The sequence below is a fragment of the Schistocerca americana genome, chromosome X (assembly GCF_021461395.2).
Source record: "Schistocerca americana isolate TAMUIC-IGC-003095 chromosome X, iqSchAmer2.1, whole genome shotgun sequence".
NCBI classification, from domain to species: Eukaryota; Metazoa; Arthropoda; class Insecta; order Orthoptera; family Acrididae; genus Schistocerca; species Schistocerca americana.
In genome coordinates this window covers 851,312,109-851,384,197 of record NC_060130.1, presented here as the reverse complement: position 1 = coordinate 851,384,197, position 72,089 = coordinate 851,312,109, and the positions used below count along the sequence as shown (strand labels likewise).

At 41.2% G+C, this 72,089-nt stretch overlaps 2 long non-coding RNA genes across 4 annotated transcripts in view; one reads left to right on the top strand and one right to left on the bottom strand.

The window, feature by feature from the left end:
- Positions 1–15,210: 15,210 nt before the first annotated feature.
- On the bottom strand, positions 15,211–38,924 carry LOC124555312. 3 transcript variants are annotated; one of them, XR_006968539.1, is made up of 5 exons: positions 38,562–38,924; positions 38,369–38,491; positions 23,821–23,980; positions 16,457–16,512; positions 15,211–15,549 (listed from the first exon to the last, which is right to left on the bottom strand). It is a non-coding gene; the product is annotated as an uncharacterized LOC124555312 (long non-coding RNA). The 3 variants fall into 3 exon arrangements; XR_006968537.1 differs by lacking the exon at positions 16,457–16,512; XR_006968538.1 differs by lacking the exons at positions 16,457–16,512; positions 23,821–23,980.
- Positions 38,925–62,033: 23,109 nt separating this feature from the next.
- The window catches only part of LOC124556591, a 10,247-nt gene continuing 191 nt past the window's right edge, over positions 62,034–72,089 (top strand). The window contains exons 1-2 of the long non-coding RNA XR_006968625.1: positions 62,034–62,095; positions 72,084–72,089. The exon at positions 72,084–72,089 is cut by the window's right edge and continues 191 nt beyond it. This is a non-coding gene — a long non-coding RNA (uncharacterized LOC124556591). The remainder of the gene's footprint in view (positions 62,096–72,083) is intronic.

Here is a 72,089-nt window from a genome sequence, read left to right as displayed (position 1 = left end):
AAAGTGCAAATTTTTATTCTGTTGGTTCTCCTCTTCTCCATCACATGACGGCCATTATGAAGAGTGTATATACCATGCAGAATGTAGCTAATACCAGCACAATCAACAGTGTGGGTCTTTGTTCGGCCATGCCCTAAGCTCACACATGTGCTGCTATGAGTAAAACAAACTGTGCTGGAGCCTTCAACTCAACTTGTCACCCATTTTCAATACTACCATCCACTAGGTACAACATGATTTTGATCTCATTACTGTTACTTCATAATGTCCTTCTTCAAAAATAATGGAAAGGGAACAGTAAAATGTGAAGATTTAATGAGGAACTGATCACACATTTAGATTAATTTTTGACACATAGGCACAAAATTAATACCTCTGTAGCAGTGTCATATACCAAACAAATTAGTCATGGCTTGTTTCCTAGAATATTCAGTGTCCTTTCAAGACTTTCTTGTAAGCCTTTTGCATAATAATGTCCACTAATTGTGGCTCTTTGAAAAAATTTTGTTCGGTTCCACAAGCAATTTCATTTCACTGTTTAATTCACAGGAGCTAACAGTGTGGTCAATTTACTTGACTAAACATAATTTTGTGCACCCTGCTATGACACCTGATTGCCACCCCTTCAGCTGGCTTGGATTGGCTCATCTATCATCATGGCATAGGTGATTAGTGGAGGTCCATATATGAGCAAGAGCCCTGCTACTATGTGCATCATCGTGATTCACCCACTAATAGAAAGATAAACAAATCTCTAAAGCATGCTTGAAATAGTTGACCCTTAGCAGCATTGCAAATAAAATTATGATTATGATGAAATCTTATTCAAGCTACAATGAAGACAATACTTATTCCCAGCTACCATAATTTCACAATCAGACAAAGATGAAATTAGTTCCATACTAAAACTCTGAACTTCCAGAAGTGATTTCGTGTGTTTGACCTACAAAGCCATTGATGATATTGATTTTCAACTTCAAAATCACTAAATATTGATTGAATATCTTTCTGACAGGAGTTCCATGTACGCCTCCTGCATGTACTGCAAATCAATATAGGTGGTGATGCCACCTACTAAAATGGAATATTGATACTTACTACCCATGAATATTTTATGTAACAACTGCCTGTGAAACTGAAGTGACACACCACCACAAGCTGCCGGGGTGGGCGTACAACTCTGCCCTGCTGAGATGGCACATACCAACCTTCAATAAACAACATACTGGAGCATAAGCAAGGTGCTACAGAGTGCACTGGTGCCCCGGTATCACTGACTTTAAGAACTTTGCTAATGTAAGCCATTGTACACTATTTAACACACAAGTGATGCAACCTTGGAGAACCTACACCAGATTTACTATCAGAAACCATGACAAAAGAGGTTTAACAAACTTGAGCCCATAGCCAGCCTTCCCCCTACATGCCAGAGTCCAGATTGGACAAGTTTTGTGTACTGTGTGGTCCCTTGCTTCCCTTTCAAGTCCTGCAACTCTTATAACAGCAACCTAATTTCTGTACAAGTTATACATAATCTTTGGCTCCTTATGTTTTATCCCTCCTACCTTCAGAATTTCAATGAGAATATTCCAGTGAACACTGTAAAAAGATCATCTGAATCTACAAATGTTTTAGATGTGACTGTCATGTGGAAGAATTTACTTTATTCATTATTTGATACCAGATTCATATATGAGTAGGAAATGCAGTTTTCAGTTGAACAATATGCTGACCTACATTTGTGATTATGTTTCTTAAGATCACTTAAAATAATTTAACATCATCTCATTTCATACACAAGTTACAAACTCATACAGATAAAAACTTCAGTTCATATTTTTCAGTCCAGTCAATTTATATTTTCAAATCCAGGATAATAGAAGTTTGTTTATGTAATACCAGTTTTAAATAAAATATGCAAATTTATATTGCAGAAATTTCCACAAAACAACGTAAAATATAATGGCTGATAATTCAAAATGTGAACATTTCAAACATTTGCCACCTTTAATGTGAATTTAAAAAATCTCTATCTTTAAATTAATAGTACTTTAGTATTGGAATTTTTGTAAATGAAGGTAACTGGAATATTTGTTTGCAATTTGGAGATTTCAAAAGTCATTGTTTACACAAAAAATATCACAATTTTTTGTGTGAAAAAGTTAATGTACAACAAAAAGTATTACCTCAGATTCCTTCTTCATTTAAATGGCGTGTGCTGCCACACTTAAAAATTCATAGACATTTAATTCTCCACTGCAAATCTGTAAACATACAAAAACTTCCAAACGGCTGTAGAAATAACACCACTGGTCAGAACGATGTCAAATTGCAATGGAATATTATTGGAGAAGGGGGGGAAACGTATGGCAGAAGAAAAATAAATAGTTACAAAATGTAGCAACAGATGGTGCTGTAAGAATCGTTATTTAATAGTGGTTGTCTACAAATGAAAAATCAATCATACAACAATGCCTAAGGAGTACGTTTGATGTTAAACTAACTGTACTACTCTGTGTGCATGGATGTACAGGTGTCATACTGTTAGTTACGTAAGCCATCCACCACAGCAAGATCATATCATATCGGGTGGGAAAAATTGGTTTTTAATTGTCCTGAGACCAAAAACCACATAAAAAGAATTACTCACATCAGTTTTTAATTGTCCTGAGGGCAAAAACCACATAAAAAGCATCAATCACATCGGTTTTTAATTGTCCTGAGGCCAAAAACCGCATAAAAAGTATCAATCAAGATCAAATCAGATTATTAATTTCCAAGTGATGATGCAAAACATGTTCACTATGCTGTCTACCATTTTCTGCAACAAGTTGAAATTGAGAAACAGCATGTTCCACAACTGATCAAAGTGTTTCCGGGGTCACGTTCAGAATGTGTTGCTCAATGCGTGCCTTCAATGCAGCTAGGTTTGCACTGAACGCTGAACACAAAATATTTCAGATAGTCCCACGGCCAGAAGTCACACGGATTAAGATCAGGTGATCAGTATGGCCAGGCTGTAGGGAAATGGCGGCTGATAATTCTAGCATTTCCGAAATGGCGCTTCAGCAGCTGCTTAACTGGATTTGCAATGTGCAGAGGTCCACCATCTTGCATAAAAATGATCCCATCCACATGGGTGGAGAGCTGGAATGATGCGATTGACAAAAGACACTCATAGCAATTATCAGTGATGGTACAGGTAACAGGACCGGAAGCACCTGTCCCTTCAATAAAATATGGCCCTATGATACATTAAGCCATAAACTCACACCACAAAGTGACCTTCTCAGAATGAAGTGGTACTGGTTGATTTGCATGTCAATTTTCTGTTGCCCATATCCAACAATTCTGTGTATTGTCAGATGGAAGTGGGCTTTGTCTGTCCACAAAATCTTCCATGGCCTATCATTGTCCACTTCCATGAGAGCAAGAAATTCTAAAGCAAAGGTCTCTCTTGCTGGCAAGTCAAACAGGAAGCAACTTGTGCACCAGGGTAATTTTGAATGGATAGAAAGAAGGATCATAGAATTTTACACACTGTGCTCAAGGGTATGTCCAATGTTCAGGCAATTCTCTGTGCACTACACATTTGCACACAACCACTTGTTTCCTCCTGCATTGCTGTGGCCACTGCTTCCACTGATGTTGGATCAATTTGTTTCCTCCCTCTACCAGGATGCACACCAAAAGAACCCATCTTTTTGAATTTCCAAATCATTTTCTCCAGACCCACGGCAGCCATCAGACCAATGCCTTTTTTTCAAACCCTTCAGTGTCTGGAAGTTCTGCAAAGCGAGTGCGGACAGTCATCATTCTTGTAATACAGCTTTACATACAGAACACAATCCTGCATTGAGACAGTCATGGCAAACGTCGCAGATGCAAAAGGAGGAAAAGCCGTGTAACCAGTGTGTTTATACCACCTTCAATGGGTCGTGAGTGTAGGTGTTTTCATTTATGTAATCTGACACATCTACTGATCAATTTTCATACTACTTTTTTTCTTCTGCTGTTTGTTTCCCTCTTCTCTGACAATATTCCGTTGCAATTTGACATTATTCTGACCAGTGGTGTTATTTCTACAGCATTTTGAAAGTTTAACTTTAATTGTAATCACCCTGTATTTAAGAATAATGCAATGTACACAATACTTCTAGTGCCAGCAAGACAGAGATGATTTGTGCAGTTTTAATACTCAGTTTACATCAACCTACACTATATTTGATACTATGACAGTACTAGTTATACATTACAAAAAGGATGGTATTTCATTGCTAAGATGGTAAATGTACCTAGACTTCAACCCAACAAAAACTAAATGACTAATTAAGTATTTTGAAAGTGTACACACTTGTCCCATCATAAAATTATGCACTACCATAATTGTATATAGTTAATGGCACTTTACAGTATTATATTTAGCCATCGATGGGAAGATTTGTCAGAATGTGTGTGCTTGGTCTGCAATTTTGTTAAACTGGGATTTAAATACTAATCATATGTCATGTTCTTGAGAAAATTCGAAACAGAGAAAAGAAACAAAAACTAATTTTTGACAAAAGCAAAATTCATTAACTGGGAAATGTGAAAAAATAAAGGAACACAAAGAACAATTTACAAATCGCACTGCATGTAAATCTTCTATAAAAAATTAAAAAAGTATTTATCATTTCACCTGGCACATAACAGTCACAATTTTTGTCTAGATATTAGTGTGTCATAAAAGTAATTGAAACTGGTGTTCAGAGGCAAAAAGTCATGTCACTAAGCAGTGTATATTGAGAGAGAAACATTTGATTTAGATCAACCCTACACGAGGAGGGGAGGAGGTTCAGGGTCACAAACTTCAGTCAGTCAAGCAGCAGTACAAAGGAAAAAACAGAAAGGCAGATATTATGAGCAATGCAGTTTTCAGAACATAGTTCAATTAAAAAATGTCAGCAATCAACAATAGCACTGGTCATCTCAAGTCAGAAATAATTCCACTGACATCAGGACCGATGGCTCTAGCAGTCTGGTCCCTTCAATCCCACAAACCAACCAACTGACATCAAGTTATACATGTAAGCCATTAAGTCAGAGATACAGGTAAAGACTGAAGAGAATAAATGTAAACTGTTTGCAATATAGTGCAAAAATCAGGAAAACCATGAGTAGATAGAAGAGCTTAGAAATAGCTTTGAGACAGGGCTAAAGGACCTGAGGTTGAGCATTGATAGTGGTGATGATATTGTTGCATCACAAAATGATATACTCGGCACATCTGTGAAAATTAAAGTGTCACCCTTGGCTGACACAACAGGTCAGAGAAGCAGGTCAAGCAAACAGCAGGTTACATGGTACTGCATGCTAATGTGACAAGTACTGTGTACTGACACTGAGGCAGTTACATCACATTGTCCCCAAGCGGAACGAACTGAAACATATAAGTACCGATGTAGCAGACAGACAGAGTGAGTGTGGCATATGTCACCTGATTACCCTGTGTCCAGGCTGAGGTTCTGTTATGAATAGAATATGCCATAAAATGACATTTTGGAGAACTATCATATTATGTACATATATAAAAACAAAGATGAGGTGACTTACCGAACAAAAGCGCTGGCAGGTCGATAGACACACAAACAAACACAAACATACACACAAAATTCAAGCTTTCGCAACAAACTGTTGCCTCATCAGGAAAGAGGGAAGGAGAGGGGAAGACGAAAGGAAGTGGGCTTTAAGGGAGAGGGTAAGGAGTCATTCCAATCCCGGGAGCGGAAAGACTTACCTTAGGGGGAAAAATAGGACAGGTATACACTCGCACACACGCACATATCCAACCACACATACAGACACAAGCAGACATATTTAAAGACCAAAATATGTCTGCTTGTGTCTGTATGTGTGGTTGGATATGTGCGTGTGTGCGAGTGTATACCTGTCCAATTTTTCCCCCTAAGGTAAGTCTTTCCGCTCCCGGAATTGGAATGACTCCTTACCCTCTCCCTTAAAACCCACTTCCTTTCGTCTTCCCCTCTCCTTCCCTCTTTCCTGATGAGGCAACAGTTTGTTGCGAAAGCTTGAATTTTGTGTGTATGTTTGTGTTTGTTTGTGTGTCTATCGACCTGCCAGCGCTTTTGTTCGGTAAGTCACCTCATCTTTGTTTTTATATATAATTTTTCCCACGTGGAATGTTTCCTTCCATTATATTATGTACATAACATTTTGTTTAAAAATTTTGTGATCAAGACAGTTAAATAAGAAGTTACATTTTATTATGACTTGAATGGAAGAAACCAGTGCCGTAGCAAAACAAGCTTTGGCCAGGATTGTATAAATAGTCCTCATTTTCAGCTAAAGGAATCTCAGTCTGCTGGCATCCAGCTACGAGGAGGGACCTGTGACAGCCTGTGGTCTTCATATCCACTAAGAGTTCCGGGGTTCGTGCATCTTCTCCTGTGAACTTACACCACAGCACTGTATTTGTGCAGAATACAGTGCTGTGCACCTGGTGCTCTTCAACTGGGGGCCTATTCGTGACTTCTCATTCATGATTGGAGACTTGCAGCTTGTCAATGGCTCCCACTTATGCAGGCAAACTACCTGCTGCATGCAGTGTTTATTTATTTATTTAATTATTGCAATACATATTCCATAGATCCATTTGTGCATGGTAATGCATGGATGTGGAATGAGCCAAAACATTTAATTCATTATTGCATTTGTTTCCATCAAGACAATAAGCAAAGATCAAGAATACAAATTAAAAATAATAATAAAAAAACATAATCAGTAAGTTTTAATTAACTCACAAACAGGGGTTAAGATGAAATTTTCAGATATTGTCCAAACAATTTTTTACAGAGTAAAAGTGACCATCTTCTTGACTTATAGATCACCAATTAATTCGTGTGGGAGATTCTGCTGCCAATGGCTGCTCCTTCTACAGACAGTTGACATAACAATCATGCTCACCCTGGCCGCCTATTTCTGAAGCTGCTAGTGGCCACTGAACAGTGTATGTGACACAGTGAGTCAGCTAATTACCAATCATGTTGCCCTGTTGTGGCTTTTAAATTTAAAAGATGCAAGTAGTTGACTGACATAATGGGCTTCTAAAGCTGAGTGAATATGATTACAAGGTAGGTCACAAGCCAAGAAAAATGCATCAGAGTGCTGACACACTGAATGGAAAAGTTTGTGTATTTTAAGGAGATGAGGTACTTATTGCAGAGTTGCAGGAATACGACAGAGTGTGAGCAATTTGCTATTCTCCTGCACTTCATGTCCAAAGATTGCATCTTATACTGTAAAACTCTACAAGGAAATTAGTGGTACTGAAAGTGCTCCAGCGTCATATTATCACACAGTGTCACGACAGCTTTAAAGTCTGTGTGGGAAGAGATCTGCTGATACGCAAGTAGTGAAATGATAATGGCGGAAAGGCCACCAAGATGACACTGAGAACTAATTCATGCTTGCATTCCATGCACACAAAGTGCAACAGACTACACCTTGAATTCAGCTGAAAACTTTGCTTGAGACTTTGTGACCTTCTGAGAAAGCAACTTTAGACATTTTAGGGCCCTTTCCATAAGCATACCAACAGAACAAGTATATATTACCAATATTGATCACTTGCCACATCATCTAATCTTATTGGTGCCGATTGCTGATATAACAACTGAAATGGTAGCTGAAGCATTTGTCATTAATTTAGTTTTGTCTTTCAGAAGTCATGAAGCAATTCTTACCGAACAAAGGATAAAGTTTATGTTCACTTTAGTTATGCAAGTTTGCAAATTTTTAAGAATTACGAAGTGGAGAACCACCCCATTTCACCCTAAAGCAAATGGCAAATTTGAATGTCTTTATATGACAATGATGTTATTACGTTCACATAATGCATGATTGGTGCAGATATTTACCATACATTTTATCCGGTTGTAACAGTAAGACCCACAAGCAAACTGTGCACACGCCTTAGGAAGTCGTATATGGCTAAATAAGGAGTTCTTTTGAACTAGATGAGTTGCCAGTGGGTATTGGTTCAGGCGAAGTCACAAGTCTAGCCCAGAGAGTTAAAACTGTCTGGAGAGAGGTGCAGCAGAATAATGTTTAGCCAACAGTTAATCAGATAGAGAGAGGCAATAAAAGTGCCAACTTACCGACAGGGTGACAGTCTTACCAAGAAATCCAGCTGTCCTGTACTGCAGCTATGCACTTTGATAGGCTGAAGCCATACTGCAGTCATTTGACACTACCAGTCGTTATCTCCTGTTGATCCACAAGCCCAAACCATTAAAAAACTTAAGCAGCTCATGCTTCCAGCACCACATCGACACGCATTACCCTCCATAACGGCCTTATTCACTGTGGTCAAGAGACTGAATTCCATTCTGCGAATTCAAGTACCCTCTCTGGGCTCCTGATCTTCACTCTCAGTGAGGCATGGAAACTTGGAAGACGCGTGAAGTGCTTCTCGATACCCAAAAAATTGCTGTGATCTGAACAGGTGGTCACTCTTCCCCAACTCTGTCCTAAAAACTCTTTCCCTTGATGTACCTCTATCTCCTATATTCACAAACCCATGTATATTGTATCTTCAGTTCTATCACTGTTCAAGTGAATTAGTTTTTATTCACTGAGGCAGGATAAGTTAGGAAAATTTCCTATTGTGTTAAGATGATGTTTGAACAGCATGTTAGAGTATAGAGCTTGTATGAGCGCACCTTGAACCCTGTACTGGAGGGGGGGGGGGGGGGGGGGGGGGGGGGGGAACACACACACACAACAGATGCAGTATCTTGCATAGCAGAGCCTGGCCTCACTGAAATCTCTTCCTTGCCCCCTCCCCATCTCATCCAAACATATGCACCCAGTGCAATGATCATGCCATACTGCAGAGTCCCTGCAAGCTAGCCGTCTCTCCTTACCTTTCTTTCCCACCCACTTGTTCCAGCTATGTCACTAGCAGCCATCACTGTTAGCAGGTGTGATGTCATAAGCTACACCTTCCCAACATCACTATCATATGCGGCCGAGGGGACCTGTTGTCACAACAATTAAACGTACTTCTGGTAAAGTCAATAGTGGGCTTCGCATACAAGCAAGGATATTAAACATGCTCTCAAGTCGGCACTGTATTTTGGTTTTCACGTTATACAGATCTACAGGTACTATACCCCATCTTATAAGGCATCAAGTTTAATTTTGTTCTTGCTCCTGGTTCATATGGCACACTGCTTATAAATGTATTTGTATTTAAAAGTTTTCTTGCTGAAGAAGTAAAGACTGTATTTTGTAAATTTTTTTGTAAAAACTGTTAACACTACCTACCCACCTTCAGTTAGTATGGAACATGATTGTTCTTTGAGAATGTCCTAGTCAGAGTATTTCAGTATTATTCCCCATCTTGATTGCAAATACTGGGATGCAGATTATGGTCAGACTTAAAAGTGTTGTGTAACAACTTCTTATACAATGTAAGTCTGCCTTGCAATTGCTGATTTATCCAAAACAATACAGTTTTGTAACCGTTAAGGTGTATTCAACTCAAACTTTGAAAGAAAAAAGGAGAGCAAGTTTGTATTTGCATTAACTAACAGATATAGCATTTTATGAAAAAGAAAGTTGCTACTCACTATATAGCGGAGATGCTGAGTCGCAGATAAGCACAACAAATTATTTTTGTTGTGCCTATCTGCGACTCAGCGTCTCCACTACATGGTGAGTAGCAACTTCTCTTTTCATAATATTGTTACATTCCATCCTGGATTTTCGATTGTTTGAGATATAGGATTTTGTGTGTTATGATTTACTTACTGACATAGGGCAATCTTCATTACATTTATTCTGTGTTATTTGTGTATCATCTATTGTGTTGCTCTCTAAATTTTGTATTTTAAATTATCAGCTACAGTCTATGTGAGACCAGTGAATAAGTTCACACACTTATGTTACTGACGTAAGGCTTTTCATATTGAATAAGTACACTCTTAACAACTTCTGGCTACGCAAAATAAATAACTGTGTTAATATTGATTCATTTTGCTGTGTAGTTCCCTACTACTGTCACTAGACTACACAGTTTCATTAACTCACTGAAATGCAGCCAATACAACTAACTTCATTTATTCCATAAATTAAGTTAGGACTTCATAATAAAGGGCATTACTATAGTCATTGATATACCTACCCCCCCTACTGTTGAACTTTAACTAACCCATAGGTGTATTCTGTTTTTATCATTTTACTTTCTGCACTATTGCAATGCCAAATTAAATGTCTCTGTAGTGAAAGTTAAGGTGTCAAGGTTCTTCTAATGTTCTCAGGAATGTTACAAAGTGGCACATGACTATAAGTTTTGGTGTATGTGCACCAGGTATATGCACTGGTGTGCAAAAGGACAAAAGTAGCTTTCACATGATGTGTCAGTGCCAAGTAACATAGTTCAATGAAACTTGGACCATACACAGTACTGTTTCAGTAAAGCATAGAAGTTAACTGAAAGAAATGATACTTTTATTCAAAGAGAATAAGTACACTGAAGTCACTGGGACTTATGATGGTACCCTGAACATTACAAATGGTGGGACATGGTTCTTGATAGGGTGTGCGATCACTATGGATGACAATGCATGCTCTACTGCATGCTGGCCACTAGGTTAATAAAGACTTCTTGTGGTAGCACGTTCCTTTCCTCCCCCAGCACACGTGACAACTGCTGAATGGTCATTGACGCATGTGGATGTGCTGCAGTACATCTCCCAGCATTTCCCACATGTGCTTGATGTGATTTAAGTTGGAGGGGCTGGGCAGGCCAGTACTTTTGCCAAATGTCCTCTCATTTCAAGATCCCCTCCAACAGCACAATTCACTGTGATAGTGCAGTTCTACCCATAAAAATGTATTCAGGGCCAAATGCACCCCTGAAAAGATGCCCATAGAGAAAGACTACAGTGTCACCATAACCAGTCAGTGTACCATGATTGTTTTGGTGGTTCAGGGATTATGTTGTGGAGGGATGTAATGTTGCCGTGGTGATCACTTATCTTATTGAGAGTCATGTCCCATCATTTGTATTGAGCAGGGGACCATCATAAATCACAGTGACTTTACTGTAATTATTTTCTTTGAATGAAAGTGTCATTTCTATTCATCTCATGTTTTTCTTCTAGTTGCCTTCAGCACTGCCATCGAACAGCTCTACACAGGGTCCAAGTTAGGTAGAACTATATTACTTGGAAGTGACACATCATGTGATAGTTACTTTCAATCTTAAATTTTGCACACCAATGTATTAGTTGTAATGCCTATAATTGAAGTTTAAATAATTGACAGCAAAGGGTGAAACATATGCACCCAGTGCAATGATCATACTGCAGAGTCCCTGCAAGCTAGCTGTCTCTCCTTACCTTTCTTTCCCACCCACTTGTTCCAAGTATGTCACTAGTGGCCCCAATCTGCAGGTGTCCATGGACAAACACAAGTGCTGTAGGACTTACCCCTGCCTCATGTAGAAAAGGCAGGTCTTTGACTTCTAAAAAGTTGTAAGTATACTGAAGCACATTTTATCCTCCTCTAATTTCATGTATGGTTGGCTCAGACTGGCATTGACTAGAGTCACACAGACCATAGTTTAAGTTTCATCTGACTCATTAGCTTCTGATTAGAGGATTTTACAAACCTTCCCCTAGCCTTTAAGGTGCTCCTATTGTGTAGGACACCCCCCCCCCTCCCCCAAGACTCTAGGCTTATATTAGTGATGCAAGTGCTGTAGTCTAGTGCTTGTACCTGCCTTTTCAGCTACAGAGACACTGAGGGGAGTGCCACCTTACCATATGGCCATGCCATTCCCCAGAGATCCACCCCCTAGGATCTCAGCAACAACAATTCAGGCTAATCACGTCAATCTTACAAGGGGACCACATGGCAATTGGATTTTTGCAATTTTTTATACTTATGGTACATTAAGTTCAGAACTCAAATATACCCTCCCCAAATCAGTTCGATGCAGCGCTCAAAAACTCCTGAGAAAAACAACGTTTAAGTTTTCCAACTACTATTATATGCTAAAACAAAGTAGAAATTTGTCAAGATGCAGTGTGGTTCTGTGGCAGAGTGCTTGCTTGCTGCGTGGGGCACCTGGGTTCAATTCTAGGTGGAATCAATTAAAAAAAAAAAAAGAGAATGCATGTTCTATGAGCATTTCCATGAAGTCTAAAATATATAAGGTTTACAAGACTGCTAGATCAAGTCTCAATCCGGTTTTTACTTTTTTCCATTCATTTAGAATACTTACATCAATTAAATATAAAATTCGTCAAATATGTGCTGCTTAACACACCTATTAGTCATGTTCATTAAAATGGAGGCTGTCTTATTTCTAACTATGTATTGCACACAAAAGTCCGGTTTTCATTACAAACAAAAATCCTTAATTACTGATCCTGTATAAAAGACTTGATATTGTATCATTAAAAAAACATCACATATTAATCTTTCCAATGTCTTTTTGTATTTTGCTCTTCATTTAAATGCCCATAGAACATGCACCTTTGTTAGAAAATTTGATTCCGCCAGGACTCGAACTGAGGCCACCACACAGCAAGCTAGCACTACCACCAAGCCACACTGCTTGTCAAAAGATTGCCACCTTATTTTAGGGTATTAAATAGTCTACTCCCTTTAGAATTTTTGACAATAGCGTCAAACTGTTTGGGAGAGGTATATTTGTGTTCTGAGCTTCAAATACCATAAATATAAAAAAAATTATAAAAATCTGATTGCCATGTGGTCCCCTTTGTTAGATAAAATTTTTGTATTAACTATTATAAATCCAGTTGTCCAACCTGGAAGATTTGAGCATTTGCAGCCTGTAGTTTTGTAAGTCCCCTGATTCAGCAACCCATCTCTCCATGGAAGCTGCTTTCTTAAAATCTTAGTCATCTCTTCAAAGGAAGTGGGAGGATTTAGCAAGCCACCATCAGTAGAGGTGGTACTGGGGTTAATTTATTGATAATTGAAAAATTTATCACACACAAATTTCTGCAGCTAGTAGTTCAGTACTTCCTCTTGCAGCCTAAGTGCCAGCTCAAAGCATTCCCTCAGTAGAAAAGGCAGTTTGCTCCAGAAAGTATCCTGACATACCAAGTGCCTCATCAAAGTTGCTCCCTCTCCTGATTTCTCTGACTCCGTTGCGAAACTGGTGGCCACTATGGTGCCTCAGATTGACTGCCGGCTCATATGCTGACCATAGGGCATGCTCACTGTACCCCACGATTCCAGAATATACAGTGCTTCAACTTCTTAAATCCACTGCTTTTCTTATGAAGATCTCCGGAAAGCCACATATCCTGACCCAGCCACCAAGCATCACTTTTGACAAATTGCTATTTCAGTTTCTTGAGTTTTAACTGAAGCTCAGTGATAGGTTCATCAGCAGTTTCATTAGCAATAATCTGTTTAGAGTGAGACTCTTGCCCAATTCACTGTTTCCAAGAAACTATTTCATAGACATCAAGCTCTCCATTAATTAATGTGTGCAAATTCATGATGCACTTCTTACATACACTTCTCTTTCTAGATCACAGCAAACAAGACTCACAAGGTCAAAGTGACTAGCACAGAAAATACTTATTTTTTGATAAATGGCCTCAAAGAGGTAGTTGAAGTTAGAGTGGTATACACTGTGAGGCATTTACGAGGTTAAAACAATATTTTTAGATCGCAATTCATAAAATTTAGAAATCTTGATTTCAATATCTGGATTTTTTTTGCATAAAACAGAGCTTCCTTTACTGTCATGTTCTCCCAGTTGCTTGGGATACAATAAACTTGACATTCTGTACACCAGGCATTCGACTGCTTATTTCATCACTTGTGAAAAAGTTTTGTATTTTAAGCAGATTATCATCTGTAGGTTTACGTAATGACCTCCTCTTGTCAACAGAAAAAACTACTTTGCTACCTATGCAGACAGGCTTTTCTATACAAGCTTTTTCCATAATTGCTGATTTTTTTCAGGGGCTGGAAAGAAGCACCTTTTCTTACTTAAGAAACAGCTTTGCCAAGGTGCTGTAGACAGTTATGTAATGCTGTCTGGGAAGCACAGTTCTCAAGCTCATCTTCCATCGGTACAAATTTTACATGATGCCTGAACTTTTCCTTTCAGCTTCCTTCTTGCTATGTTCAATTAAAGCTCTTTTTGTTCATAAGACGATGCCTTTACGTTCACTTCCATGTCCTCTATCCCATTCTCTTTCTGTTTCCTTATGGGTGTTGTACTTCTTGGCATGTTCCTGCTATTTTTCTTGAAGTTTTCTCATACACTCTGCTGATGATGTTTTGCCAATTTTATTAATAGATAATAAGACAATATTCATGAAAAACATTGAGGCACTGGTTATACAAACCAACATGACTTAGAAATGGTGATAATAGTTTAGATTTTAGTGATAATCCAAAAAAGTGTAATGGAAGAACACAATTATTTTTAATATTTCTATGTGGTAATTAACGAATTAAACACTCCTTCATGGGCCACTAGATGTTTTTATTGGTTTTTCCTCCATCTTAACCTAAAATAAACACGTTGCTATAATTGCTCAGTTAGAGTGTAAACTTTTTCATGTTTCTTGTCATGGGTGGAAACTATATTCATACCTGTAGTTATTTTTGTATATCAGCTACATACTTACCTTTCTTTAAACACTGGAGCTTAGGCAAGAGATAAGGTCCTGTTCTTGAAGCTTAATAATGAAAACAACGATGGCTGCAACTTAAACTGAAACTGCTGCCAATATAAAATGCAAACTTATTGTCCTCCATCCTCATCCAAAGAAGTGGCAACTTTGTTTATCTACATACTTAAGCAATTTTGCAACTGATAATCTTTCCAGGAAAGTAAAATTTAATTTTTGAAGATTCAGAAAACTGATATACACTAAATTAAAATAATCAATGCATAGCTACTTGTGATGGCTCGTTATTCTTCATCCAAATCTTTTTTTATATATTCCACTGCTTCTCTTCACGTTTTATCTCCTAGTTAATTTTAATGCTTCCTGCAGTACCACTACCACCTCTTAATCTCACTGATTAGACTCCATCTGTTTTCTTCTATCGCTTGTGCCTTACTCACTTAAAAAGAAATTACAGTATACTAAGAAAGGAACAGAAGGATCTGTAACAATTATGGAAGTAAATACCAACACAAAGTATTTTTGTTCTTCATTATATTGCAACACACAATTATCATCACAAAAATTTCCACTACATTTAATCAAACATTGCTTATTAGGCACTATGACTTTTGTTTTCTGTAAAATAAATGTGGCTCAGCTGAATCTTGCCACTACTGTAGCCTTTTAGGAACACGCTTACTCCATTTCAGCAGATTCAGTCAAACATTTCAGCCTTTTATTTCCAGTTTTAAAAAACCAGCAACAAATGTCCTGTGAAAACTGGTCACAAACACATTTTCAAAAGCTTTAACACATTTCTCTTGCCCCATTAGTTCACATTTTTGATCAGATGGTTCAGCAGCTGCATTGTGGGCTGGGGGGGAAAAAAAAAAAAACAACTATTAAAGTGGAAAACCACAAAAAAAAGTCTGCTGGTACATGAAATTATAATTACATTTAGTAACAGAAGTATTTTTAGTAGTCAATTTTTGATGATGTGAGAGTGTGAAGGATAAATGAAAGACAAAATAATTTGAAACAGCTCCTCACAGAAAATTACTGGAAGGAATCAAGGCAAAAATCATGACTAAAGAAAGTGCAAAGTTTGGAAATATCATTGCACTTACAATGAAACACTTACAAACTATATCAAGAAGTAAACATAGCAAGAAATTTAAACTAGATGACTGAACAAAAAAAGGTTTGACATTTTCTTTTACAGATACATACCTACATCAAACTAATCAGCACTCTGTTATGATAACCAATTACACTACAATATCATATGGCCTAAGATACGGAAGCTGTATAATTATATAATGGACAGTTAAGCCCAGTTGCAGAATATTACTACCTACACATCATTCAGACTAACATTCTGGTGGGAAGGGTTGAAAGGGATGAGTGGTGTGGGGGGAGGGGGGGGGGGGAAGGGAGACAGGCAGAGAGAAGCAGAGAGGGGAATGGGGAGGGGGGGGGGGTGAGAGAGAGAGAGAGAGAGAGAGAGAGAGAGAGAGAGAGAGAGAGAGAGAGAGAGAGACATTCATGTACAGATGGGAAAGAATCAGAACAAAATAAGGAAGCCACAATGGCAAAATTACAGAAACACCATTACGTCAATAGGCATGGTATGGAAATAACTGCCACTTTTCACCATTCATCCCCAAATAATAAAAATTAGAGGGCTTATTTTCTTTACAGTCACTATTTCCTATTTGATTAGTAGCACTAGTATGTTCATTGTCACTAGAAGCAAAAGAATTTTCATTTTCATCATGTACCTGTCCATCATCATCGCCTTCTGTTACTTCTAAATCACCTTCACTCTCTGATTGCTCTGAAACAAGGTCACAATCCAGAATTTTATTTAATCCTTCAATTTTGTTTAGTCAATTTCTTTAATGAATCCAGTTCTTTGACATTTGCATTGCCCCTTTCCCTTTTTTCCAAACTAACAGCAAAAGAGGGACATCACAAGCTACTACTTAGAAATCTACTTACAATATGCTGAAATAACACTTTGCCACAACAATGGACAATTTCATTTGAAGCCAACATTGCAGAAGAAGAAAATAGTTCAGAAGTAAATAAAACATACAAAAACAAGGAATACAAGTGTTGCATAGATAATCAACAGCAGTAAGCACACCCTACGGCCATATTTCTGATATATATTTGTTTTGGCAACCTACATTCATTTTAACAATGGCATTAAGATGGAAGTGATGTGGGAAGGTGTTTGCACCCCACTCAGTTATCAAAGTACTGAAACCAGTTTTGACTGACAATGAAAATACAATATTACAATGCCTGTGTTGTTCAGAGGTATGATGCAATGTTCCTTTGACAACCACAGCCATTATAAAATAAATGAATGGAATGATGAAAATGAAAATTTATGCCAGACTAGGATGCTAATCAGGATTTTCCACTTATCATGTGTGGTCACATTAGCATTAGGCTATCTGAGCCCATTTCATGGACAGACCCGAACTTCCACATGTTGTCAACCAAGTGTCTACGACTTGTACTTACACACAACTGGCCATTAAAATTGCTACACCAAGAAGAAATGCAGATGATAAACGGATATTCATTGGACAAATATATTATACTAGAACTGACATGTGATTACATTTTCACGCAATTTGGGTGCATAGATCCTGAGAAATCAGTACCCAGAACAACCACCTCTGGCCGTAATAACGGCCTTGATACGCCTGGGCATTGAGTCAAACAGAGCCCGGATGGCACGTACAGGTACAGCTGCCCATGCAGCTTCAACACGATACCACAGTTCATCAAGAGTAGTGACTGGCGTATTGTGACGAGCCAGTTGCTCGGCGACCATTGACCAGACGTTTTCAGTTGGTGAGAGATCTGGAGAATGTGCTGGCCAGGCCAGCAGTCTAACATTTTCTGTATCCAGAAAGGCCCGTACAGGACCTGCAACATGCGGTCGTGCATTATCCTCCTGAAATGTAGGGTTTCGCAGGGATCGAATGAAGGGTAGAGCCACGGGTCGTAACACATCTGAAATGTAACGTCCACTGTTCAAAGTGCCGTCAATGCGAACAAGAGGTGACCGAGACATGTAACCAATGGCACCCCATACCATCATGCCGGGTGATACACCAGTATGGAGATGACGAATACACGCTTCCAATGTGTGTTCACCGCTATGTCGCCAAACACAGATGTGACCATCATGATGCTGTAAACAGAACCTGGATTCGTCTGAAAAAATTACGTTTTGCCATTCTTGCACCTCGGTTTGTTGTTGAGTACACCATCACAGGCGATCCTGTCTGTGATGCAGCGTCCAGGGTAACCGCAGCCATGGTCTCCGAGCTGATAGTCCATGCTGCTGCAAACGTCATCGAACTGTTAGTGCATATGGTTGTTGTCTTGCAAACGTCCCCATCTGTTGACTCAGGGATCGAGACATGGCTGCACGATCCGTTACAGCCATGCGGATAAGATGCCTGTCATCTCGAATGCTAGTGATACGAGGCCGTTGGCATCCAGCACGGCGATCCGTATTACCCTCCTGAACCCACCGATTCCATATTCTGCTAACAGTCATTGGATCTTGACCAACGCGAGCAGCAATGTCGCGATACGATAAACCGCAATTGCGATAGGCTACGATCCGACCTTTATCAAAGTCGGAAACGTGATGGTACGCATTTCTCCTCCTTATACGAGGCATCACAACAACGTTTCACCAGGCAACGCTGGTCAACTGCTGTTTATGTATGGGAAATCGGTTGAAAACTTTCCTCATGTCAGCACCAATCTTGTGTGAATGCTCTGAAAAGCTAATCATTTGCATATCACAGCATCTTCTTCCTGTTGGTTAAATTTCGCGTCTGTAGTACTTCATCTTCGTGGTGTAGCAATTTTAATGGCCAGTTGTGTACATCCATTATGTATATTCCCATACAGGAGAGACATTTTAATTTAACGTCATGTAACCAGTTTCGGCAGATAAATACAATAATGACCAAAGGAATATTGGATTGTACTTCTGAACAGCACAGACACTGCAATACCGTATTAATCTGCTGACACTGGGCAAGCAACTTTCCACTAAAATGTTTCCCCTGTACGTGAATATACAGAACGGATGTACGAGTGCGGGTTGTTGACACATAGTAGACAACGTATACGGGTGGTTGACACACAGTAAACAACATATAGAAGTTCGAGCCTGGCTGTGAACGTGCTCGGAGAGCCTACTGGTAAGGTGACTACTTGTGGTAAGCGGAAACCCAGGTTTGAGTCCCAGTCTGGCACAAATTGTCATCGTTGGCATTCCATTATATAGTTGATGGTTGTCCATATTCTCAACTACAAATACATGTCAGGCACTGAAAATGTTTGTGATGTGTGGCGTACATAAGTGAAGCAACACAGAGCTCACTAGGGAAGGAAATTAAGAAACCGTGTAAGAAAGAAACAAGGCAAAATCTGTCATCCGCAAAAACAGATGAAAAGACTTTATACAGAAAAAATGTTACCATATAGGGGTACTTAAGATAAAAAAACTAGTAGTGAAAATAACATTTGATAACAGCAATACATTACATTACAGAACTACATAAATACATCAACGAGATAGTGAAGAAGAACAAGACAGCAGGAATACTAGCTATAGAGTTGTAAATTCTTTAGCAAAGACAATGAAAAGTGGTGTGTGTGTGTGTGTGTGTGTGTGTGTGTGTGTGTGTGTGTGTGTGTGTGTGTTCTTTCCAGTGCCTGCCCACTGCTGCTGCAGGTGCACCCCTTGTGTCTTTGCTGCCATTTAAATCATCGGTTCAGGAAATAAGGGGCAATATTAAACCTGAGGGGCTGGTGTGACTGAACTCTTAAAGAACTTTAAGCATTTCATGATTTTTGAGTCAGTCCTTTTGCTAAAAATAAATGTAAACATAAACAGGTATCCACATTTGAATTACAGTTCTCTACAGCAAGATATTTGACAATGAAACTACAAGGAAGAGATTTGACTCCTTTGACCAGCTGCAGTTCATTTCTCTCTTTTAGATCCCTGCAAGTATATACGGCCATCCTTCCTGTTCCTGCATTTGACAAGCTGACAAATTCCCAAAAGTAAATTTGACATTTTCTTATTAAGGAGTACTTTGTAAATGGGTAACCTACAACACAGGGTGTTTGCAAAAATTATATAAATGTAGATACAGCTCTACCTATGAATGTGATCTACCAACTGCAAGATTATCATGTACAACAGCTTATGTAGAAAGCTCATCATTATTTTGAATAGGATGGTAAAGTAAGATCACAAAGCAAAATGAAATGAGTAAATGGGGCATTACAAAGTGAAGCACAGAATAACTGGTGGGTGCTGTAAGTTGTAAGAGTTTACTTAGTATAAAGGAAACCTTTGATGTTGTATGGATTGTTTTTATGGTAATTTTGTAATAATTTTTATAATCTCCATTTCATCATCAAAGAACAGTATACACATTACAAAGTTCCATACGCATTTTAGTTGGGCAAATGATAATAATGAACAGCAGAATGACTGTGCCAATGAGTTTTTATAATTCTCGGAACAACCCAACCCAAAAATCTCCATCCATGTTAAACAACTGAAAAATGCTTGAAAAACAAGTTATGAAACGTGTGTTCACATCACAGTTTATTCACTGAATATGAGAGTGCTAATCTAAATTCAGTGTTAAGTCTTCTGAGCTATGAAATTCTATACATTGTGGAAATCTCCACGAAGACTTGTTATACTGGCCACCAGACTCCTTTAAATTGCAAAACTGTATTCCAGAGAAAATCTACAGTAGAATTTACTGCATTCCAGACAAAAGAGGCAGCCATTAGAATTACATATGGCAGTGAAATGATGCATTTGTGCAAATTTGACTTCACAACATTCACTGTAGGCCTTAATACCCTAACCATGTGTTTACTTGAACATACTGTTGTTGTTTAAAGGAAATCTAATTTATGAAGGTATATCCAAGAAAAGGAACCCAACTAAACAGCACCTTTTATTTGAGGTACATGAACAGTGAGCTTTATCCAAAGGAAACACTTCCCACAAAGTAACATTTCCAAACATTATGACAGTGCAAAATTTCTTAATGAGCTAATGTCCCCTCCAAGCCATATTTACTTTTATTACTTATTTTATGGGAAAGTCAACATTATAAATTCGTTATTGATAGTAGACACACACAGGTGCTCCATTTAATGTTGTAACCAAAAATATTAAAAAGTAGTTGACTCATGATCGTCAAGGCTAAACTTTACAAAGGATTGCACATAAGCAGCCTTTTTCATGGTACAGAGTAGGTGTTGACTATGTGCCTCTGTATCAAATTGAAGCCAGCCAATGGGTGGATACTACTTGGTAGACAGTGAGAAGATTTTAAGTTTATATGTATACATGCCATTCACATAAGAATGAATTGTATTTATGATACTGCAGTGCCTGTGCTATTCTGAATCATGACGCAATTTTCCTTTGGACAGGCATGCATGCCCAAAGGAACAGGCACTGCAGTGACTACAGCCATACATTAAATGTATTTGCAGTTGTGAATATGGATAACTATCAGCTGTATAATGAAATGATGACAATGAAAATTTGTGCCACACTAGGACTCGAACGCGGATTTCCCACTCATTGTGAGTGGTCGCCTTACCATTTGGCTATCCAAATATGAACCAAACTTCTGTACGTCGTCAACCATGTGTCTGCAACCTGTACTCTTACATTAATCAGGTATATTCCCATATTGGGACAGTGTACTTGAAAGTCGCTTCTCCGGTGTCAGTGGATAGTGCTTGTGTCATTCTGAATTACAATGCAAAGGTTTTTTGGGCATACACGCATGGTTTGGGAGATGTTGGGAAGCAGAAACAGACCTGTGGTAGACACGCATGGTCCTTTATTTAATCATTCAACCTGACTCCTCCACAAATGCAAACAAGCATTTAATACCCCCCCAACTAGCACAGTCACTGCAGTGCATTTCCTTCTTCACGTAATATTCCATGCTGAGTGGTAGGTGTAGTTACGGCCTGTTGTGCAGAGGCAAGCTGCTTGCTCAGTCAAGCATCGACCCCCATGCACTGACTCAGTGACAGATGCACATGCTGCAAGAGGCTTCATATGGCTATGGTGAAGAACGTGGCCACCAGCAATGTCTTCAGTCTTTACAGCAGATCATGGCATCCCAGTGGCATGGCAATGGCATTGGCTGGAGTTGACACATGGATTGACAACTGGAGAGCAGGGGCGGGCAGCTGGCGGAGTGTCACCTGGTCGGCCAGGTTGGGCCAACAGATGGTGGTCATTGGTTCACGAACTGGTGACTGCAGAGTTGTGGTGATGGCTCTGATTGGCAGAGACTGGGTGTCCTGCTGTGGTTTTATTACTGTTCTGGGCTCCAATTTCTGCACCAAGTTCTCATACAGTTTTATTCCATTAAATCATAAACAATTGTTTTGGAAAATAGTCCTCAGTTTTGTTTGTTGGAATTTCAACAAAATGGGATTCATCATACCTGAATGGCACCTATCTCTCCTCAAACAGTGGAGCCCAACATTTCATTTGAACTTTTAAGGTTCAGATATCCAAATTTGGTGCTTCTTGCTCAAGGGAAATAGCTCACTTCTTAGCCCCTATCACAGCCTATCACCCTTGACAGCCTGCTACAGACGCCAACTTCATAACAAAGTTCTGCTCTAAGGACAAAGTTTTCTATTGTGTCTTTAACGAGCCTCACAGCTATGAATCCTGCATCATCACTCCAGCATCAGCCAAGCTCATTACACCATTTATGGCAAGACAGGCACTCACCAACAGTACCAAAATCATCTACATTTCTGTGACTAAGCTGTAGATATTAATGTTTCAGAGATGCTACCTGTAACCCAGACTGTCATATTCCTGCCCCCAAGCAGTTCATGCTGGGGCTTGACGTTTGGATGCATGGGCTGTCTGATGACTCTGCTATGGAGGTCGGGCCCCTGCCTGCCTACAAAGCTGCTACTACTATGCAGGATCCATCTCTCTTCACAGTGATGTCAGACACAGACATCGGGCCTTCATCAGCCATAGAGCCTTCAGCATCCAAGGCAGCACCAAAGCTGCACCCACCTATACCTTTGGGTGGATGTCCCCCTCCAGCTTTTTCACAGATATTCCCGGGGGTTCGCAAGACAAATGTTAGAATGTGGGTGACTGACACCATCTGCCACAGCCAAATCCATCAGCAGCACCACAGCACAAACTTCAGCCCATCAGCACCTGCACTCATCGTGAGTGACGGTGCCCCACTCCTTTTCTTTGGCAATGAGGGAGTAGATGTGGTGTTGACAGTGTCTTTGTCAACCGCACATAGCGCATCACATGCAGCTCACATTGCCAGAAATAAGAGATTTTTAAAACACACACACGTGACCAGAGGACACCAAATTCTCAGCACCTCACTGCTGCAACTGTGATTGGACCACGCTTCTTTTTAAGCCATTGCAGTCAGAGATTACTCTGAGAGCATGCAGAGCTTATAGAAGACAGTGTACTGAGAGAAAGTGAACCTAGTACGACGCTACTGCTACTCTGACTGCTAGTGAATATTGTAACCCAATACTAGTGGGACAGAGAGAGTGCAGAGAGACTCAAGGGAACAAAATTTTGTTTGCTTAATACTGTATAAATTGTAAAAAATTACATTTTTAAAATCATTTTATAATGTTTGATGAGTTATAGTGTGTTCATCCACCTCATACAAATGGACACTACACTAACAATCTTTAGTGCACCAAGAATAAGTGGCTGTGAAAAATCTTGAGAACACATTGCATCATAAGAATGCAATCATCTTTCATGTTCCTAACACACATTAATTGAGGAATCTACTACTACCTCACAAGTATTGCTCCTGAAAAAACTGAGAAGACACGATTAGACTAATTATAGCATACACAGAGACATTTAAGCAATCATTCTTCCCACATTCCATACACAAACAGAATAGCAAGAAACACTAATACGTGCTATAAAGGGAAATACACTCTGCCATGCACTGCACATGACAAAGCAAAATTTAACACCAACTTAATCAAAATCCCCCCAGACACACGGACCACGGACCTTCCTTTTGCAGGGCAACTTGCATGCTTCAGCAATACAAATAGCCATACCACAGGTGCAACCAGAATGAAGGAGTGTGTCTTGAGAGGCCAGACAAACATGTGGTTCCTGAAGGGGGGCAGCAGCCCTTCCAGTAGTTGCATGATTGACTGATCTGGCCCTGTAACATAAACCAATTGGCATTGCTTTGCTGGTACTGCAAATGGCTGAAAGCAAAGGGAAACTACAGCTGTAATTTTTCCAGGGGGCATGCAGCTCTACTGCATGCTTAAATGATGGCATTTTCTCAGATAAAATATTCTGGAGGTAAAACAGTACCCCAATTCTGATCTCTGGGCAGTGACTACTCGGGAGGATATCATCATCGGGAGAAACACAATTGGTGTTCTATGGACCAGGACATGGCAGGTTAGATCCATTAATTGTGCTGGTATGTTAGAACATTTAAAAATGGAAATGGATAGACTTAGTTACATATAGTGAGAATTAGTGAAATTTGGTGATAGGAGGAACAGGTCCTCTGGTCAGGTGAATACAGGGTCATCAATACAAAATCAAATAAGGGTAATGCAGGAGTAGGCTTCAGAATGAGTAAGAAAATGGCAATAAAGGTAAGCTACTATGAACAGCATACTGTATGCATTACTGTAGCCAAGATAGGCACATAGCCAACACCCACAGCAGTAGTACATGCTTATATGTCAACTAGCTCCACTGATGATGAGATCAAAAAATGGATGATGAGACAAAAGAAATTATTCAGATATTTAAGGGAGATGTAAATTCAATAGTGGCAGGGGACTGGAATTTGAAGATAGGAATAGGAAGAGAACAAAAAACTGTAGGCGAGTATACACTAGGGGAGAGGAATGAAAGAGGAAGATGCTCAATAGAATTTGGCATAAAGCATAAGGTTGGTTGGTTGGTTTAAAAGTGGGGGGAAGGGACCAAACTGCTAGGTCATCAGTCCCTTGTTCCGAATAACACAATGCCGCAAGGGTGAGAATAAAACAAGCAAGACTGACAACACAAAACGGAGAGAAAGGAAAACCCACAAGAACAACGGAAGTGCAACAAACACTTAAATGGGAAAAAGGGGAGAAGAAAACCACAGAAACTCACGAAACATGTAGAAGAGATTAAAATGACAAAACAAATTACCATGGCTGGCTGATCATGAGAATAAAAATGAGAAGCCAGCCACTCTGCAACACATTAATACCTCCACTAGGGTAGAAGGGACAGAGGGACAAAGGACATGCGCTAAAATTTAGATCAAACGGTAAAACCCAACCCCACGAATAAAACGTAAAACTAAATGAGCCGATGAGGTGTTGTCAGATAAAATTAGCGGCAACGAGTCCGGTAGCCAAAGATTTCGTCGCAGGGCAGTCAAAGTGCGACAGTGCAGCAGAATATAGGCCACTGTCAACCGGGCGCCGTATCGACACTGAGGCGGGTCTTCACAGCACAGGAGGTAGCCGTGGGTCACCCAAGCATGGCCAATCCAGAGCCAGCGGAGAGCCACAGAGTCCCTGCGAGAGGCCCGCAAGGAGGATTGCCACACATTCATAGTCTCCTTAATGGCACGCAGTTTGTTGTGCATACTGAGACTATGCCATTCCGTCTCCCAAAGCCGAAAAACCTGGCAACGTAAAAACGAATGCAGGTCAGTTATTGGAATGCCGAACTCCATAAGCAGTTTCCATGTAGCCTGTTTGGCCAACCTGTCAGCAAGTTCATTGCCTGGGATTCCGACATGTCCCGGGCTCCACACAAACACCACTGAATGACTGGACCGTTCCAGGGCATAGATGGACTCCTGGATGATCGTTACCAAAGGATTACAAGGGTAGCACTGGTCAATAGCTTGTAGGCTGCTCAAGGAAATGGTACACAGAAGAAACGAATCCTCAGGGCATGAATGGATGTGCTCAAGAGCACGAGATATAGCCACCAGCTCACCAGTGAAAACACTGCAGCCATCGGGCAAGGAATTCTGTTCAATATGTCCTCCATGGACATATGCGATGCCGATGTGACCATCAGCCATCGGTGTAAACCAGTTCATGGCCTCGGTACATATCAAGAATTAAGACGACGTGACAGCGGATAGCCATGTGAAAGGTCCAGGCGAAGACGTGGCCTAAGTGTTCATCATGGAGGTGTACGTGACTGGACCTCGAGTAAGGTAGTAAAGGATAGGACACCAGTTCAGATAGAAGAGATCGGACGCGAACTGCAATTGCAAGCCCTGACCTGGGCCGCCGATGCAGGAGATGAACAGTGTGGGTGGGAAAAGGAGACAGTAATTCGGATGCCCAGGAGAACTACAAACATGTGCAACGTAACTGGGCAGCAACTGCGCACGCATGTCCTGCAATGGAGGGACTCCAACCTCTGCAAGGACACTGGTCACCGGACTCATCCTGAAAGCTTCTGTAACTAGTTGAATGCCTCAGTGGTGCACTGGATCGAGTAAACACAATGCTGAGGGCACCACCGAACCATAAACCAGACACCCACAGTCAAGACGGGATTGAACAAGGGCTCTGTATAGCTGCAGTAGTGTAGAACGATCTGCACCACAGTTGGTGTTGCTCAGGCAACGAAGGGCATTGAGGTGCTGGCAGCAATTCCGCTTAAGCTGATGAAGGTGAGGAAGCGTAGCCAATCAGGCACCGAAAACTAGTCCCAAAAATCAATACATCTCCAATACAGTGAGGGAATCATCAGTAAGGTAAAGTTCTGGTTCTGGATGAATAGTACGACGACGACAGAAGTGCATAACACACGACTTTGCGGCCGAAAACTAAAAGCCGTGGGCTAGAGCCCATGACTGCGCCCTGCGGATGGCTCCCTGTAGGCGCTGCTCAGCAACACTAGTACTGGTGGAGCAGTACGAAATGCAGAAGTCGTCTGCATACAGAGATGGTGAGACGGATGGCCCTACAGCTGCTGCTAGACCATTAATGGCCACTAAAAATAGAGATACACTCAATACAGAGTCCTGCGGGACCCCATTCTCCTGCATATGGGGAGGGGGGGAGGTGAACTATGGGAGGCACCAACTTGGACATGGAAAGTACGAAGCGACAGGAAATTCTGGATAAAAATTGGGAGTGGGCCTCAGATACCCCACTCGTATAATGTGGCAAGGATATGATGTTGCCAGGTCATGTCATACACTTTTCGTAAACCAAAAATGCGGCAACAAGGTGTTGGCATCGCGAAAAGGCTGTTCGGATGGCAGACTTGAGGGACACAAGATTATCAGTGGAAGAGCGACCCAGGCAAAAGCTGCCCTGTCACGGAGCCAGTAGGCCATGTGACTCCAGGACCCAGCCCAACCGCCGACACACCATACGTTCCAGCAGCTTACACAGAACGTTGGTGAGGCTGATGGCCTGATAGCTATCCACACCAAATGGGTTTTTGCCAGGTTTGAGCACTGGTATGAATGTGCTGTCCCACCAGTGCGATGGAAAGATGCCATCGCACCAGATCCGGTTGAAGATCACGAGGAGATATCACTTGTAGTCAGATGAGAGATCTTTAATCATCTGAATGTGGATATGATCGGGCCCAGGAGCTGTGTCAGGCCAATGTGCAAGGGCACTGAGGGGCTCCCACTCTGTAAATGGGGCGTTTAGGGTTCACTGTGGTGTGTAGTGAACGAGAGGACTTTCCTTTCCATCTGCCGTTTGATAGGGTGAAAGGCTGGGAGGTAATTCTCTGATGCAGAGGCGCAAGCATAGTGCTCAGCAATCGCATTTGCGTTGGTAGATAACACGCCATTTATGGTAACACCTGTTGGGGTCTGGTACCCAAAATCTCGTTTGACCTTTGCCCAGACTTGGGAAGGTGGCGTATGGCACCCAATGGTCGACACGTACCTCTCCCACCACTCCTGTTTCTGCATTTTGATAAGCTGATGAACGCGGAACGGAGCCATTTAAAGGCTATGAGGTGCTCCAGGGAAGTGTGCCGCTTATGCTGCTGCAGTGCTCGCTGACGCTCCTTAATTGCCTCAGCAACTTCCGGTGCCCACCAAGGGACTTTCTTTCACCAGGGGCACCCTAAAGAACAAGGGATCACATTTTCCGCCACAGAAACGATTGTTGTAGTTACCTGCTCAACCAACACATCAACGTTACCATGTGGGGGAGATTCAATGGTGACAGCAGAGGTGTAGGCTTCCTGGTCTGCCTTGTTTAAAGCCCATCTGGGCAGGCATCCGTGGGCCTGACGCCAGGGCAGTGACAGGAAGATGGGGATGTGGTCACTACCACCCAGGTCGTCATATGCTCTCCAGTGGATAGATGGGAGAAGAACAGGGCTGCAAACCAAGAGATCAATGGCCGAATATGTGCATGTGCCACACTGAAATGTGTGGTGGCCCCAGTATTTAAGAGGCAGAGTTCGAGTTGTGACAGTAAATTTTCGACATCTCTGCCTCTGCCAGTAAGAACTGTGCCACCCCACAAGGGGTTATGAGCATTAAAATCTCCCAAAAGTAGGAAAGTTTTAGGGAGTTGATTAATCAGTCCAGCCAATGCGTTCAGGGGTACTACACCATCTGGAGAAAGATATACATTGCAGCCAGTTATTGCCTGCGTCATCCTTATCCTGACAGCCACAGCTTCAAAAGGGCTTTGAAGGGGCACACGTTCGCTGCATACTGAGTTAAGGACATAGACGCAAACTCCATCTGACACTCTATTATAGTTGCTATGGTTCCTGTAATATCCCTTATAGCCACGGAGGGCAGGGGTCCACATTGCCGGGAACCAGGTTTCCTGGAGGGCAATGAAGAAAGCAGGTGTAGATCTTAATAGTTGCCATAGCTCAGCCAGGTGGTGGAAAAAACCGCCAAAATTCCACTGGAGGATGATGTTACCGTGAGGCTGGGAAGGCATGAAGCACGCAAGGAGGCAGGTTATATCTCAGGGTCACCTGCTGCTTCCAACTGAATATTTGCAGCCATTTCTATGGTGGATGAGGCATCAGTGAGAGCCAGGTCCACAGGGGACACTAAGATCTCCACTGCATCCTCAGATGCAGACTTGATAGGGAGTGGTGGTGTTGGGGCCACCAGAGAGTCCTGTTTCTTAGCAGACTTCTTCTTAGTTTGCTTCCTCTCTCACTTCTCTTTAGGTGGCTTACTGGGAAGATTTCTCTGAAGCAGCTTCAGGCATGGAGGAAGACCATGAAGCTCTTCATCCAGCAGCTTTTGGCTCCTTGAGCCATTGGCAAGTATCCGCCATGGTGTTAGTAGAGACCTTGGGAGAGAGGGCCCCAAGGGACCCCTTCCGCATGAGAGGAGCCAGAGGAGGCTGTTGCTTCTCCAGCAGGGGGAGGGGACGAATGTCCCCAGCGTTTGGGGTGACCTTGCTCCCAAAGTAGGTCCTTTGGGAGCAACAGAGGAAGATTTGCCCCCTATCACCAATGGGGCCCACTGTTCGTGGTACAGAGTGAGGAACCACTGGCACTTGGGATGGTGATGTACCTGCAGTGTATTTTGATGTCAACCAAATGGGGTGTAATCTTTCGAATTTACATTTAGCCTCTGTGTAAGTCAACCGATCCAGGGTTTTTTACTCCACGATTTTCCGCTCCTTTTGGACTGCTGGGCAGTCTGGCGAGCAGAGGCAGTGGTGCTCTCCACAGTTGATGCAAGTGGGACGTGGCGCACATGGAGTATCTGGATGCAGTGGATGTCCACAGTCTAGACATGTGGTGCTGGAAGTGCAGGGGGAAGACGTGCTCGAACTTCCAGCACTTAAAGCACCACATACGGGGAAGGACGTAAGGTTCAACATCACAGCAGTAAACCATCACCTTGACCTTTTCAGGCAATGAATAACCCTCAAAGGCCAAGATGAAGCCACTGGTAGAAACCCTGTTTTCTTTGGGTCCCCTATACATGCGCAGGATGAAATGAACACCCTGCAGTTATAAATTAGCGCAGAGCACGTAGTCGGACTGCAAGAGGAGGCCACAATGGAAAATAATCCCCTGGACAATGTTGAGGCTTTTATGAGGTGTGACGAAAACAGGAATATCACCTAGCTTGTCACAGGTGAGTAACGCTCGGGATTGGGCTGGGAATGCTGTCTGAATCAAGACCTCGCTGTTTCACATCTTGGACAGCGCTGTCACTTCTCCAAATTTATCCTCAAGGTGTTCAATGAAAAATGGAGGCTTTGTAGGTAGAAAAGAGTCCCCATTGGTTCTGCTAAAGACTAAAAACTGAGGCGAATATGGCTCTCTCCGCTCTGTAGCTCTACTTTTCTCCTGTGGTGTAGCAAGGGAGGGAAACGATTTAGGGTCACACCTGTCGGCATTGTATTCTATCTTGCCCTTCTTAGAGACTGCTGGTGCCATACAGTCACCAGCAAGAGATGACTTAGTCCGCTTCATTGAGGGTCATCCGCCCTGATGCCACTCACTCTGATCAGGGGCTCTCCCCACGGGCGCCATCCAGCCACAGCAAAGGCCAACTGGCACGATGGCTATTGCTGGGAGTCCTGATGCCCCAGGAAGACAGGCATCTACTCCTTCGCATGCGTGGGGAGTTTACATCTCAGGCATCAGCAGTGCGATCCCTGTGTTGTCAGGGGGCTACCACCAAATGGGTACATGACGGCCCCACCATAACGGACTGGCTGCCGTGCTGGATATTGGGTGCAGAGAAATCCAATATTGTCATGGGGGCAAATGAAGACAGGAGACAACAGAAGAAGATGACATACCCCAGAAAGTGTCCTCGCCCAAATAGTTGAACCGCAGGTGGAGAGGCAAAGCCATGAGAAGAGATTCAGAAGGTCAAATGTAAGGGTACTCGTGCACTATGTAAGGCATCCTTCCCCATATGGCCCCTACTTCTGTCGAATTTTGAAAGTGGTAGGTCAAACCATAGAATGGGACCTGAACTCACAGGACCGAAAAGTGAGAGACTCCTTTTAGTCGCCTCTTATGACAGGCAGGAATACTTTGGGCCTATTCTAAGCCCCAGACCCACAGGGGGACACAAAGCATAAATTAATCCTTGTGAACACTTGGCTTACGAATCACGAAAGAAGGTTGTATACATAGAAGAGACCTGCATACAGCGGAAAGTTATTTTATAATGGTAACACGGAGATTTAGGAACCAGATTTTAAATTTTAAGCTACTCTCAGGTGCAGATGTTAGCTCTGACCACAATGTATTGATCATGTTTGTAGATCAAGACAAAAGAAACTGGGAAAAGGTAGGAAATTAAGGAGACCTGGATAAGTTACAAGAACCGGAGGAAGTTGAGTGTTTCAGAGGAACTGTTACGCAATAGTTGACAAGAACAGAGAAAAGGAACACAGTAGAAGACGAATGGGTAGCTATAAGAGATGAAATAGTGAAGGGAGCAGGGGATCAAATAGATAAAAAGACAAAGCCTGGTAGAAACCCTTTGATAACACAAGATACACTGAATGTAACTGATGAAAGGAGAAAATATAAAATTTCAACAAAGGAACTAGGCAAAAGGGAATAGAAACATCTAAAAATGAGATTGAGAGGAAATGCAAAATGCCTAAACAGGAATTGCTATAGGACAAATGTAAGGATTTAGAAGCATACTTCATAAGTGGAAAAATAGATACCACCTACAGGAAAATTGAAGACTTTTGGAGAAAAGCGAAGCAGCTGTATGAATATCAAAAGCTCAGATGGAAAACCAGTACAAAGCAAAGAAGGGAAGACTGAAAGATGGAAATAGTGTATAGAGGGTGTATACAAAGGGGATGAACTTGAAGGGAATATAATAGAAGTGGAAGAGGATTTAGGTGAAGAGGAGATGGGAGACATTATACTGTTAGAAAAATCACTCAGAGCATTGAAAGACCAAAGTCAAAACAAGACCCCTTGAGCAGACAACATTCCATCAGAACTACTGATAGCCATTGAAGAGCCAGCCATGGCTAATCTCTTCCATCTGGTGCGTAAGATGTATGAGACAGGAGAAATAACCTCAGACTTCAATAAGAATATGAGAAATCCAATTTCAAAGAAAGCAGGTGCTGACAGGTGTGAATATTACCGAACTATCGGTTTAATAAATCATGGTTGCAAAATATGTACACCAATTCTTTACAGAAGAATGGAAAAACAGGTAGAGGCCAACCTCAGGAAAGATCAATTTGGATTCCGAAGAAATGTAGGAACGCATGAGGTAATAGTGACCCTATGACTTCTCTTAGGAGATAGGTTAAGAAAAGGCAAACCTATGTTCATAACACTTGTAGACTTGGAGAAAGCTTTTGACATTGCTGACTGGCATACTCTTTGAAATTCTTAAGATAGCAAAGGTAAAGTACAGGGAGCAAAAGGCTATTCACAACTTTTACAGAAACCAGAATAACCTATCCCCAGTGTTATTCAATCTGTCTACTGAGCAAGCAGTAAAGGAAACCAAAGACAATTTTGGAGTAGGGATTAAAGTTCAGGGAGAAGAAATAAAAGCTATAAGGTTTGCCAATGACGCAGTAATTGTGTCAGAAATAACAAAGGACTTGGATGAGCATTTAGATGGAATAAATGGTCCTCGAAGGGGGGGGGGGGGGGGGGGGGAGATATCAGATGAACATCTACAAAAGCAAAGCATGGATAATGCAATGTAGTAGTCAAATTACATCAGGTGATGCTGAGGTAATTAGAGTACGAAATGAGACACTGAAAGTAATAGAGCTTTGCTATTTGGGCAGCAAAATAACTGATGATGGCCACAGTACGAGTATAAAATCTAGATTGACAGTGGCACAAAAATCATTTTTGGAGAAGAAAAATTTGTTAACATCAAATATAGATTTGTGTGTTAGGAAGTCTTTCCTGAAAGTATGTGTGTGGAGTGTGGCCACATATGGAAGTGAAACATTAACAGTGAACAGCTTAGACAAGAAGAGAATAGAAGCTTTTGAAATGTGGTGCTACAGAAAATGCTGAAGATTAGATGGGTAGATGAGGTAACTAATGAGGAGACACTGAACAGAATTGTGGAGAAAAGAATTTTGTGGCACAATCTGAATACAAGGAGGGATTGGTTGATAGGACACATTCTGAGACATCAAGAGATCACAGATTTAGTATTAAAGGGAAGTGCGAGGGGTAAAAATTGTAGAGGGAGACTAAGAGATGAAGTAGTTATTCAGAGATGATGGGAGTTGCAGAGGATAGGGTATATGGACAGCTGCACCAACCAGTCCTCGGACTGAAGACCACAACAACAACAACCAAAATACTTGGTAAACATATGAATATAACACTTACAGATTTAAATAAGATGAACACAATAAGCCATACAAGACAGGGTCTCCATCAACAAAGAGGAGAAATAATATCAGATCTGTGTAATTATATTACAGAAAAATTATGTACAAAATCAGTAACACTACCGCATTGCAAAAAGTTGATTTATCATCGAAAAATGAAGTACAGGGACCCACTAAGTGCAGTTCGTCAAATGCCATGTGTATAGAAAAATGTGGAAAGTCAGATAAGTCACTCCGTCATAACTCACTTACATATTAAAAGACAATCTCTAAATGTAAGGCTGGTTAATCAGAATTAAGTGAACCATAAAGGGAACTGTTCTTTCACATATGCTGCAAGTGCTGTCTCTGACATTACTAGAAATCTAATAGCCCATTCAGATTGTTTGGAAGGTTGGTTATTGGTGATACTCATAAACTGGATGAATTAGAGGTGGCCTTGGAAACAATTTTGTGCCATTCAGCATTTCAGACTGGTGTGTAAACTATCCTATCATTAGCAACACTTCACAATACTGTCACAGACATTTTATTTCTTGCTCTTGGATTGTCAACATGAAATAACCATATACCTTTCTGTTCGCTGTTAGTTCTGTCAAAAAAAGTTACAGTATTATTATTAATATTAATTTACATCTCAGAAGTTAAGGGTTTGGTAGAAAATGACTGCACTAACTGCACCCAAAACTTATTTTTTCACACAATGCAGATCCTCGTCACCTAACTTATGTGGACTATCAATGCCAGCTTAAATCAATAAATCCATACATGCTTCATCAGAAATAAAGATCATTTCAGGATCAACTTCTCCATCAACATGCACAGACTACAATGATCAGTTGCATTACTGATGTCTAACAGTAACCAAACAGTAAGTTGATGCATTACTGTTACTTTGTAAGGTTTCGGTTCCAGTTTCCAAGGCTGCTCCTAACACTTCCATTTTTTCTCAGTTGAATGTAATATGCCGCCAGTCCCACTGTCTAAGCAACAGCCCATTGGAGCCATGCTGTGAGCTGAGCCATTATGCATGGGAGTTGCGAACGATATGAGAGCAATCTGAGCAGCTGTCTTAGGTTGTTTGCTGGTGATGCTGTCATTTATCGACTAATAAAGTCATCAGAAGATCAAAACAAACTGCAAAACGATTTACAAAAGATATCTGAATGGTGCGAAAAGTGGCAGTTGACCCTAAATAACGAAAAGTGTGAGGTCATCCACACGAGTGCTAAAAGGAACTCGTTAAACCCGGTTACACGATAAATCAGTCTAATCTAAAAGCTGTAAATTCAACTATATACCTAGGTATTACAATTACGAACAACTTAAATTGGAAGGAACACAGAAAATGTTGTGGGAAAGGCTAACCAAAGACTGCGTTTTATTGGCAGGACACTTAGAAAATGTAACAGACCTACTAAGGAGACTGCCTACACTACGCTTGTCCGTCCTCTTTTAGAATACTGCTGCGCGGTGTGGGGTCCTTATCAGATAGAACTGACGGAGGACATCGAAAAAGTTCAAAGAAAGGCAGCACATTTTGTATTATTGTGAAATATGGGAGAGTGTGTAACAGAAATGATACAGAATTTGGGCTTGACATCATTAAAAGAAAGGCATTTTTCTTTGCAATGGAATCTTCTCACGAAATACTCTATCACCAACTTTCTCCTCCTAATGTGAAAATATTTTGTTGACAGAGACCTACATAGAATGGAGGAACAATCACCACCATAAAATAAGGGAAATCAGAGCTCGTACCAAAAGATATAGGTGTCCATTCTTTCTGAGTGCTATACAAGATTGGAATAGTAGAGAACTGAGAAGGTGGTTCGATGAACCCTCTGCCAGGCACTTAAATGTTATTTGAAGAGTATCCATGTAGATGCAGATGCTTCCCACGGAATTCCAGAGACAGTGCACTGTCTCATATGAAACGCCCTGTATTATGTGGTGACAGTTGATTGCAGGTCAAGTGTAAAACAGGTTGGAAGTTCTATTTATGTCAAGGATAGTTCAAATTTAATGTATGAATCACTTGAAAGGAAAGTTCGCACAGAAGAACATTTTGAGGCTGCAGCTAGAGGGTGATCAAAAAGGTCAGTATAAATTTGAAAACTTAATAAACCACGGAATAATGTAGACAGAGAGGTAAAACTTGACACACATGCTTGGAATGACATGGGATTTTATTAGAACAAAAAAAAAAAAAAGTAAGTTCGCAAAATGTCCGACAGATGGTGCTGGACAGCAAAACTGCCACTGTGACGGGTGAGAGGTACGCCGATATGTTACAGAATCGCAACATCCCTAGCCTGGCTGATAAACACCTGCTGGAACATACGATGTTTATGCAGGGTGGCGCTCCACCCCATATTGCTAGATGCGTGAAAGATCTCTTGCGCGCGTCGTTTGGTGACAATCATGTGCTCAGCCGCCACTTTCGTCATGCTTGGCCTCCTAGGTCCCCAGACCTCAGTTCGTGCGATTATTGGCTTTGGGGTTACCGGAAGTCGCAAGTGTATCATGATCGACCGACATCTCTAGGGATGCTGAAAGACAACATCCGACGCCAATGCCTCACGACATGCTTTACAGTGCTGTTCACAACATTATTCCTCGACTATAGCTATTGTTGAGGAATGATGGTGGACATATTGCGCATTTCCTGTAAAGAACATCATCTTTGCTTTGTCTTACTTTGTTATGCTAATCATTGCTATTCTGATCAGATGAAGTGGCATCTGTCGAACATTTTTTGAACGTTTGTATTTTTTTGGTTCTAATAAAACCCCATGTCATTCCAAGCATGTGAGACAATTTGTACCTCTCTATCTACATTATTCCATGATTTATTCAGTTTTCAGATTTATACTGACTTTTTGATCACCCGGTATAATGCTTCAATATTAAGAAATAATAACATTATTGGTATATTGTCTCTCTCCTCCCCCACTGGGTCCTCTACAGGAACAGCAATTTTTGGATGGGGATGTTATTAACACTTTGATGCATATTACAAACTTGACAATATCACACCACAGCACAAAATGAGAGATTTTCAGTAAAGACTTAATTGTATCTATGTAACATGTAATGTTAAAAAGAAAGTCTCTTATCTTCCAAGTTACCCTAGATCTCTGGCTCACTACAGACCAACAGTCACAACCACCATAAAGATGAGAAACAAAATGGCAGTAGCACTATCTTCAATACACCTCCCATCTAAATCAGAACTATATAGGGTCCGTACTCAGCACAAGCTTATCTATCATCAATAACTAAACAACATATTGTTAGAGAACACAACCACACTACAGCTAAAGGATAAAACAGGAACATCACTGATGCCAATTATATAACATATGATGTCACACTCAAAAGAATACTCCAGTGGCTCACATTGTTCACTAGATCCGAATACCGTATAGACAAAAAGCTGAGTCATTTTTTGAAAGTAATAATCTGCTTAGCATACAGTTCAGAATAAGAGTTTTTACAGTCAATGAAGTTGAAAATATCATTACAAAGGTCGATGACTGCTCTCAAAATTAATCAATGACATGGGTAACACCTCTGGACCTCTGCAAAGCTTCTGACATGATCTTCCACACAGCATTATTGGAAAGCACCACTGTTCAGGGAGTAAGAGAAGGTGCACTTTACCCAACTGCACACATTGTCAGTAGTAAACTGACAGCAAATTACTCAATATGAAATTTACTTCAATGGACAAAGAGTACTCCAGAAGACTCAATCCTTTGACAATCCCTGTTTCTTTCTTACATAAATGAAGTCATTTACTTATGTACTATGGCACATAATACACTATTGTACACACAGAATACAACATTAATGGCACTTGATGCAAAACCTAGACAAGTTGTGATGCAACATGATAGCAGTACCAGTTAATTTGAAGCAAGTTAACAACATATACGAACAAAAACTGATGATATCAGATTTCAGTATGTTTCCAGCAATGATACTATAACAGCCAAACTTCTGCATTTTCACATTGACTAAACACTGCATTAGGATACTTGTTCAACAAACTGAGCACCAAACTGTCATGTGATCCACCTGCCCTTTAAGAAGCTGTGGGCAATATGGAAGTGTCTGATTCCGCCTGTCTGCTTTGACCCATGATGCTATCAAGGTAGCAGACACTCTTAGTCCCAGTGTATACAATATGGCAAACAAAGTCACTAAATACAGCCATAAAATATTCACTTCAGCAATAAAATGAAACTAATGGTGCAGAAAGTAGATGGTCTTGGGCAGGGACAAACTAAATATACCGTAAGAATGTCACCATTCTAAAACAATACTGAAAAATTAAAATAAAATCCATGACAATAACAAAAAACCACCAAAGTATCTTAAATCTTATATTTCATATGACCCCCCCCCCCTCCCCGCCCCCCCCCTCTCTCTCTCTCTCTCTCTCTAACGATTTTTTACATTCTTAACAGTTTGGGTCTATAGAGATATTAGCTTTATCTCTGTCAACAGAGTATCTAAAAGACGGCTCATTATTGGATTTGGATTGGATTGTTTGGGGGAAGAGACCAAACAGCGAGGTCATCGGTCTCATCGGATTAGGGAAGGGCGGGGAAGGAAGTCAGCCGTGCCCTTTCAAAGGAACCATCCCGGCATTTGCCTGGAGCGATTTAGGGAAATCACGGAAAACCTAAATCAGGATGGCCGGACACGGGATTGAACCGTCCTCCCGAATGCGAGTCCAGTGTGCCAACCACTGCGCCACCTCGCTCGGTGGCTCATTATTTACATAACTAAATTCGAAACGTTTTTAAACTGTAGCAGTACCATAGTATGTGACATAAGACAATTATGTGTCACACACGGGGGTGATACACGAAGAAGACACATGCACCTGTTGAAGTTATTTAATGGAATCTGGGTTCAGGTATCTTCTGACATTTAGGGGCAGCTACAGGTTTTTGTATGATAGTATGCGCATCATCTTTATTACTTGCAAAAATGTTCAGAGGTGAATAAAATTATTGCAATGTACTACACTGCACTTTGTCACTGAAATCCTTAATCTGTAAACAGTGCCTTCATCAATATTTGACTAGGTGTATAAGAGCGATATTTCACGTGTAATTCATTGAGATGTTTATGTATTACTTGTAATACTTAATTCAACGAACATATGCAGTACCTGAAACAAATAATTCATGCATATCAAATGCAAATCCAATTATGTAACTCACCTCCCATCTTTTAATCATGTAGATCGTTTCTCTCTTATGAAATCTCTGATAGCTTTCTTGCCGGCTTCATCTTCTTTCCGCATCACAATACGGCTTTCTTCCATATCTCCAAGCAATGAATGTCTGGAATAGGTAGTATAATTAACATCTCTTAATGCTATTAGTCGGTGACTGTCCCAAGAAATATGCTCACCGGTAATTAAATGCGGTTATAGCGAATAAAAGAAAACTCCCAAACAGAACTGGATACCTAAATTTAACATAGTTAGAATATTTCATCGTTGTAATATAGCTGTCGTATATTGTTGCAACACGTCCTCCTGACAGAACCTTCGTTCCTTCAGTGTGTTTTCTGCACCCCAACTCGACTGAACGCATAAAATATACTTCGTAAAGCAGCAAGTGTTCTTTTCTCTTAATGTCTCCGTTCGGAATTGCAGGGAATTCTCAACACAATCGCAAATTCAATATCAATTTACTGAACGGCTTTTATACGTATTGCACATAGAATGGTAAATCTAAAGCATCGCATAAATAAACACTTATGTGATAATTGTTAGTAACTTAGTACGATAGTTGGAATGAGAATCGATGAGTGGCCATCCTCGATTATGGCCCACAGAGAGGTCGATTCACATGACGGAACGGTTCGTCAAACCTGATTCCACAATTCATAATTGTATTGCGAATGGTGGCATTCACAAAGGCCATAAGCGGGCCGGAACAGAATGGAAAGTCAAAATCACGGTTTCTCGGGATTAAAGGCTTGACTATGACGTTGGTGAAGAAGAACGCTATCGTCAACTGCTAAAGTGTTCCATAGCGACTTGCGTATTTTTTCCATTGAGTGTTCTTCTACAAGTGGGGTCAGATATCTGAAATCGAAAAATTATTTAGGTTTTACAATAACAGAACAGACCTAATGGCCACGATGTATATACACTCTAAGAAAAAAAACAAAAGGAAAGAAAAATTGATATACCACGGAGAAATTATCCGAATGAGATGGAAATCGGTAGATGCAACTTACATGTACAGGCAGAAACATGATTACAATTTCAGACAAATTGAATGACTTATTCAAGAGAAAGAGCTTCACAAATTGAACAAGTCGGCAACTTATTAGTCCATCTCTGGTCCTTATGCAAGCAGGTCTTCGACTTGGCACTCAGTGACAGAGTTTTTGGATGTCCTCCTGAGGGATATTGTGCCAATATCTGTCCAAATGGCGGGTCAAAATGCCGAACTGGTTGGAGGGACCTGCATATAATGCTCCAGACATTCTCAGTTGCGGAGAGACTCGGCGACCTTGCTGGAAAACATTGGTAGTGTCTGACAAGCATGAAAACAAGCAGTAGAAACTCTAGTCTTGTCCTGGTGGGCATTATCTTGCTGAAATATAAGCCTATGATGGATTACCATGAAGGGCAACAAAAAGTGGCGTAGAATATCGTCGACCTACCGCTGTGCTGTAAGGGTGCCGCAGATGACAACCAAAGAGACCCAGCTATGAGAAGAAATGGTATCCCAGACCAGTAGTCCTGGTTGTCGAGCCGTGTGGCAGACGACATTCAGGTTGGTATCCCACTGCTGTCCGATAGTCTCCAGACACCACTTCAGTGTGGAATTTCATTAACTGCAGTAGAATTGTCTTCAGTGATAAGCCCCACTTCGAAATGAGCCCTTATAACCAGTTCTGGAGACATCTTGGACAGCCATGGCGTTTGACGATATAACGCACCTATTCGACAGAATTTGGCACATTATGTCTCAGGAGGATATCCAACAACTCTTTCAATCAATATCAAGCTGAAGAACTGCTTCAAAAGGGCCAGTGGCGGACCAGTGAGCTATTGACTTGTTCAGTTTGTGAAGCTCTTCCTATTGAATAAATCATTCAATTTTTCCTGAAATTGTAATCATTTGTTTGTCTGTACATATACATGACATTTACCGATTCCCGTGTAATTCCTCCATGATGGGTCATTCTGCCTTAGAATGTAAATAATAACATAAGTTGATTAAGCAATTTTCATTAAAGAGGCCTAGCATTTTAAGTAAAAAAGTCACCCCTAATGAAGGGGAAAAATACAAAGATGTTCTTAGTTACATAAGAAAACAAAATGAATAAGTCAAACAGGCAGTGGCGGCTGTTGTGTAAGAGCACAAGAGCATGTGAACACCCTAATTTTTGACACCTTGCGGATTTATTGGTTATTTTTCTTTGAATCCTGTTAAACGTATGTAGATGCAGTAATCCGAAATACACGGCACTGAACCTACGACGCTGCGCTACATTGCTCCTATACACTAGGTGAAAGTTGGCATCAGGGTCGCAAGCTCGTCTTCATTTGTGCACGTTTTAAGGAGCTTCTGCACATGTGCAGCTAGCGTGATGTAATTGCCTTACGGCCCAAATACATACGGATTTGATGAACAATGTGCATGGGTCATGGAGCGCACTCAATTTCAATTTTAAGTCAATGCCACCAGGTGGTAGCACACTGCAGCAGACTTATTCACATTCGATTGACATAAATTCCACTAGGTGGTAGCATATTCCTCAGACAAGCCAATTCACTCACTACATAGTGACATTAGATCGGACATTAGTATATGTTATAGTTATACCGATAGAAAAACCTGTTTTCTGGAATTCTGAATGTGATATAGGACATTAAGTTTTGCATCTTATCATACAGTAATATATTTGACGCCTTGAGAACGATGAAGTACATTATCGTCGATTGTGAGACTGTACCATATATCCATGTTTATGACATCTGTTGATCTTATCGTGAGTCAGGTTTATCTGTACTATAGGCCCACACTGTATGTACATCTGAACATTCACGGAAAGATGTCTCACTAGTTTCTGTGATAGTCACTCAAATATCAGAGGACGAAGACAGTGTGCTTTTGGGCCTCATCCATGTTCTACCTTGTTGGGCGATAGTGATACTCGAATTTAATAATTTTATTAGACGGCAGTTTGTGTTTGAAGTTTGTTGTTTACTGTGCAGGAATAGGTTTTCATGTGAAGTGTCAACATGAACTCAGTTGAAACTGTATCAAGCGCTAACAGAAAAGAAAATTACCAAGAAAAGTTAGCCATAAAGGAAGTAGGGCCTCCCAGACAAGATCCATTATCTGAGAAAGTGACAAAATCAAATAAGCGGGACTATAAGCGAACATTTAACAAAGAAGTGTATAATAAGCGTAAGTTGTTGTGTGGGTGCAACATAACAATGCCTCATTTTCAGCTTGGAAGTTAATTTGTTAACTACACACATCAAAAAAGTTATGCATCACCTCAGTTCCGAGAGTTTCGGAACCTATACAGAAAATTGGAATAGAGCTCAACATAAACATCATTTCCGTCCTTTTTATTGCTCATGAAAACCGCACATTGTATGTTGTACCACCATACAACGAAACCTTCAAAGGTGGTGGTGCAGATTGCTGTACACACAGTTATATCTAACACCCGGTGGCACGTCCTCTTGCATTGATGAATGCCTGTATTCCTTGTGGCATACTATCCACAAGTTCATTAAGGCAGTGTTGGTCCAGATTGTCCCATTCCTCAGTGGCAATTCGGCCTAGATCCCTTAGAATGGTTGGCGAGTCACGTCGTCCATAAACAGCCCTTTTCAGTCTATCCCAGGCTTGTTCGATAGGGTTCATGTCTGGAGAATACGCTGGCCTCTCTAGTCGAGCGATGTCGTTATCCTGAAGGAAGCCATTTACAAGATGTGCACGATGGGGGCGTGAATTTTCGTCCATGAAGACGAATGCCTCACCAATGTGCTGCTGATATGGTTGTACTATCGGACAGAGGATGGCGTTCACGTATCGTACAGCTGTGATGGCGCCTTCCATGACCACCAGCGGTGTACGTTGGACCCACATAATGCCACCCCATAACATCGGGGAACTTCCATCTTGCTGCACTCGCTGGTTAGTGTGTCTAAGGCGTTCAACCTGACTGGGTTGCCCCCAAACACGTCTCCAACGATTGTCTGGTTGATGGCATACACTCCTGGAAATGGAAAAAAGAACACATTGACACCGGTGTGTCAGACCCACCATACTTGCTCCGGACACTGCGAGAGGGCTGTACAAGCAATGATCACACGCACGGCACAGCGGACACACCAGGAACCGCGGTGTTGGCCGTCGAATGGTGCTAGCTGCGCAGCATTTGTGCACCGCCGCCGTCAGTGTCAGCCAGTTTGCCGTGGCATACGGAGCTCCATCGCAGTCTTTAACACTGGTAGCATGCCGTGACAGCGTGGACGTGAACCGTATGTGCAGTTGACGGACTTTGAGCGAGGGCGTATAGTGGGCATGCGGGAGGCCGGGTGGACGTACCGCCGAATTGCTCAACACGTGGGGCGTGAGGTCTCCACAGTACATCGATGTTGTCGCCAGTGGTCGGCGGAAGGTGCACGTGCCCGTCGACCTGGGACCGGACCGCAGCGAACCACGGATGCACGCCAAGACCGTAGGATCCTACGCAGTGCCGTAGGGGACCGCACCGCCACTTCCCAGCAAATTAGGGACACTGTTGCTCCTGGGGTATCGGCGAGGACCATTCGCAACCGTCTCCATGAAGCTGGGCTACGGTCCCGCACACCGTTAGGCCGTCTTCCGCTCACGCCCCAACATCGTGCAGCCCGCCTCCAGTGGTGTCGCGACAGGCGTGAATGGAGGGACGAATGGAGACGTGTCGTCTTCAGCGATGAGAGTCGCTTCTGCCTTGGTGCCAATGATGGTCGTATGCGTGTTTGGCGCCGTGCAGGTGAGCGCCACAATCAGGACTGCATACGACCGAGGCACACAGGGCCAACACCCGGCATCATGGTGTGGGGAGCGATCTCCTACACTGGCCGTACACCACTGGTGATCGTCGAGGGGACACTGAATAGTGCACGGTACATCCAAACCGTCATCGAACCCATCGTTCTACCATTCCTAGACCGGCAAGGGAACTTGCTGTTCCAACAGGACAATGCACGTCCGCATGTATCCCGTGCCACCCAACGTGCTCTAGAAGGTGCAAGTCAACTACCCTGGCCAGCAAGATCTCCGGATCTGTCCCCCATTGAGCATGTTTGGGACTGGATGAAGCGTCGTCTCACGCGGTCTGCACGTCCAGCACGAACGCTGGTCCAACTGAGGCGCCAGGTGGAAATGGCATGGCAAGCCGCTCCATAGGACTACATCCAGCATCTCTACGATCGTCTCCATGGGAGAATAGCAGCCTGCATTGCTGCGAAAGGTGGATATACACTGTACTAGTGCCGACATTGTGCATGCTCTGTTGCCTGTGTCTATGTGCCTGTGGTTCTGTCAGTGTGATCATGTGATGTATCTGACCCCAGGAATGTGTCAATAAAGTTTCCCCTTCCTGGGACAATGAATTCACGGTGTTCTTATTTCAATTTCCAGGAGTGTATGTGACACTCATCGGTGAAGAGAATGTGATGCCAATCCTGAGCGGTCCATTTAGCATGCTGTTGGGCCCATCTGCACCGCATTGTATGGTGTTGTGGTTGAAAAGATGGACCTCCCCAGGGGATGTCGGGAGTGAAGTTACGCATCATACAGCATATTACGCCCAGTTTGAGTCATAACACGACCTCCTGTGGCTGCACGAAAACCATTATTCAACATAATGGCGTTGTTTTCAGGGTTCCTCTGAGCCATAATCCGTAGGTAACGGTCATCCACTGCAGTAATAGCCCTTGGGCGGCCTGAGCGAGGCATGTCATCGACAGTTCCTGTCTCTCTGTATCTCCTCCACGTCCAAACAACATCGCTTTGGTTCACTCCGAGACTCCTGGACACTTCCCTTGTTGAGAGCCCTTAATGGCACACAGTAACAATGCGGACGCGATCGAACCGCGGTATTGACCGTCTAGGCATGGTTGAACTACAGACAACGCGAGCCGTGTACCTCCTTCCTGATGGAATGACTGGAACTGATCGGTTGTCGGACCCCGTCCGTCTAAGGGCCGGTTCCCACTAGGACTGCCGCGCGTCAAAACCGCGCATCAAAACCGCGCGTCAGCGGCGTGGTTGCTATGGAAACGCAGTCCGCGGCAGGGCGCGGTGGGCTCTGCGTCGCGGTTTGCCCATGTCGAACCGCTTCCGCTGCCGCGTGCCGCGCTCCAGGTGCGCGCCGCCAATCACAGAACGCGCTGAGCGTGACGTCAGGTACGGAATCCCGGGCCACACGAACTTTCGCCGAATCGCTGGCGCGGACGCGGCGGCAGCTATGAAATACATATCATTCGATTCCAAGGAAACTATTCGGTAGAAAAATTTGATTCTTGGGCATGTTACAGCCTGATATCTTCTCTAGGTAAAGGACCGTTATTCTTCGTGGTTACTTGCTGTATCGCATTTACGTAAACCTTTACACGAAATTTTAATGAGTGTGCAGAGGTAAAAACGCATTGCGTGGACTTTGCGTACAGTTCATTTTAGGTAATACATTATTGAGTATGAAATTTAGTCAACATATCGAAATTGTTTTTAAAGCTGAGAGCAGAACTATAGCTATCACCGTTCTCGAGATATTGAATGATATGTCGGCGGAAGGGCTGTGCGGTGACCGCGCGCAGGTCGCTCGCGACGCCACCGATACTTCGTCCTGATCGTCGTAAACCATGTGGTTGTATCAACTGCAAATTTCGTAAACGGTTCAGGAAATCGAAACTTTTTTTTTTTCAGAGGATAACTCGTAAAAAGTCATGTATTTCGTCGTATGATAACTATCCAAAATCTGTTTATGTACCGAGATATGATTGTAACTACAGTTTTTCAGAAGGGATGGATGAATTTTTTTAAACGGCATTTAATAGCATGTGGAATGAGAAGTTAAACCGGGACTAATTTGCTGGTATGTCATAAGATGTAATTTGCTAAGTATATACAGCTATTGATTATTTCCTTTGGTAAGTAACAAACGTTTTTTTCTTTATCCAGTGTACTTTATTGGTTCAAAACCCGTTTCGCCTTTACTTTAAGGCATCTCGGTGGAATCTAGAATGATTCAGTATTGTTTTGATATGTGATACTTGCAGATCATAAAACAGTTCACATCTTTTTTTACGTGAATAACTGATTACTTACAGTGAATCGAGTTTTTGGTGGACATCTGCGTTTCCCCTCACCTGGTCACATGCTGGAGGTTGAACTAAAACTTAGATTATGGAACATAAGCACATTTTCATGTTCGCTCTTTTTTCTTCTGTCACTAGATGTAGACATTTTACCGAAAACACTGATTTGAAGTCGTAACTACAGTGTGTTCAAAAAATGGTTCAAATAGCTCTGAGCACTACGGGACTCAACATCTTAGGTCATAAGTCCCCTAGAACTTAGAACTACTTAAACCTAACTAACCTAAGGACATCACACACATCCATACCCAAGGCAGGATTCGAACCTGCGACCGTAGCTGTCCCGTGGTTCCGGACTGCAGTGCCAGAACCGCACGGCCACAGCAGCCGGCTACAGTGTGTTCACCTCATGTCCCTTCCTGTATGGTTTGATTGTGTACATGTTGGCAACCTAAAGAATTATATGCTGAAAACTAATGTTTGTTTATTTCTGTTCTCCTTATATCTGTATGTGTGTGTGGCTAGCCAGTGATAGTTATAGAAAGTTGCAAGTGAATGCAATATTGTCAGACAGTGGTTGAAAGATATGGTGTTCAGCTGATTTCAGTTTTGGTTTAAATGTTTTGTGGAGGAGTACATGGAAGAGTAAATTCACTGCTTACATTAATAGATAAAACAGTAGAATAGCATTTCAACAGATGATTATTATGAGAATACTATCACATTTTAAATTTTTGTCTTGCTTAACTATCTGAATAATCTCTTTTGTCGTACATTGTTTCAATGTGTTAGGAGATAGTGAACAATCATGAACGGTGGTCATGAAATCTGTTTATGGTGAAATGAGAAAACATGAATAATGAAATATGTGAAAGAGTACATTGTACAGAAAATGAAAAAATTGGTATGTCTTCACCCAACTTCGTCTTTCCTTCAAGTAGGCGTAAGATATAGTTAATCAAACGCACCGGGCGTTTCAGTGGGTCCCACCGCGTACCTCAGTGGCTGTCCGTCATTGGCTACCGCTAGCGTCTGCCGCTTCCAGATGATGAACGCCAATTCCGCGAGCCGCCGCAACAAAGCGGAAAACGCTTGCCACTGCCGTTGCTGCACGACGCGCTGCCGCGCTCTAGTGGGAACCGGCCTTAATAGGCGCTGCTCATGCATTGTTGTTTACATCTTTGGGCGGGCTTAGTGATATCGCTGAACAGTCAAAGGGACTGTGTCTGTGATACAGTATTCACAATCATCATCTATCTTCAGGCGTTCTGGGAATCGGGGTGATGCAAAGCTTTTTTTGACTTGTGTAATTCATGAATTAGGAATCTTGTTCATTTGTCTGAAAAAATAAAAAAGCATGTAAACTTCCACTTACACAAAAATGCGGATCAGAGAGTAGTGAAAGCTGAAACATTATTTCGTTCTGGCCATAAACTGTACTTAATTGTGTAAAGAACAACATAATCTCACAAAAACAATTCTTTCTTTTTTCAGACAAGCTATGCATGTTATTACTATTACTATTATTAGTGTTATTATTATTATTGACAGTGCTTATAGTTGCATAAACACGTTGATAAGTATAACTGTAATACAACAGATGCTATTAATTTTGCACTCTCCTATTTATCTAAATTTAAAAATTTCTTAAGACTAAGGATGTATACCTACTAACAGCAACTGTAAACAGTCTCTATTTATTCCCTTATAAATATTGTTTGATGTGCTTGTATGTACTGTATATACTTTCGCTATCAATTAAATGTCTAACTTTTAAAATGTTGTTTCACTTCTCAGCACTATACCACACAAAACTGGTCAAGAACATACGTTATGATGTTCACTTTGATCCTGTATAATCTTTATCATTGTTAGTTCCTCAGTTCTGGTGCTATAATTCGATATTTTGTATCATGGCTGGTGTCTCGTAACCCAACTTTCATCCTTCAGTATGGTATGAGGCTAACCAAACTGACGTGACATGATGTGATGGAGAGCGTGAATACACTCTGACATGATGGTGCTGTGATGTTACATGATTTCCAGTGTGAATTGGCGTTAATGAAGCAATTTTTATTGAATTATATTTTTTAAATGTCGAAAAAGTCAGCTCTAATGAAACAGAAAAATTGAGCTTTTTTGACATATTAGTTCCCGTTTAGTGGATTATATGTATATTGTATATTATGTTGCATATGTAAAAAAAGTTTGCATATAGGAATCTACAAAGCTTCGTGTATGCAACACATATCTATCGTAATATTTGTGTATAATTGACGAAAAGCATTCACACTGGCCGTCAGGTCACCTCCCATCCTGTCCCATCAAAACATTCTGCAATGCATTTCAAATGGCAGCATCCACAATGGTCATCCCATCTCGTTGCATCATAGCATCTCTGGAGGAAAGTTTTGATGGTTGACGTTATCCAGCCGTTGCTGATCATGTAACTCTCGAGCTCATTTCCTCCTAATACACAGCCATGGGAAAAGCTCTCATTTCATTTTGTCGTGGTTTTTGTGGCCCACACCAGTTGTTCTTTGTTCGTTACTTGCTACAAATTGTGTTGTTTCGTTATTTCTTTTGTTAAAATATATTGCAAATGACGACAGGTTAACTGAACCAGTGAGACAGCAGTCTGAAGTGTACAACATCAGTGTACTAACATTACTTGCCCTCTACTACATTTATAAAGTGGATTTTTGTGGGTGCTAGTGTGCATTTAATATTTTACAGTGAAATAAATTGCAACATGGCTGCAATTTGAAGTGAAAAAAGTACTGTGGATAAAATCAGATTGATAAGTAGGTGGAATTTATTTGAATGTTGTCAGGCATTTTTAGTGTTACATAAAGAAATGTACTGAAACCTTAAGACACTGCAAGTTATTTGTTTAAACATGTATTCGTGGCAGGCCTATTTATTGTTAAGCAGCTCTCTGAGCTGTGTGTGAAACGGTTTTGCAAGCATCAGTGGTCAATATATATGTGGTTTCACTAGCCAATCCCCTTACAAATAAGGCAATTGAACTATTAAACGTTAAATGCAACATGTGAAGAAAACCTGTACATCTTGATGGGAATGGTATTGAGGGAGATATGACTAATTCACAAAAAATTGGACTGGACTAACAACTACAGTTAACATTAAACCAAATTTTCATGCGATGTGATAGCAGCCGTATCACAGTGTTCCTTTTAGTAATTATTGGTGTGTTTTGACTTAACGTATGAAAAAATTTATGCTTCTACTTTCCTAAATATAAAATGCAGATTCCTGTTCCTCAAGCTCCTTGTACAGTCTGTGAAATTTCCCCCTGTACCACATAAAGACATTTTTCCAGCCCACACATTAGATTTGTGGTTTTTTGTACATCTGTCTCCCTCCTCTTATATACAAGTTATCCCTGCAAGCAGCAAACCATTTGAGACCAATAAATGTCATTTTCGTACAAATGTGGACTACAGCATCCCTGCATATACACTATCGCATTGTGTATGGGCACAATGCATGTAAAAACAGTTGAAAATCATCTCGCTAAAATCGTAATTCCCGCAAAAATAGCAGCCAAGGTGAGCAAAGCGAGTTGAGATCATGTGACATGAATTGACTTGATGTGCCATGATGTGACGGACAGTGTGAATACACCTTGACGTGGTGGTGGCATGGCGTGATGGTGCCATGACAGACAGTGTGAACTGGCCTTAATAAATATATTTGAGACTTAGAAGAAAGAAAACACAATGGGTAATATAAACAAGCTTTGTTTATTATCTTATAAATATTTCCTCAGGTGAATTTGTGTGTAATTTTTCGGCGAGAAAATAAATGTGAGTGTTTGGAAATGTTTTTTACACTTTATCTGTTGTTTCACTTCTCAGCAATTAAATTTTATAATTCCTAGTTTATTAATTTTGATACTACATTCTGACTTTTTGCATATGAATGCTATCTTTAAAACTTACTTCACTGTTCCACACTGGTCTAAGCAAAGTAACATTGTGGTGACATTCTGTCAAATGTGAACAGACCACCATTTAACGTTGTTCCATTTACGTCTAGTGTGGATAGGCCAGTCCACACCAAATAATATGTCTGCATAGATGCCTGTGCATCCAAAAAAATTCCCACAAATCTCACGGTTTTTTTTAACGTGTCGTGGTAAGTTCCCATCTCTCTGTTGGGGTTCTATTTCTTAAATGTGTAGTTGAAGATTAAGGATTTACTTTTTTAATTAAACGCTTGACAGGGTGCTTGAGGGACAGTATTTTAGCTCTGCCTAAGCTTAACATAGTAAGCTACCTTTATGTATCTATGTGAGGATAAAATTTAAAATATTGGAAGCTTTTAAAATTCAGTCAATTAATGATCTCAGCACATTGAAGTGGTGCCTTGGATGTAGGATCGTAGTGCCTGACATAGTGTGTTAAATGACGGATACTGTCTATTTTCTCATGGTCTGCCATAATCTCGCCTTGATTTGGTCCAGTACCTTCAGCTGTCGATGTAGGTCATCATTCCTGGTGAACATGGGTGTTAGTTCTATACACTAGACGCATTTATTTTACACAATCTGGATCTGATGTAATGTGTAGTTATTGGTTAATCCCGATAGTGAGCTTCCATATAGGATCGTGGGTGGAACTATCGCTTTGCAGAACATACTTTAGTGTTTGCCTGCAACACTCGGCTTTGGAAACATAATAGCTGTGCTTTTGCCATGCCCGTAGATATTTGATGCTCCTCTTGGACACACTATTAGAAAGTAAGATTCATGTCAAAAGTTAAGCCAAGCTACGTGGCTGTCCTCCTGTTTGATGGGCATTTAGCTAGAGACATGTTCCATTCATGGAACGTTTCTCGTTGCAATAGAAAACAGTGCATTTTTGCAGACTGAGTTTAATTTTATTGTTGCTGCACTATCCTTCCATATCTGTTAACTGATCTTGCAGCTGACTGCATGACGGTAACATTATTTGTCAAGATATCACTTACATAAACATTGATGTACACGAATTTTTGGGTGTAGTCAGTATTGAAAAGCAGTGAGTGCTTGTAATTAATATGTGGAACTTATGTTCAGGAAAACAAAGCGTATCAGTTTATTTGGTCAGAGAGAAGGAGAGAGAGAGAGAGAGAGAGAGAGAGAGAGAGAGAGAGAGAGAAGGGTGTCGAGTTTGGAGGGGGGGGGGGGGTTAATGGTTAATGGTGAGAACTGCCAGAGGGATGAGAGAAGGTAGCTCCAGTAGCCCCAGAACTATCTCAGAGAAGAAGGGAAAGGGAAATGCAAAGGTAATAAAGACAAAGCCATTTAGCGCCTACTATGGCAGAAGCTTGGAACAGAAGAGAGAGACTTTCGCAGCTGCTGTTCCTAAAGCCCTCAGTCTCACAAGTCAGGTGATCCTGGGGCGTGATTTGACTGGCAGGGCGGCTTTGCTGACGCGATTTAGCTATTGCTGCGTGAACCAGTCTATTGTTGTCATGTCTGTGAAAAGTGGATGGACGAAAAGCTACAAAAAGTTCTAGGTCCACCCTGATTAAACCCTGTATAATATCGACTTTCTAATCATTTTCTTCAAAGAAAGACACCTGACTTCACTATTTTTTTTCCTTTCCCTACGAACTAGGAGGGGGCCACGCATCCCATTGCCCCAGGTATGATTGAGCTTCACATATCCTCCCCTCTTCCTGAAAACATTCAGTATAGATTAATTCGATAACCTCAGTGAGGCCCTAAATCTAAGGATAAGAATATATTATTTTCATTTAACAATGCAAATCTTGAAATGCGAATACAATTGTTACATCACCATGCTGATGGTGGCAACCTTACAAGCATAGCCACAGCTGATTTCAGAAATTGTTTTAAGGACTGCAAGAAACTGAAACTCTTGTATGAAAAGGATCAGAACACAATATGAAAATAATCAACTCTTATTTACAGATCGGTTTTTTAGGATCAATAAATGAGGTTTTATTAAAAGAGGTAACAGACTGGGGTTATTCATAATAGTATAGGGGCTGCATGACTTGTAAGATCTCCCTGTGAGATTGTGGTATCCAACGTCCTTAAGGCGACTGGATAATCACCAGGCTGGCACCATATGGATGCCAATCTGATCATAAGTCAGATCGAAATCACGGAACATAATTTTGAAGCACAAAACATGGTTTTAACTGGGGAAGCACCACCGATTACATCTTCTAAGTAATGTTGTAACTACACTCCTGGAAATGGAAAAAAGAACACATTGACACCGGTGTGTCAGACCCTCCATACTTGCTCCGGACACTGCGAGAGGGCTGTACAAGCAATGATCACACGCACGGCACAGCGGACACACCAGGAACCGCGTTGTTGGCCGTCGAATGGCGCTAGCTGCGCAGCATTTGTGCACCGCCGCCGTCAGTGTCAGCCAGTTTGCCGTGGCATACGGAGCTCCATCGCAGTCTTTAACACTGGTAGCATGCCGCGACAGCGTGGACGTGAACCGTATGTGCAGTTGACGGACTTTGAGCGAGGGCGTATAGCGGGCATGCGGGAGGCCGGGTGGACGTACCGCCGAATTGCTCAACACGTGGGGCGTGAGGTCTCCACAGTACATCGATGTTGTCGCCAGTGGTCGGCGGAAGGTGCACGTGCCCGTCGACCTGGGACCGGACCGCAGCGACGCACGGATGCACGCCAAGACCGTAGGATCCTACGCAGTGCCGTAGGGGACCGCACCGCCACTTCCCAGCAAATTAGGGACACTGTTGCTCCTGGGGTATCGGCGAGGACCATTCGCAACCGTCTCCATGAAGCTGGGCTACGGTCCCGCACACCGTTAGGCCGTCTTCCGCTCACGCCCCAACATCGTGCAGCCCGCCTCCAGTGGTGTCGTGACAGGCGTGAATGGAGGGACGAATGGAGACGTGTCGTCTTCAGCGATGAGAGTCGCTTCTGCCTTGGTGCCAATGATGGTCGTATGCGTGTTTGGCGCCGTGCAGGTGAGCGCCACAATCAGGACTGCATACGACCGAGGCACACAGGGCCAACACCCGGCATCATGGTGTGGGGAGCGATCTCCTACACTGGCCGTACACCACTGGTGATCGTCGAGGGGACACTGAATAGTGCACGGTACATCCAAACCGTCATCGGACCCATCGTTCTACCATTCCTAGACTGGCAAGGGAACTTGCTGTTCCAATAGGACAATGCACGTCCGCATGTATCCCGTGCCACCCAACGTGCTCTAGAAGGTGTAAGTCAACTACCCTGGCCAGCAAGATCTCCGGATCTGTCCCCCATTGAGTATGTTTGGGACTGGATGAAGCGTCGTCTCACGCGGTCTGCACGTCCAGCACGAACGCTGGTCCAACTGAGGCGCCAGGTGGAAATGGCATGGCAAGCCGTTCCACAGGACTACATCCAGCATCTCTACGATCGTCTCCATGGGAGAATAGCAGCCTGCATTGCTGCGAAAGGTGGATATACACTGTACTAGTGCCGACATTGTGCATGCTCTGTTACCTGTGTCTATGTGCCTGTGGTTCTGTCAGTGTGATCATGTGATGTATCTGACCCCAGGAATGTGTCAATAAAGTTTCCCCTTCCTGGGACAATGAATTCACGGTGTTCTTATTTCAATTTCCAGGAGTGTATTTAGAAACGAATGAAACATTGTAAAACTGAAAATATATTAATGTGTGGCAGGGACCAAATCATCTACTTCACTAAATTTTTCCGAGCATCAACTTTAACAACATATTAAATTACATAGACTTAAGTAACAGAAGTATAAAACGATAAACTGAAAAAAATGACGCTCCTCAATGCACTAAGGCATGTTAGAAATTAATAACAAATCATATGCAATGAACACCTGAAGAATGATTGCTCTAACCCAAATTTATGTGACTGCGTTATCAAGGTAATTAAACTCAGTTAGACTGAAAAGAAAGAGTGTAAAAAACAACTCTTGGCAATAAAACAGCTTCAAATGAACAAATAAGCATAACAATAAAGAACTGTTGTTTGAAACAGTCACAAAGGTAAGTAGTTCATCAGTTAAATACAAAATAATAGTTTTAATTAAAGAACTGTGATTCACGACAGCAGAAAAATTAAAGTTGTCATTAACTTCACACTTTATGTTGGTAGATTCGTCATGAGCTAGGTCAATGCTTGTGATCAGCTGGAATGGCTATATGTGTTCTACACTCATACTTGTGGGTGTAATACCAGTACTAGCTCACACTCAGTATCAGAGTAGCAAGGAGGCCACAAAGTCATTGTAGGCACAGTTACGTTGAGTTAGATATCGTGCTAGTCGAGTGCTGTAATATGCTAGTACTGCTGAAGGCTCCTCCCACACCAACTCGATATAGTGTGAATTGTTGCTGCTCCTGTGCCATCGGCTGATCCAAGGACACGAGCAATCCCATGGTTTTTTTAAGATCCAAAAGAACAGATAAAACAATATGTACACTGAGAGAGAATCTACAGTCCGGAATGAGTAACAATAATGATTCGATTATGCCATTCAAAGCTTCTTTCAGTTGTGCCGGGAACCAAAATCCAGGTAGCAGGATATCGCAATAGGTTCCTTTGAATAGAAGTCCAATATTATGGAGTGATACTCAGTACGTCAGTGGAGTGAAATTCTGGACTAACACATGGGTGAAACTAGAATGGCCTATGAGGCAGTATATAACTGGCTGGTTCTACAAACAAAGCAAAACAAAACTCTGTGTTCTGGCCCAGACAGGCCTATCAGGGCTGAATGACCACCATGTCATCTGTCATCCTTTGTCAATAGCTTCATTTGGTTGTGATCTGCAGAGGGATGGGAGTGTAGGAAGAGAACCTAAATTTCACTGTTATTAGCAGAACCAAAGAACTGCCTTGTCTCCGACTGATAGTCGAACATAACCTTTGTGGAGGCAGCTCATAATCAGCATACATGGCTGATATAAGGAGCGCTGATGCTAGATTTTACTCAGTATCACATCCACACTTATTGTAAAAAGTCGGATCATATGGGGCGTTAAGTAAAATTTGTGACTGGATTTTTTGGTAGGAGGACACAGCATATTATCTTGTAGACTCATCATTAGATGTAGAAGTGACTTTGGGTGTACCATAAGGAAATGTGTCTGGACCCTTGCTGATCATGTTGTATATGAAGGAAGTTGGAACGCCCTGTCCCGACAATGTTAAATTTAGTGACTTGGCTTCCCTGTATTTCAGTAACCACTGAAGCCATTGACATGAAACTTTTAATCGTGTGTTCTGAGTCTACTGAACTACAATAATTGTATTTCAGCCACCGCTTTCGGAAATACAATTTTTTAATTACACAGTTAAAATTTTGTGTACTTTTTTGTGCATTATCGTAAATAATTTTAATTATGCATAACATTATGTTCTTCTTTTAGTTCAGTAGACTCAGATTTAGGGAAAAATACAACAGAAAATGTAAATTTTCACGAATGGCTTCTAAAGTTTCATAAGACTGTAACTCAATAAATATATGCTTAATTTTATATTTTTAGTCACTCAGAAGCACCCGGCACCATACTGTATATCGTCTTCTTGATCTTTTTCCAAGTTTTTTCTTCTTTCTGGACTCCTTAGTGGCCAAATTTGTTTTATGAATGAGAAACCTTGATCATCCATTCAAGTTCACTGATGCAGTTTGCTCCAGGATTAGTTCCCATATGCTGTAGCACTTTCACCCTACCAATGTTGCCATCATTAAAAAAATAACAGCATCACTGATCCCCCCACTTTAGTGTCTTCATTCCAACAAAAACATTTTTTGGTAAGCGAGTCCATATAAGATATTGAATGACTCATTGGGATCTTGTGTCTGACTATGCAGACACTTCTTCAGTAATTCACGATTTGCTAGGCCTCTGTAAATAGGTTTTATGATACCCATGACTGCTGCTGGGATGGAATGTTTATGGCTGTATGAATTGTTTGAGTACTGGGCATTGCCAAAAAATGGTTCAAATGGCTCTGAGCACTATGGGACTCAACTTCTGAGGTCATAAGTCCCCTAGAACGTAGAACTACTTAAACCTAACTAACCTAAGAACATCACACACATCCATGCCCGAGGCAGGATTCGAACCTGCGACCGTAGCAGTCCCGCAGTTCCAGACTGTAGCGCCTAGAACTGCACGGCCACTCCGGCCGGCCTGGGCATTGCAGTAATGGCACCATGAATCATGTCCAGGAGGGTAAAGGTGGTGTACTGGTTTTCCATCAGTTGACAGTCTGTGGAAGAAGGAAGCCCATACTGCCTGCTTCATTTTCAACTAATCCTCAGTATTATTTCTAATGGCCATCCCATAAATCTGCTGTAGTTCATCAATCATTCTTTCTGTCAGCCTGCCTCTTATGGTTTTACCATCAGAAAGTTTCTTATCTCTCAAATTTTATTTCAGCTTCCTCAACCTGATGCCCATCCTCTTCTGGACATGACCAATACTGTTAACCTTTGTAACACAGGAATCCACAGCCTTCTGTATAAAAAATTACCGATTTTATTAGATCTTGAAATAATGCACGTAAAAATTTTACTATTTTCAACCGGTGTAGACTATATTTAAGAAAATAAAATAAAATACTTCCCATGTGAGTTTATAATTATATTTATTCGGAAAATTGTAAATTTTATAATGAGATAAAAATCCGAAAGGGTGAAAAATATTTTTTCCATTCTAACACCCCTTAATGACCTTGCAGACAATATTAATAGTAACATCAAGCTTTTTGCAGATGATGCAGTTATTTATAATGAAGTACTATCTGAAAGAAGTTGTATAAATATTCATTTAGATCTTCATAAGATTTCAAAGTGTTGCAAAGATTGGAAACTTGATTTAAATGTTCAGAAATGTAAAATTGTGTACTTCACAAAACGGAAAAACGTAATATCCTATGACTACAATATCAATGAGTCACTGTTGGAATTGGACAACTCATACAAATACCTGGGTGTAGCACTGTGTAGGGATTTATTTATTTGTTTATTTATTTATTTATTCATCCGTGGAACAATAAATATTGTATGGATGTCGTCAGATTACAACACATGAGCACACATTTACATTTACAAATAAACAGGTTTCTCATATTTTGTGTAGTTTTTATAACTAGTTATACACATATTTATAATTACATAATATTTTGGTGATAATGTCATATGTTGCTAATAATCTACATCTATGTTAAATATTCTTTTACAGTATAACAACTTTTACTTACTAAAAAGGTTTTAAGCTTTTGTCTGAAAGTGAGGGGCTCATTTATATACGAAATGGAATGATCACATAGGCTGAGACATGGTTTCAGTGGGTAGTAGACTTCGATTTATTGTGCTTCCCTTTTAGTGTTGGAAGTCTACATCTACATCTGCATCTATACTTAGCAAACCATCATGAGATGCATGGCAGAGGGTACAGCCCATTGTACCGGTTTTAGGGTTTCCTCCTGTTCCATTCATGTATGGAGTACAGGAAGAATGATTTTTTGAATGCCTCTTTGCATGCAGCAATAACTCTAATTTTATTCTCATGATCCCTGTGCGTAAAAGCGTGTGTAAAAGAGTGTGTAAAAGATTTGTAAAATACTGTTTTGACGTTAGTAAAATGCTTTATTCGTAGTGTCGAAGTGTGCAGTTTGTGACCTGCAGCTGGTGGAAGAGATATCTTTTCTTTGAACATTCTTATATTGGAAGTCATAAATGTTATGTAAATGAATGAAACGAATGGATGTGTCATTAAAGAAGTAGCGCGGCACTATTCAGTCATTAATGTCGGTATTGTGTGTTATCTTCATTGGATTTTAAAGATGGCACTGTTGAAAGTGAAGTGCAGTTGCAGAACATATGCTGTTCTTCAACGTGGTTGGCATAATTAAAGTGTGAATTGAAAATCATTAATTTAATTTCATAGTAATCCTTCAGTCTTTTAAGTCTATCAATCCTGATTTTGAAGCATGTCATTGTCTGTTTATTTGTTTTGTTTCTTTGTTTCCAGGTCATACAAATTTTCGGTTTTATTCGATCTTGATGAAGTTTTGCACACTTTACCTTCAATACAAGAAGAAGATCACTGTTTACATAAGATTTTGTTATGTTACTTGAAACATATATATGTATGCAATACGTACATGGCAACAGTTGTTACAAAAAATCTCTAAAAGTAATGTCTGATTTACTTCAAATTTCTGTATGGTGCCCAAATGAACATGTAATGTAGGTAATTTGTGCATGTGTGTGTGTGTGTGTGTGTGTGTGTGTGTGTGTGTGTGTGTGTGTGTGTGTCCAAGATTAAAGCAACAAACGGAAATTTTTCAAGGATGCACTTATTTTATCATAAAATAGTCGATATTAAAGTAGAAACAGTGTGAATAATACATAACATAAACAACTGCAGCATGCACAACGGTAAACAAAAATGTTCTTCGTTTTTTCCAGCTTAACGGATTTGCACAAACATTCTGACAACTGGTTAATGTGCTCAGTATACGGTGTGAACACCTATGGCAGCATTACAGGTCTGACAACGTCGGGGCATGTGGTGAATGATGTGATCAGTCTCATATTGACTCAGTAACGCCCATTCTTCCTGCATAGTTGCTAGCAAGTCTTGGAGAATGGTTGGTGTTCGTAATCCGCGTCCCTAGTGCATCCCACATATGCCCTATCGGATTCAAATCGGAAGTGCGAGCAGGACACGCCATCTGTACAATATCTTTCATCCCAAGAAAACATCAACCACCTGTGCTCTATGAGTTCGAGCATTGTAGTCTATCGATACAAAGTCTGGACCCACAGCACCTCGCTACAAACACACATGATGTCCCAAGATCTCTTCACGATACGTGACAGCAGTTAAACCTTGCCAGCTCAGCCATACAATTTCAAGAAGAGATTTTCGAGTGGTCAGCACAATCCCAGCCAACACCGTTAGGCATCCTCCAAGATAGTGGTTTCTTTCCATAATGTTTGGATCCCGAAATCGTGTTCCATGTTCCCTCCAGACGCGAATTCATCGAGAATCACTCTCCGAACGAAATCGGCACTCATCTATGAGAAGAACATTGGCCCATTGTTCGACCATCCACGTGACATGTTGACAGCTCCACTCTAGAAGTTTCCTTTTGTGAGGACGCCTCAGAGATACACATACAGCAGGTCTCTGACAATGAAGGGCACTCTGCTGAAGCCTTCTGTACACTTCTTGCCTCGATACAATGTTTCCAGTGAATGCTGCAAGGTCAGATGCCAGTTGTTATGCAGTACTAAGGGGGTACCATGCTGCCTTTACATCCAAGCAACAGTCCTCTCTTTCTGCACTACACGTGGTTAGTCCTGACCTGGTCTTCAAGATACTTTCTCGGTCTCTATAAACTGGCGCCACACCTGAGAAACAACAGAAAGATTCACATTAAGCCAGTGGGCCACACCAGCTTGTGACTATCCTGCTTCCATTCTTCCTAGGCCCTCCATTGCAGAGAGTCTGGTAGGCGTGTTCTCTGTGTCATGATCACTGTCTGTGACTGTGTACATAGCAACTGTGGACATGGAACTAATCGGCAAGCACTAACCTGTTTGATAGGTGCCCTGACGTCATTGTTGGTGTGGTTGCCCATAGCCCAAATGCCATCTTCCATGCAGAACATGATCATATACACATCTGTCGAGAGTTTGTACGATTATATCGTTCATGAGACACAGAATGGGGAAATAGCAGTTTGTTGCTTTAATTTTGAACACCAGTGTATATATCTGAACGATTTACGTTAAAGTTCTTGGCAAATTTACTTCAAATTTCTACATTCAGATGAAATGATGAATAAAATTAATGAAAAATTAAATGCCTAGCAAACGAAACATATTGTGGAAAACTGACAGTAATTCCCAACGTGACTAACTGAACAGCAAGCTATGTAACTCTTTAATGCATCAGCATCCAATGGTGACACATCAGGAGGGTAGCAAGTCACATATCTACGATTGTCTGATTTTATAGTTTTCAGTTAGTCTTGTTAGGATAGGTAGGATGTGTGCATGTTGTGTACGGACGAAGGAGCAGCTGGCCACAGTTCGTGAACAGCTAAATGTGCTACTGGCTACAGCCAATCACCTTCAGGCTGCTGCCTCAAGGTGTAGCGGGGGCGGAGAATCTGGCGTGTCGCATGGGACACCTCAGGTGTCACTTGTTTTGCCCATGGTCTCTGCTACCAAGGCACCTCCTAGTGCACACGACACGGTGGATCTGCCCTCACAGCAGCAAGGGAGTGGCGGGTGGTAACGCGTTGTCGTCGCTCGAGCCGGAGGGCCAATGTGGATACTGGCAGCCTGGACCCGCCCATTCACACTATCAATGGACAGGTGTCCGCTCCTTCAGCAGGGTCCGAGCAGGTACACGGAGGAACGGGTTTACTGGTTATTGAGAGCTCCAATGTTAGGTGCGTTATGTAGCCTCTTTGGCAGACAACGTTCACAGCTGGAAAGAAAGGCAATGTGCACTCAGTATGTCTGATGGGGAGCCTCATCTGAGATGTGGGGGTGGCCTTGCCGATGGCTATCGAGTGCGCGAGGTGCAGTCGTCTGCAAGTTGAGGCTCTCACGTCGGCGCCTACGATGCCTGTCGCATGGGTTCTGAGGCGATTCTCAGTTCGTACAGGCGACTGACGGACGTAGTGAAGACTGCCGGCCTCGCCCTCAGGGTGCAAGCAGGGCTCGCAATTTGCAGCATCGTTCCCAGAGTTGATCTGGGTCCTTTGGTTTGGAGCCGAGAGGAGGGTGTCAGCCAAAGGCTTCGTCCACTCTCTGACGGTATTGGCTGCAAATTTCTGAACCTACTTTATCTTGTGGGGATTTGTAGGACTCCTCTTGATAGGTCAGTAGTGCACTACACAAAGGAAGCAGCTACTCGGGTAGCACAGTACTTGTCGAGTGCACATGAGGGTTTTTTAGGCTAGGTGGTAGTTTGAGGCGCTCTGATGAACACTTGCCAGTCGATTCACAGCAAGGGAAGTCAAACGGTGTTCAGAATAAAGACACTTCCACTGTCACAATTTTATCAGTAAACTGTCGAAGTATTCGTAATAAAGTTCCCAAATTTACTGCCCTCCAGGAAAGTTCTCCGGTTCAAATTATTCTTGGGACTGAGAGCTGGCTGAAACCCGAATTGAAAAGCCCTGAGATATTTAGAGAGTCGTGGAATGTTTATCGGAAAGACAGCTTAGAGGCCATAAGAGGGAGACTTTTCATTGCAGTTGACAAAAATACTGTCTCTATTGACGTCGAAGTTGAGAGTGACAGTGAAGTTGTCGGGTCACGTATAACAGGTGTAGGGGAAACTAACTTAATTGTTGGGTGTTTTTACCAGGCACTCAATTCCGCTGTGACAGTTCTAGAGTCGTTCAAGGAAAGTCGATGGTCAATAACACGTAAATACTCAGATCATGGAATACTAGTTGGCGGCGATTTTAACCCGCCAAATTTGGATTAGAATGTCTATGGATTCATTGCAGGGGTACAGACAGTAATGCGAAACCCTTTTGAACTCATTTTCTGAAAATTGTTTTGAGCAGGTAGATCGGCAGCCCACACAAAGGAAATATCGTGGACTTTGTAGCTACAAACAGGCCTGACATTATTGGCAATGTCAGTATACAAACCGGAATTAGCGATCATGATGTCATTATACGATGATTGCGAAAGTTAATAAACCGGTCAAAAAGGCTAGGAGAGTGTTTCCGCTAGATAGAGCAGATAAGAAGTTATTACCATCTTACTTAGACAGTGAACTGGCATCACTTAGTACCAATAAGATGGATGTAGAGGAACTATGGACTAAGTTTAAGCAGACTGTAAGTCGTGGTCTGGAGAGTTACGTGCATAGTTAGTGGATAGAGGTTAAGAAAGAACCGTAGTTTAATAACGACATTCGGAAGATGCTGAGGAAGCAGAGGCTGTGGCATTCTACGTTCAAACGATGACAAGCGAAGATTAGTAGAGGTCCAGATGGAATCCCAGTTCGATTTTACAAAGAGTACTGTACGGAATTGGCCCTTTACCTAGCTTGCATCTATCGTGAATATCTCGCCTGGCACAAAGTCCCAGGTGACTGGTTAAAAGCGCAGGTGCCTCCAATATATAAGAAAGGTAAAATAACGGACCCGCAAAATTACAGAACAATATCCATAACTTCTGTTCGCTGCAGAAGCGTTGAACACATTCTCAGCTCGAATATAATAAATCTTCTTGGGGCTAAGCAGCTTATGTCCGCGAATCAGCATGGTTTTAGAAAGCATTGCTCGTGCGAAACTCAGCTTGCCCTTTTCTCACATGATATACTGAGGACTGTGGATGAAGAGCGACAGCTAGATTCCATATTTTTAGATTTCCGGTAAGCATTTGACGTTGTGCTCTATTGCAGGCTGTTAACAAAGGTGCGAGCATATGGAATACGTTCACAGATCTATAAGTGGCTAGAAGACTTCTTAAATAATAGAGTCCAATATGTTGTCCTCGACGGCGAGTGTTCATCAGAGACAATGGTATCGTCAGGAGTGCTCCAGGTGAAGTGTGATAGGATCACTGTTGTTTTCTATATACATAAATGATTTGACGGACAGGGTGGGCAGCATTCTGCGTTTGTTTGCTGATTGATGCCACGGTGTACGGTAAGATGTCAAAGTTGAGTGACTGTAGGAGGATACAAGACAACATAGACAAAATTTCCAGTTGGTGTAATGAATAGCAACTAGCTCTAAATGTGGAAAAATGTAAGTTAATGCGAATGAATAGGCAGAACAAACCTGAAACGTTCGGATTTAGTATTACCAGTGTCCAACTTGACACAGTCAAGTCGTTTAAATATCTGGGCGTAACGTTGCAAAGCGATATGAGGTGGAACGAGCATGTAAAAACTGTGGTAGAGAATTCGAATGGTCGACTTCGGTTTATGGGTAGAATTTTAGGAAATAGTGGTTCACCTGTAAAGGAGCTAATAAAAAATAACCTTACTTTCTTTCTAGCTTTATATCATGACATACTCAGTAATTATTGAAATTGGTGTTCATTAAAACTTTAAGGAGTTATATTATTGTCAAAGTTGTCGTACCTGTCAGGATAACACTGTTCCCTACTTTAAATTATCATGACATTCTTATTTGGGGTTTCGGGTTTTTTGGGGTGTTACATATGCCCCCTGGACGATGAAGTGGGTATTTTATTTCTCATTTCGAAGTCCCTATCTAGGTCAGGGCCCTGTTTTTAATTTTCACACACACATTCACACACATACACGTACAAAATTGAAATATTATACCACTCATACACCTACATATACAAAATTGAATTATTACATTGATCAATACAATAACATGAACTTAAGGTTCATCACTTATATAATTCACATCATATTGCACTGTGTTGTCGACTCATCGTCGCACTGACGCTGTGTCAGCACTGGACCATGTGAGCAGCGAAACATGGCCCAGTTCGAAGCCCATTTTCTCTTCTCTGAACCCCTGGCGAAACTCCCACAGCATGAGATCGTACCAAGAAGCGATTACGATCCGATTATTTGCGGTTGATTGTTGACCTTTGTTGTGAAGTGGTGTCGCCCCTGGTAGACTGTTCTAAGGACTCACTACAATCTGCAGCCTGATGGTTTGCATCACCACTGTCGCGAATCTGTAGCACTTAGTTCACACTTCTCCCTCTTGTGTACTCACAGGCCACTATCCATTTACTGGTTCCTACCAAAACTTTGTTTTTGTTTTTATCTAACAATATTATTTATTAGTCTGAATAATATTTGACCTTTGATACTAGTCTTATTAGTTTATTAACACATAGACTGTTCAACACTATCATCACTTTATTGTTAATGTCCTGTCATTCAAACGCTTCTCACTCCCTTTTTCCCTCATCGGTCTCTTTGTCTCCCTTCTTTACAGTTTTCACATGCTCTCCCCCAAAATAAGTGATCTTTCTTTTACATCAATTTTCTACCTGAACTGATTCTGATTATATTTTTTAGTGTGCTTGCGTGTACATGAGTGTGATGCCTCTTTTATAAGATCACATGTGGAGGCTTATTAACAAAAATATTATAAACAAACATTTATAATTAATCAATAATAAATACATACTTAATTAATTAAGCAAAACCCAACAATTCTTGATGGCTCTTGCAACAGCTTAATAAAACTCATAGTAATTAGTTGATCCTTTGTAAAATCTATCATCTTCTTGGATGACTCAATTTAACTTAATTATCAAAATAATTATTATTACTAACCACTTATTTACTAAATCTAGATAGAAAGATGATACATTGTTAATCATCTCTTGCTTCAAAATGGATCCTGTCGTATAAAAATATGAATTCTGGCTTAACTAAAATACTTTTTTAATTCTATGTGAGGATAGACTCCTATTATTTTCTTCTGTTGTTCGTCTTCTAGAAGGTAACTTCCAGCATGTGGTATTTTCACAACTCGGTATGGTCCATTACATAGACTACAACATTTTCAGTTTAGTTTCTTTTTCTTTGATGATTTTGGATGATTTTTTAACAATACAGACTCACCAACTTTATAACTAATTACGACACCTAATTTCTTATCAAATTGGATTTTTCGTGTATTAGCCTTATGTTTTAACTGCAAATAAGCTTTACGTATAACCTCATTGTGATCCCTTTCCTTATTACGTATATATGGTAAATTACCAAGCCATTCGTCACCATTCGCGAATACGAGCATCTGAGGTCCAGGGAGGTCAGGAACTTCACCCCTGAAATTTCTGGACGAGTTCCTCTGCATTTTCTGGTCGAGTCCTAATGGGCTTAATAATTTTTTGGATATCTCGAGCATATAAGACTAATTGTATATCACCATTAGGCTTAGTTACTGCTAATAGTGGGTTAGAATATCAGGACATCGAGGTCTCGATAATTCCCCAGTCCAACATCTTTTTTATTTCCTTAGTTACCACTTCCCTTTTTGATCATGGAATTGAATACGTAGTTTTACAAAATGTGGTATGCAGGTAAGTTTCGATATTATACTCGAAGATTTTAATCACACCTGGTTTTTTATTGAATACTGGTAAATACAATTGTTGTGTAGATAAATATTCCGATTCCCGGACTTTCTCGTCGATGCTCGACATATCAGCCTCAGCATCAATTGGCTTAACATGGTCATTATTCAGACAATGTAGAGCATTTACCAGAAAACAATTAACAATTAAATGCTGACAATATTTCATTACATACCTCCTTTCTTCATTAATGTTACCTTCAATGGTTTGTCTTTAACAATCAAAGTACAAACACCTTCTTTAATATCAAGGATTGCACTATAATCATACAAAAATCCATCCCCCACATGCACGGTGTAGAAATTCTGAATACTATCAAGAAAGTACATTCCATTTCGACTCCTTGTAGCTCTACTGCTACCCACAACTGCTTTGTTATCCTTTGCCCCTTAGCGCTAAATGCCCCTGTTACTGTGCATCATGATACTGGCAAAGTGGGTATTTTCTGCTGTCAACTAACCACATTTAGGCAATTAATTGTCATTACACTGACCGTTGACCCCATATCAGTTAGTACATTTACCGGTATTTTGTTGATTTTTGCTACCACAATAGCTTGTAAAGTATACCCTTTCTTATTTAATTCAGCCCTTGGTTCATTCATTAAATCTTCTCTTATATCTGATTCATTGTTATGCCTAAGGATGTTTACAGACTCGCGAAGCTTGCCTCCCTCCTCATTACCAGTCATCTGAGGAAGGCTTAAAATGACTGGTTCTGATTTGACAGTCCGTCATTCAGTTTCCTGGGTGGTTCATGCACTTGTACCGAATGTATTTCATTTACCTTTTGGGGATATGCACTGTCTATCACCACACTTCTCCCATTCGTTAATAGTATAGGTCTATTAGATTCAAAGGACGTGCCTGTAGTATTGGTATTTGTCCAACCTACGTTATTCATTTCACATGTCCCCCTACTGGACTTATTTGACGGTTCGATGGGAGCACAGTTGTTTCTTCAGCCATCGTAACAACATTGATGGTTTGGCTATTGCCACCCCCCAAACTTCCTTTTCCTATTCGTTGATACCAAATTCACCCTTTGAAAACCACTTGGTCCTGCCATTTGATTATTATTTTCTGTGAACGACCTTTTAAAATAATTGTAATTCACCTTCCAATTCTGGTTATTCTTTGGCACGCGATCTATCTGTCCACCACCGTTTTGAGGATTATTGTTATTGCGGTTGAATTCTGGAGAGTGATTGTTATTCTGCTTATTCTGACTCCATTGACAGTTACCTCCATTATTCCTAGAATAATAATTATTGCTGTTGTTTTGCCATTGTCTCGCATCCTCCATTAACATATCAATTGAATCTATCAAGGATAGAAATTGCTCTACATCACTATCAGGTACGTGAATAAGTTTCTCTCTTATATTGAGCGGTAATCTGACTTTTAATATTCTAATGACTTCACGACTCGAAATTGGTTCAGTCCAACATCTTATCTTGTTAAAATAACCCTCAAAATATTATCTTAAGGTCACTTTCTTTGGATTGTAAAACTCAGGCTGATAAACATCATTAGGTAAACGCCCTTGTCGACTTAATGACCAATATTTTGCTAAGAATTGTTTCTCAAACTCGGAGCATGTATTGCAGGTTTCGCTTATTTCAGCGGCCCACAATGCAGCTTCTCCTATAATTTTAGATACTATGAATGGGATCTTTTCAAACTCGGTCCAACTACGCGGAAATATTCTCTTAAAAGAACTGATAAATACCTTTGGGTTAATGTTACTCTTTTCACTAGAGAAAACTGTGAATTGTCTACTCTTGAAAATACTGTGTTCAACCTATAATGAAGAAATACGAGTCCATTGGACACGGGGATCATTCTCTATATTCATTGCGTCTTTATTTCCCACGGTTCACTGGTATATACGCTACGTTGTATTCGTGGACATTTCCTCTCGCAGTTAGATTTTGACTGGCTATATATATTCATTTTCTGGTTTAGAGTCACTACCATATTGTTGCTCGGATGTTCAGCAAAACTACCTTATGAGTTACGTCTCTGGACAAAATCTTCAAAAGTTTTATTTTTAGTTTGTTTAAATTCATTAAAAAAAAGTATTTATTAATTCGTTACTCTTCTGGGCCTGTTCTTCAACTACTTTCTGTGCGGTCCCAAGTGTGGATCGCACCTTATTGTCAATCTGTACAGTCTTAAGCTCTATCCACTCAGAGAGATCTTCTTCGAACTTTTTGCTTTGACCTAATAGGTAATTATCTATCTTCTTAGCTGAGTTAATCTTTATTTCACTTAAACGATCTGCAATATTACTATTAGTTTCTGCCAATGAATTAACCCTTTCTGATACTATTCCAAATTGCTCTGATAAATTACCGACACTTTCCTGTATTTTATTTACAGGGTCGATAATTTTTACTTCCTCATTTTCCAGTTTACTTAGTCTAGATTCTACATCCTCAATTTTGTTAGCTATATTACCCTGCTGTTCGGCAAATTTATTTTCAAAGATTTGTAGTTGTTCCCTAAAATTGGCTTCAATAGCAGCTTGCTGCTGCACTATCTTAGCATCTATGTTAGATAATCTAGTTTCTAAATTTGCTTGTTGTTCAGTTAACCTTTTATCTACGTCAGAAAATTTACTATTTAATATCGCTTACTGTTCATTGATTTTAACATTCACATCACCCAATATTGCTTGGTGTTCATTGATTTTAGCATTCATATCACCCATTTTAACATTCATATCGCCCAATATATTTAATTCTGCTAATATAACACTGAGTACATCGACACTTCCGGAACTGGTCTGTGCGACACTCATCATACACTACTGGCCATTAAAATTGCCACACCACGAAGATGACGTGCTACAGTCGCGAAATTTAACCGACAGGAAGAAGATGCTGTGACATGCAAATGATTAGCGTTTCAGAGTATTGACACAAGGTTGGCGCCGGTGGCGACACCTACAACGCGCTGACATGAGAAAAGATTCCAACCGATTTCTTATAGATAAACAGCAGTTGACCGGCGTTGCATGGTGAGACGTTGTTGTGATGCCTCGTGTAAGGAGGAGAAATGCGTAACATCAGGTTTCCGACTTTGATAAAGGTCTGATTGTAGCCTATCGCGTTTGCCGTTTATCTTATCACTACATTGCTGGTCGCGTTGGTCGAGATCCAATGATTGTTAGCAGAATATGGAATCGGTGGGTTCAGGAGGGTAATACGGAACGCCGTTCTGGATGCCAACGGCCTCGTATCACTAGCAGTCGAGATGACGGGCATCTTATCCGCATGGCTGTAACGGATCGTGCAGCCACGTCTCGATCCCTGAGTCAACAGATGGGGACGTTTGCAATACAACAACCATATGCACTAACAGTTCGACATTTGCAGCAGCATGGACTATCAGCTCGGAGACCATGGCTGCGGTTACCCTTGACGCTGCATCACAGACAGGAGCGTCTGCGAAGTTGTACTCAACGACGAACCTGGGTGCACGAATGGCAAAACGTCATTTTTTCAGATGAATCCAGGTTCTGTTTACAGCATCATCATGGTCGCATCCGTGTTTGGCGACATCGCGGTGAACGCACACTGGAAGCGTATATTCGTCATCGCCATACTGCGCGTATCACCCGGCGTGATGGTATAGGATGCCATTGGTTACACGTCTCGGTCACCTCTTGTTTGCATTGACGGCACTTTGAACAGTGACATTATATTTCAGATGTGTTACGACCCGTGGCTCTACCCTTCATTCGATCCCTGCGAAACCCTACATTTCAGGAGGATAATGCACGATCGCATGTTGCAGGTCCTGTATGGGCCTTTCTGGATACAGAAAATGTTCGACTTTTGCCCTGGCCAGCACATTCTCCAGATCTCTCTCCAATTGAAAACGCCTGGTCAATGGTGGCCGAGCAACTGGCTCGTCACAATACGCCAGTCACTACTCTTGATGAACTGTGGTATCGTGTTGAAGCTGCATGGGCAGCTGTACCTGTATGCGCCAGAGGTGGTTGTTCTGGGTACTGATTTCTCAGGATCTATGCACCCAAACTGCGTGAAAATGTAATCACATAACAGTTCTAGTATAATGTATTTGTCCAATGAATACCCGTTTATCATCTGCATTTCTTCTTGGAGTAGCAATTTTAATAGCCAGTAGTGTATCAGTGATTACAGGAATCGAATACTGAGTTTACTGACTAGCAGTGAATTCACTGTGCAGTAAGTTCCTGGAAGTGGAAGTATTTTTGAGTTGTTTCTCTCCGCTGCCAGATGGTTTGGCAACTGATGTACGAATTGTGAAAGTACTGGCTAGCATCGGTCATGTTCTGTTGCCAGTAGGTTTGAGTTTATTTCCTGCTGAATGCATGGACAAACTGTTCTCTGAGCAGTTATGCTGCGAGTGTGCATATGCCCTGTCAATCACGTATCACCTCTTAGGAAGCTAGTTTTGGCTTACTCGTGAGTGTTCCACAGTGACATGTGGTTGTTTATTTGGAACTGTTACATTCCGGTCCCCCCCCCCCCCCCCTTTGCGCACAAACCAAGTGGAGGATCAGTCACTAATAGTTTACCTGTTTGGTGTTTTGTACTAGTTATGCTGTTTTGATACTGTTGATTTTGTAGAATCCAGCTGAAATCTAATCTTGGCTCTGTTTATTGTATGCACAGACAGATATTTAAGTGGTTCCCTTGTGTTACTTGTAAGGAACAGTGTACCTGCATTCGTTATCAAGGCTGCCTGCTTTGCTCAGTGGGTATCCTGAGTTCTCAACAGCAAAATCCTACAGTGAGAGCTGTTCTATTTACTAGCAAGGCTATGGCACCATTTGTGTGTCCTTTTCCAGGAGTTTATCAGACCAGTGTCTAAATAACTTCCAGGCAGGTTAAAACTGTGTGCAGGACCGAGATCAAACTCAGGACATTTGCCTTTCATGGGCGCATTCTGGAAACATCGCCCAGACTGTGGCTAAGCCATCTCTCTGCAGTATCCTTTCTTCCAGGAGTGCTAGTTCTGCAGGTTTTGCAGGAGAGCTTCTGTGAAGATTGGAAGGCAGGAGATGAGTTATTGCTGGAAATAAGGCTGTACGGATGGGCTGAGAGTCATGCTTGGGTAGCACAGGTGGTAGAGCACTTGGTCACGAAAGGCAAAGATCCCGAGGTCAAGTCTCGGTCCAGCACACAGTTTTAATCTGCCAGGAAGTTTCGTATCGGTGCACACTCCACTGTAGAGTGAAAATTTCATGCTAGTGTCTATCTAGTTGTGAAGGGGCCCACTCTCCAGTCTAAACTGAAAACCTAGATTAAGATATGGCTTGTGCCAATTAGCATAAGAGGGTATTCATTCAATACATGAGTAATATTGTATGACTTTCTTCTGTTGACTCTTCTAATCTCACTCGAAGGGCATATTGAAAATCCTTTCTTCTTTCGTTTAATCTATCCATACCTATAATTTATTTTCTTGGTGTTACTAGTTTTCTTTGTTCCTATGGAATATTAATGTTTGTTTTTGCCCTTACCAGTCTATGGTAAGCCTGTTTTTTGATACCATCCTTGGTATTTAAATAAGTCACCAATTACCAGTTTAAAGCGGCAGTCTTGTCCTTTGTTATGTGCATTTTTTATTTCTTCATAAAATGCTTCTACTTCATCATCTGAATAGCTTGCTGCTATAAGGTGTGAAATGATGGCATTGTTGGGATTGCTGTATCTCATCGAGACTAAGAAAACAAATCACACAAGTGTCATTGAACTGTGGACAGCAGATGGTACTGGTATGGAGATTACAAGACCTGTGATCAGCTACAGAAGATTTATGTTCCTTTTACAATGTGTCTGTTTTGACGACAAGAGTACAAGGCAAGAAAGAAGAGTAACTGATAAACTTGCTGCAATAAAGCAAATTTTGGATGTCTTTGTGGTGAACTGCAAGAACACTTGTAGTGTAGGACAATTTGTGACAGTAGACGAAAAGTTGCAAGCTTTCTGGGGTCGCTATTCTTTTGTTCAGTATATCGCGAACAAACCAGCGAAGTACAGGATAAAGATTTTGTTTTAGCAGATGCTAAAACATTCTTCACTAGTAATAATGAGGTATATTGTGGAAAACAACCGAAAGGACAATACCATGTTTCTAATACTCCCTGTGCTATTGTAGGAAGGCTAGTTACTCACATTGAAGGCTCGGGAAGAAACATTACAATGGATAATTGGTACACTAGCGATTCCTTAGCCAATATCCTTTTGAAAAAGCTACTAACATGCATCGGCATGTTGAGAAGAAGAAACAAAAATCCAGATCCCACAAGAATTTTTACCTAGAAAATGTAGGGCTTTCCACTCCTGTTTATTTGGTTTTCAGAATGATATGATGCTAGTTTCGTATGTGCCAAAACAAAACAAGGCAGTTACATTGTTTTCAACTATTCCCAATTTGGAAACGTTGACAAAGTTACAGGGAAACGAGAGATAGTTTTGGATTACAATATAGCAAAGGGAGGAGTTGACACAGTCAATCAATCAGGAGGTGCGTATTCCGTCGCAAGGGTGATAAGAAGATGGTCATTGGTTGTATTTTATGCTCTGATGGATATAGCAGGAATCAATGCTCAAATAACTTTTCACACAAATGAGGCAAATCCAATAAAGAAGAGAAGAATTTTCTTGAAACATTTAGCACTCTATCTTATGAAGCCTCAACTAGGGGAAAGAGCTAATATTCCTTCACTTCCTGCCGACATTGCAACTTTCCTCAAGAAATACAAAGATCAATGTGTTGAAAGAACTGAGGAGCCTACCACCAAGAAAAGAAGTCGGTTTGTGACATGTGGACAAGTAAGAAACACATCTACTACCATAAGGTGTAACTCATACCATAGCTTTGTTTGCAAAGGATATGTAAAAACAGTGCACACATGTGAGAAGTGTAAAGCATTTCCCGAAAATGTGCAAGAGGATTAACTGTGTAGCTGAAAGGAACTTTGTGGTAACTTATACTTCTTCAATATAAAAAGTCTTTGCTCTTTTATATTGCAATGAAGGAGTGTTTTTGTTCAGTAGGTTCTTAAAAGTGTTGAAACAGGTTGATATGTCAGCTACGGTAGTAGAATGATATGAAAGTTTCTTATTTGTGTAATCGAATAGTAAATTAGTGATGTAATATAAGTTTATTGTATTGTTGTTTACATAAACTAAAGTTAAAGTGTGATTTAGGTCATACACGTTTCCCTTGGTAGCATAATGACAACTTTCGACTATATGTGTACAAAGTGCGCCAAGCGCCTGCTCACGTTACGAAAAGCGACGAGCCTGTTCGAGGGAACATTCCTTGATTGAATGTTTATTTAGTGTGACTGTAAGCCAGTTGTAACATTAGCTGGAGTGAGACCACATTAATTATTCAGACCTTTGTTTCAGAACAAGGGCAGTTATGCTTTCCATTTCTCTTACAGGCTCAG